Source organism: Parasteatoda tepidariorum, chromosome 4, assembly GCF_982258835.1.
Source record: "Parasteatoda tepidariorum strain Cologne lab strain chromosome 4, Ptep-v5.0, whole genome shotgun sequence".
NCBI classification, from domain to species: Eukaryota; Metazoa; Arthropoda; class Arachnida; order Araneae; family Theridiidae; genus Parasteatoda; species Parasteatoda tepidariorum.
The window spans coordinates 113230833-113302921 of NC_141758.1; the positions used below are offsets into that span (position 1 = coordinate 113230833).

Genomic DNA, 72089 nt, shown 5'->3' on the forward strand with positions numbered 1-72089 from the left:
TTTTCACATTCAAGTCCAAAATGAAATAATGACTCCAAATGAAGGATGTTCGACATTTTCTTGAGTGTAGACAACACGTTGAAAAGGATTGGTTAACAAGATATTGGGATCTCAATATTTGTTTCCAAAATCTTTTTTAACTCTGCAAAAACGTTAACTTTAAATTCTCTAGCTTTAAAATGGCATGTTCGACACACATTTGAAAATCTCTCTTCACGTGATGATTTTAACTTCTTGTTTTATTATATGAAATTATTCTACTTTTTTTACATTTTGACTTTAATTTGGAATTATATTAGTGAAAGTTCAGAAACTGAAAGCTATCAAAGTTTTTATTCATTGAAATATTCTACAAATAAAATTGATTAGATGTTTTGCTAGTTACAATATTTATTAATATTTCATTTAGCAAAAATAGTGCTTTTATTTAATTTGAAAGGATATTTCTCTCGAAAGAAATTATCCTTCGATACTAAATTGATTTCTTTTACCATTGTAAAAGTTTGGATGCGTAAATCGTGGATGCTTACTTTGGATGCATAAATCACACTTCATAATTATTTGTTTTATGTAAAAAAAATTAGTTTCCACATTGTTTTCTCCATTTGTTTAAATTAGAAGGTTATTTCAGAAATTAGAATAGCTCAAAAAACATAAATAGTTTACTCTAATTTAAATAGTTAAATTAGAAAAAACGAGTAATGCGTCGTTTAATAGATGCTATGCACTAAAACAAAAAATTGTCACAAAAATTTTAGAGTTCTTAAAAATTCTGTGTAAGTAAAGTAAATAAGTTCAAGATCAAAATATTCGTTTTACTGGAACCAGTGTTTACCGTAGTCCGATTCAAATCGATGATAAAATAACTATCGGAATGTTGATTCCAAGAATTTAAATTAAGCATATAGAATTTAATATTTTTATTCTTTTGTATTTCAACCACAACCACACTGATAAAAATCAAAATTTATTCAAAACATACACAAGTTAATATGATACCTGTGAAGACGCCTTCATAATTTTCAAACACTTTTAAAATTAATAAAATTGATAAAAAAAATTTAAATATCTGACGAGTATTTTAGTTTTAGAATAATAAAAATTAAACATAATTTAATTACTGAATTTTCCTACGTTTAAATGAATGTTACGTTTAAATGAAATACGTTTAAATGAATGTTAGACATTAATTTCCAAACTTTGAAATTAAACATTTTTTGGAAAAGAAAAAAAAACAATTAAATTTGAAAAAGTTAAATACGTATTTTTTAAACTGGACAATGAAAGTTAAAAGCTTTTTCAGCAATTACATAAGTAATTACTTTTTCAATTTCGAAAAAATATTCAAAATTTATTCAAAAATCTGTATACATTTTCTATCGAGACCGTATACGATGCATAAACATTTTTTCAGCACTCACATACCTAAATTTTATATGTTAAAATATATTTGTCAAAAAATATATTTCAGTACAAGTTTTAATGATTTAAAGTAATAAATTGGAAACTCATAATTCAGCTTAAAAAAAAATTATGAAAATTTGTAATTAATCTTTTGATAAGTAGATATAAATTGAATAAAATATTAAATGAATAAATTTTCGAAGTTAAATGAATTAACCCTTGACGGACCAATGTCGCACTATACGAGGGATGGCAACTCGGCCCAATGCCTTTATAATACAATAATTATAATACAATATACTACAATAATAATTAATTATAAAATTAAAATAAATTTCACTATAAAAATTGTGTCCACAGTTAGTGAACTTGGACAAGAGTAAACTCAAAATATTTCTTGATTAAATATTTATTTTACCTAGTTGAAGTTGAAGATATATAAAATAATTCATATTTTTTATTAAAAAATTATAGATTCATGTAAATTAAAAATGTATACTTTAATGGTAATGGAAAATGAAATAAAATGTTATTTATTCCTTAATTCACTCTTCTTATATAGATGTTTTTTTATTTTCAAACAACTTATGAAAATTTTTTTTCTAATATATTATAAGAGTTAAACTAATTGAATAAATGCACTTAAATTGACATTAAAAAAATGCTGATGCTATCAATGACTTGCAAACAATTTTCAGGAAACATTTGAACTCATACATACAAAACAACTGAACATAACATAACATAAGATATAATAAGGTAACATAAAATATAATTAATTGATAACATAGTTGGAAAAGAAAAACAATTATATTCAGTTTGCATTATTTTAAGGGGCCGTTCAAAAAGTACGTACACAAAAATGGAGAAATTTTAAACCCCTCCCCCCCTTCGTACATTACCGTACATAAGGTCTTACTCCCCCCCCTTAGAGTACGTACATTTTATTAGTCTACTCCCCTTTTTCATAAAAATTAAAATAATTCTGTTTTAAATAAAATTAAATATTTATTTAAGGAGTGTGTAGGAAAAAGCCAAATTTAAATTTGGTGTATGCTTATAGTGTACGTTCTTTGTATAATACCACCCCCCCCTCCCCATCGTACAAAACCGTACAAAATAGCGAATCCCCTCCCCCCCCTTCGGGATGTACGTACTTTTTGAACGGCCCCTAATTGTCTTTTAATTTTTTTCAATTTTTCAAATTTCTTTTTCTTTAAAAGTTTTTTTTTTCATGTTTTTTTTTTTTTGCTTTTTTTCAGACAAATTTTTTTTTTTTTTTTTTTTTTTTTTTTTTTTTAAGCTTTTTATCAGACTTTTTTTTTCCTTTTTGAAAAACTTTTTTTTAGTCTTTTTTTTTTATTATTTTTTTTTTTATTTTTTATGCAAACTGTTAATTCTATATAACAACAAAGAATACGTAATACAAAGTATAAATTTACATTAAGCAGCATTTAACTGTACAATGAAACAATAAAATTTTATCTATGAATAGAAGTTTAAGAATTCGAGATATAAAATAACGAGGTTGAGAGTTGAAAAGAAATTCCAGGAAATAATAGGGAATATGGTCTCCATTCTGGTGACGCTCCAATTGAATATATTGTGAGAAGCCTTGCCAATAAAAGTCAGTAACTCCAACAGACATTCCAAAGTCAGGGACACACAATTCAGCATTGCGACAATTTTCTTCTCCCCACTTTTGTCATCTTTATTCAGAGATATCCTCTTTCTTTACCACATAGATTAGAATCCACTAGAGGTCAGTGTTTCTCTTGGTCTTATCAAGTTCAAAATTCTACGGGAATGAACCCGGGCATTTTCATGAAACTTTGAAATGACAATCGAGGAAGAATTAAAGAGTAACACAAGATTATTTTTTCTTCTTTGACACTACATGCCAGAAGAGGGCAAATCTTTTCTAATCTATTTTCCATCCCAGTCTATTATTCAAGGCCACAGTTCTTTAATTCTAAGATCTCTTTCTCATTGTAATAGCCATCGAATGACTGGTCTAATTGGAGTCTTTGGCACTACATGCCAGAAGAGGGCAACGCTTTTCTAATATGTTTTCCATCACATTCTATTATTCAAGGCAACAGTTCTTCAATACTAAGACCTCTTTCTCATTGTATAGCCATCGAAAGACTGGTCTAATTGGAGTCCTTGGCACTACATCCCAAAAGAGGGCAACGCTTTTCTAATCTGTTTTCCATCCCATTCTATTATTCAAGGCCACAGTTCTTCAATACTAAGACCTCTTTCTCAATGTATAGCCATCGAATGACTGGTCTAATTGGAGTCTTTGGCACTACATCCCAAAAGAGGGCAAAGCTTTTCTAATCTGTTTTCCATCACATTCTATATTATTCAAGGTCACAGTTCTTCAATACTAAGATCTCTTTCTACATTGTACAACCATCGAATGGCTGGTCCTCCTTTTTCTTTGGTGCTATAATTTTTATTCTAACTTTGTCTAACTACTTAGAGAGCTAATGATTTGGTTGACTCTTTTAAATTTGTAGTAGAGCTCACCGTTAAAAAATGTTTGCCATGTTAATTTTCCTTCTCACCTTTACAATACGTTCAAAATCAAAGACCAATAGTCAATCATACATTCGTATTTCTCCGTCAAAATTGACACAACAGCCCTCAACAGGATTACACTAGTCATTCTTGCGGATTAATTAAGCTACACCAATCATTCTTCAGGATAGCAGAAATGGTAAATGTATCACAAACTCAACATTTAAAAAATATGGAGTGCTAGCACAATAAAAACCATTTACATTTTGTGCTCTTAAAAATATCAGTGTAAAATATGAGAATATTAAAAAATACATTGAACAATTGTTTAGCAAGTCATTATTTTTTTTCCTTTTAAGAAGAGTATTTTTGTTGTAAAATTATGCAATGTATAGAAAATTTACTTCCTGAAGCTGAATACACAACATTTAAAAATATTCCGAAGAAAGTTTAAAATTTAGGAAGAAGAAAATAATTTAAAATATTCTAGTTTATTGTTTAAATAAATTATCACATTCATCAATAAATACATTTTATTTCGCCTAAAAAATTTCGTAATAAAATAGATATAGACATACATTATTTAAAGAACTATAGTCCTCCAAATAAAGTTGGCAAAGCATTATATTATGACAAAAAAATTTAAGTATTTTTCTTTTTATTTTAGAGTGATTTTTTTTTCTTTTTTTTTTTTGTTTAACTCAGCTCATGTTCTTTCTAATGCAATGCATTATTTTCTTTTACAAGCAAAATGAATGTGTTAATTTACATGACTATTTTTGAAAAGAGTTTTAAGATGTACTGAAATATATTTTGAACTCATATTTGGGTATGGGCAAAAATAATAGTTTAAGTTTTATGTTTGTCTTTGTAACAGTTTGTCACTACCATTCTTCAATTTATTAAAATATATCTTATAACACGCCTCTAAATATGCAAAGTATAACGGATCTCATCCTTAAAACAGTCGCTGTTCTCATCTTTAAAGTTTGAGCCAACCGAATAGAAAATATTAAGTTCAAAGGAACCATTCATTCAATGTCCAATTTCATTTAATTTGAAAATCAGTGTTAAATAAAGAGCCTGCCTTACATTATTTTGCCAGAACATTTAAGATTTGTGGCGTATTATTGGGTGTTATGATATGAATGCACTTTAATAAGAATTTACATGCCGTTATAATGCTTTAAAGAGACACTCTTTGATCGTAAATGAAGTAAATTAGTTATTAGATACATAGTGATGTTTTTTTTTGTGCATACATCTAATGTTTTTTTTTCAGAAATAAATTAAAAATAGCATGTGATTACCAGTTTTCCTGCCAAAATAAAATTGAAATTGTTTTAAAATAATTTAAATGGTTGAAATACATTCAGAAATATTAAATGAGAGTCAAAAGTAATTTTAAAAAAATTAAATTTATTTTCTACTTTTTAATTCAATAAGAACATGTAACATTCATTAAAAGCAAGTAATTTGAGAAAAGAAATTTAGAATCAAATAATTAAATGCAGTTAATATTTTTGCGGCACAAAGTTGAAAAAGAGAATGCCAATCATTGAACAGGAGAATCTATTCACTTGATACATCCTGCTTTATGAAACCGTTGTCTTATGGTTTTTAATAATCAACTTGACTTATAATTTTGGTGTAGACACATTACAAGAGCCGCTATGAATGTTCTACGTTAAAAACTTTGTTCTTCTTCTCTCTCTCTCTTTAGGGGCGGCGACTGTAACAGCATTTAACAATTATGCTTATACATAAGTAAGTTACGACAACTATTGCAGTAAGATGAAAATCTCTGCAATTTTTTTTTCAATCTTTAGGCAATTTGACATTATCTTGAAGCATTTTATTTTATGAAACACTCTATGCGGACAGTAACAATGAGGGAAACAAGTTTTTTTCACATAAAATACCGAAAGTAAAATAATAAAAGCAGTTAAAAAAACTGTTCGCATAATATTTTTTCTTATTTATTCATTTATTTTTTAATTTCCTATTCAAAAAAAAATTCCTACACCCATTAACTAAATGCACTGCTGCGCATGCGTGTTTAATCAGCAGTCTCAACAAATTTGACATTCATCTATATTTGCAGAATATTTTTACTAAAATAAAAAGTCATGATTTGATAGCATTCATAAATAAACTCTCAATATTTATTATTATTTCTTTTTCATTTAATAAGTCAGTACTTGAATACACAAATGGGCGACCTTTGTGCTAAAATACTAAGGTAAACAACGTTTAGGAGCGCAAAATTATTTATAAATGCAGACAGCTGTTTCGGATGCTCAAAGGGCAACCTTCATCAGTGCAACAGAAAGAAATTAGGCTTAGGCTGAGGTTTTTTCTGTCCGCGAAGCGGACACTTCACTTCTTCATCTGTTGTAGTGCCTGTAGGCGACTGGAATAATGTCTTTATCAAAAGGTGGAGATGGCTTGGCTGTAGTTGTGGCTTGTGGGAGAGGTAAAGTCCCTATATCTTGTTTTCAGGTAGGAGAGAACGGAGAAGCTGGAATAGCTCCTCGTTTTGAAGTAGCTCCTGCACCTCTCGGAAGATGTGCAGAAATCTGTTTGCAGTATCAGTAGCACTCCTGTGCTCTTTCTTCTTTGGTAGTGACTTTCGTCTTGGTCTCGCAACGCAGCCTTTGAAACAGGCGGGATGCGCTCCATTGCAGTTAATGCAAGTGGCTGGCAGGCTTCTTGGTTTTGTGCATTTGTATGTGAAGTGATCCCCCGCACACTTCATGCAGGCAGGATCGGCAGAACAGTTCTTTTGAGTATGGCCAAATTTTTGGCATCTATAGCACTGTATGTCAAAGCGACCTCCTCTGAAACGCTCTATCTGGACTTTTGTAGAGAGAATCTCCTTGATGTTGTAGAATTCCTTGTTCTCTGGGCTATCTGGCAGTATGATCAGAAAGAGGGGGAGGAGCTTGTATCCTTGGTCCCGCCTCTTCCTCAGCTGCCCCTCTCTGATTGGCCCTCAACCAATAGCTATGAGTTCTTTCTCCAAAGTCTCTGTTTTGGAATCTTCTGAAAGTTCTTTAATGAGAAATTTAAGATTTCTGCTGATATTTTGCAGTTTCCCAGTCTGTGGTTTCTTCTGCTGGTTGGGCTGCAGGTGTGACGACAGGATCTGGGTTATTGTTAACGGATGGAATATCCATGCTTTCTGATGGTTGGGGAGGAGGATTCTTCCTTTTCTTTTCTGGAGGTTCGGTGTTATCCTCTACCTGTGATTCTATTTCTTGATGAACTGTTGGCTCAAGCTTATCCTGTTGTTCTGTGGGAATACTATCAGTGATATCAGTTGGAGCTGGCTGCTCTGGCTTTGTTGACTCTGAAGGATTAGTAGTCATTTCAGATTCCATTGGCTCTGGTGGTAGGATTTCTGCCTCGGCTGCTGGCTCTGTTTCCTTCATCTGGCCATCTGTAGTGGTGGGAGTTTGCGGGTTACTCTCAGGTGGGGGCTCCTTAGTCTTTGCGGAAGAGAGCTTTTTCGGTCTGGCATTAATGGCTTGAATGGCATGGAAGGCTCCACCGGCGAGTCCAAGGTAGTAAGAATCACTCGTTGTTAAGTATATCTGTACAAAGGTATCATTTAGTTGGTTCATTTTCGACTCAAGCCTTTGCAGAGTACGGTTGTTTTGTGACCAAGCTCTGAGCGAATTATGTTTTCTCGACGTTCCGGACGAGGTGGCAAGACTATGTCTGGCTCTCCTCCACCGAAAATTCAACGAAAAATTATTTATCCTGATTTTAAAGAAGTAAATTTACAACCCGGCGAAACATATGAAAATAAGTATGGAGACTTCATATATATGAATAAAAGAGGAAACAGCATCGGCATGATCAAGGACTTCCAGGTTCCCGAGGGAGCAACTTGGCCATACTACTCAGCTAACCCAATTCCAGATCCTGTGACAACTATGCCTGAACAACCGAATACCCCTGTGGAAACTCCAAATATGGAGACGGAAGAAAATGAACTTGCGACTGAGACTGACAACATCACTCCTCCCACAGAGTCTGAACAGAACCAAGAGCTGATACAAGAGGCTTCGGCCTCCGAATCGGAAAAATATACCGTGAACAACAACGAGCCCCCGGCAAGGAAAAGGAAGAAGAATAAAAAGCCCACTGATGTAATCAAAACCACTGATAGTTCTACTGCAACGACGTCTAGCAGCATTTCTCCTTCAGAGTCCATTTCTCAGCCTGAGCCCGTGAACCCTCCAACATCGGTAGCTATGGATGTGACCTCAAATAATGACAAAGGTGGAGCTTATGAGCCCCTCCCCCTGTTCCTCATCATCGCACCAATAGCAGACCAGGATAAGATCTTCTTCTGGGTGCGAGGCCCGCCCCGGTCGAAAAAGACCACAGACCAAGTCCTCACCTGCATCTATAGCTCATAGATTAGTTTCACTTGTGAAAGAATTGCAGGAGCTCCTCAAAAACCAAGAAGTGACAAGATTACTTCAATCTCTACTAAATGGGGTCTCCCCATCTCAATGATGATCATCTCACCTTCACTCAAGCCCTACTCCAATGATGAACTGAACTTTTTCAGATTTTTATTTTGAACTTTTTTAAACCTATGACTCCCAAGCATATGTCTACTTAGAATCGACGAATCGGTTGGTGGCCCTTCGGACCAAATACCGAGATCACAGAAATATCAATCATCAAGCATCTTTCTCATTCCATTACAGCTCTAGCCTTTGCAGAGTGCGGACGTGTTGAGTCTAGCTCTGCGCGATCATGCCTTACAACCATTACAACCGAAGAGGACGCGGCGGCAAGGTCTTACCTACCGTCAGCAGTCACGATGCTTCCATCTCCTTGGATAAACTCATTGAGACCTGCGGAATTCCTGCGAAATATCTACCACCGATAGATCTTGTGGAAAAAGATAATCTCTACAAATTCTACGTGCAGCTTCTCTGGGAGGAACTGAACGAAGCACAAAATCTCCTGTGTAAGTATCTCGGTATTCTAGGCATAGGACCATACTACAAACACTTCCGGAAAATGTCAGACGCTGCCTACCATGCCAAGTACTTGACAACCATTCGACAGAATGATTCCAAAGAAAAGCCAATCCCTGAAATCACTACCGAGGACAGCGATAGAACTGCCGAGACTTCAAGCGCCGATCCCCCAACAGAGCCTGAACCGATGGAGGAGGCGATAGCCCCCGAAATCGTGAACATGATTGAGCCTGAGTCTTCCTGTTTTGAATCTCCAAATTTAACCGAGGTTAAATTAGTTCCCATCTCCGAGTCACCAGTGGAATCTTCCCTTGTGGAACCCTCAACTGAGACCAGCAAAGAAAAGGAGCCTGAATCTAAAATTTCCCCTACTAAAAGGTCAAGGAAGAGAAAGAAAAAGTCCCACAAAACCAGTGATCCCAAGGTGCCTTCTCCTGCTAGTCCAGAAATCCCACCAGTGATCATCCCAGCAGATCCAGTTCCGATGGAGCCTTTCCCACCGAAAACTCCTAGCATTCCGCCGAGAAAACTCAGATTTCTCGAGCGAGGACTTACCGCAGACCTTCCGACGGACAGTCTCTAGAACGATATCGAGGCGAATGGACTTCGTCCAATCAAAATCGAGCAGCTTAGAAAGAGGAGTGGCGACGGCTACAAGCTCCTCCCCCTGTTTCTAGTGATACTTCCAGACTCCCCTGAACATCGGGAATTCATCGACGTAAAGAACTTATTGACTGTGCCAGTTAAGATCGAGAAATTCCATGGAAGGCGCTTAGCTATTCAATGCTATAAGTGCCAGAAATTTGATCATACGCAGAAATCCTGCCCCAACGAACCTGCCTGTATGAAGTGTGCCGGAGCTCACTTCACTTATCTTTGCAAGAAGCCTCTCTCCCTCCCAGCGACTTGCGCCAACTGTAAAGAAGATCACCCAGCCTGTTTTACAGGTGGCAGTGCCCGGCCTAAGAGAAACCATCGAGCTTCACCTAGCAGATCAAAAGACTCTCTATCCAATGCTACAAGGTTCCTGAAAACCTTCAAGGAGCTTCAGGAGTTACTCAAGGACGAGGCAGTAGTTTCACTGATCACCTCAATCCTTCCTTCTCTCAAGAGATAGCCAACAGGCTTTCTCCATCATGCCTACTACAGCCACATGACGAACTTTTTGCCCCATCTATCCTAATTTCAACACCTACTTCAGATCTGCTTCGGCAGTATTGTATCAACCCCACTGAGATGAATGAGTTGGGGCCCCTGACGGGGCCGGTACTTAGTTAACCATAAGACATAGGCATTCTTTCGCATTCCAGCCCAAGCCTTTGCAGAGTGCGGTTGTATTATATCCAGCTCTGTGCGAATCATGTCTCATCGAAATGCTCGCTGCGGGAAGGTTAGCCATACCGTCCGCCCACGGACCTCATCTTTTGATGCTGCATCTAAGTTGGATAAACGGTATTTACCACCCAACGACTATGATATTTGGCAGATTAGAGACCATCTACTCTCGATTACTTCTGATCTTGAAGAAATGAACAAACTGAATGATACCTCTGTACAGACATACTTAACAACGAGTGATTCTTACTGCCTGGGACTCGCCGGTGGAACCTTCCATGCCATTCAAGCCATTAATGCCAGACCGAAGAAGCTCTCTTCCGCGAAGACGAAGGAGCTCCCACCTGAGAGTAACCCGCAAACTCCCACCACTACAGATGACCAGATGAAGGAAACAGAGCCAGCAGCCGAGGCAGAAATCCTACCACCAGAGCCAATGGAATCTGAAATGACTACTAATCCTACAGAGTCAACAAAGCCAGAGCAGCCAGCTCCAACTGATATCACTGATAGTATTCCCACAGAACAACAGGATAAGCCTGAGCCAACAGTTCATCAAGAAATAGAATCACAGATAGAGGATAACACCGAACCTCCAAAAAAGAAAAGGAAGAAGAAGAATCCTCCTCCCCAACCATCAGAAAGCATGGATATTCCATCCGTTAACAATAACCCAGATCCTGTAGTCTCACCTGCAGCCCAACCAGCAGAAGAGACCACAGACAAGAAACAGACTGAGAAACTGCAAAATATCAACAGAAATCTTAAAGTTCTCATTAAAGGACTTTCATAAGATTCCAAAACAGAGACTTTGGAGAAAGAACTCATAGCTATTGGTTGAGGGCCAATCAGAGAGGAGCAGCTGAAGAAGAGGCGGGGCCAATGATACAAGCTCCTCTCCCTCTTTCTGATCATACTGCCAGATAGCCCCGAGAACAGGGAATTCTACAATATCAAGGAGATTCTCTCTACAAAAGTCCAGATAGAGCGTTTCAGAGGAGGTCGCTTTGGCATACAGTGCTATAGATGCCAAAAATTTGGCCATACTCAAAAGAACTGTTCTGCCGATCCTGCCTGCATGAAGTGTGCGGGGGATCACTTCACATACAAATGCACAAAACCAAGAAGCCTGCCAGCCACTTGCATTAACTGCAATGGAGCGCATCCCGCCTGTTTCACAGGCTGCGTTGCGAGACCAAGATGAAAGCTACTACCAAGGAAGAAAGAGCACAGGAGTGCTACTGATACTGCAAACAGATTTCTGCACGTCTTCCGGGAGATGCAGGAGCTACTTCAAAACGAGGAGCTAGTCCAGCTTCTTCGTTCTCTCCTACCTGAAAACAAGATATAGGGACTTTACCTCTCCCACAAGCCACAACTACAGCCAAGCCATCTCCACCTTTTGATAAAGACATTATTCCAGTCGCCTACGGGCACTACAACAGATGAAGAAGTGAAGTGTCCGCTTCGCGGACAGACAAAACCTCAGCCTAAGCCTAATTTCTTTCTGTTGCACTGATGAAGGTTGCCCTTTGAACATCCGAAACAACTGTCTGCATTTATAAATATTTTTGTGCTCCTAAACATTGTTTACCTTAGTTTGTAAGTCAGTACTTCTTTATTTAGATTAAAATAAATGAATGCAGTAAGAGTAATTTCTTACGGACAAAAATAGCTCACAGAAATTTATTTTGTCTGAAAACCAATTTAGTATTAGTGAGTAATTTTTTTTTTTTTTTTTTTTACACAAATTAATAATTGATCTAGATTAAATAAAGACACTCTGTGATAATAAGTTCAAAACAAAGTTTCCTTGTTCAAAAATCTTAAAAGGAACGTACTTGTAACATTTTTTCTCAATACCAATAAGCGATTTTAGAAAATTCAGCAGCTTATGACATAAATGTTATGATGGAGACAATTATATTAAGATTAAAATGGTTTTTTACTTATAATAACATCATAAAAATGTTTATTTGTTCACTGCTCAGGGTGCTAAATCAAGTTTATTTTTTAAAAAAATCGCAAAGTTTTTATTATTTTGTTAAAACAAATATTGGTCTAAATTTATTTTTGCAGGGTGGGTAGCCAAATCTTTCAACTAAAAATAAACACCTTTTAAGTACTTTTTAAACGCTCAAAATATTTTTAAGCACTATATACTATATATAATTTTCAAAAACTTTACATGATCATGAAACTTAATACATAAAGCTTCGTATTGTATTGTTCGATGGTTTCATCTTGAGTGGAACAACAAGAAAAATCAAATTTAATCCTTTTGAATCAAAAGTAAAAAAGATAATTTTAATAAATTTACTTACATTTTAATCACTTAAAAAATTAAATTTTGATGTCAAAAAATATTTTTTATAAAGAGGCAATCAGACTAAATGAATTACCAACAATAATATTTTTTAAAGAGTTGAAAAAAAAATCTAAATCAATGAGGCGAATTTTATATTTATTTGAGTCTATTTTGATTTAATGTTATTTAAAATCTAATAATATTTGATCAATGGAAACTAATTAACCTAATTAACTATGAAACATAAAGGTTTAAAAGATGTATATTGTGTTTAATTTAAGTAATTAAAATGTAAGTAATTTATGAAAGTTTATTAAGATTTATCATCCTAATTAACAGATTTTTTTAAAAAAATTTATGAGCTATTTGAAGTTTTAAAAATAAAATTTAACAATATAATATAACTATATAATATATATATGATACATATATATATATATATATAATATAATGTATATTATATATATATATATATATATATATATATATATATATATATATATATATATATATATATATATATATATATATATATATATATATATATATATATATATATATATATATAAGTAGTAATAATATGAGAATGACTTATCTCCTCCTTCTAGGACGAAGCCTTGTCTCCGTGTAGTTTAGCCTAGGCTTTTTTCTCAGCCTAGAAGATATTGGCTCTTCATCCTGAAGCTGACTGGAAGAAACTTTAACGGAGTAGAAGTCACCAAGCAACATAGCCAGTCTGGTGCTCCTGGGTTCTGAAAAAGAAATTCATTTAAAATTTTAAACAAACGTAAATAATATAAATCATATGTAGGGATATAGGAAATAGAAATAATAAGCAAGACAATACCTTTTTGTTAGTTATTATTATTATTTAAAAGTAGCTGAAAAATCTTTTTAATTTTAAGTAGAAATTTTTTTTACATCATTTCATTTTACATCATGATAAAATACGAAATTTTAACGATATTAATCAAATAGTTCACGAGGAAAGGATTTTCTAAAATATGGCTTTTATTTAAGTTACATAACCCAAACTATTCAATCAATTTAGTCCAAAAATTTTTATAATTAAAATAATAGTTAAAAACAGAGTAAAAAGTTTATTAAGATTTTAGTCCTAGAATAGGAAGATCTAATGATAATTAGTATAAAAAATTATTCATTGTTGACCATTTTCATATTGCGCACTTTACTTAAGGTAACTTGGAAGCAAAAATTAATAGAAAATGTTTAACTAAACAGGGAACAAACAATACACAAAGTTTGTTCCTTCAAAAAGAAAAAGTTACCTTTTATTCGCTACAAAATTTAATGATTAATGCTGATAATTATTAATGAGTTAATTATAAGCAGGGGCGATTTTGAGCCTAACTCAGAAATCCTGATAATTTCCTGAGAAAAATCCTTAAAGTAGCATTTCAAAAATTAATATCTTTATAAATTTAAATCATTGATATTTTCAAATCATGAAATTCTAAATAAACTATATGCAGCATAATTTAAATGAATACTAAATTTATAAGCATTCATTTTTTATTTTTTATCTCTAATCATATTTATTATTCTACCAGAAAAAAATATTTACAAATGAAAGGGATGCCAAGTATAAATTCTAGTTCTAATATTTTTAAATAAAATATACAAGAATTTTTATAAGTAAATGTGATCGATGATTTCTTGAAACTTCTGGATCTTGGATTTCCAGAAACTTACGGATCGTAGTTAGCAAAAAAGCTGGAAATCTGGATCTTTTTGCGGAGCACACTCACCTCTGAATAAGTTATTAATAAGTAATCGCTTGTAAGTAATGAGTTATTAATAAGTCACTGATTAATTAACTTAGTGCAAAAGCTCTCTTTAACTTAGTTGAATACTGGACCAAATTTTCATAAAAATTGTTTAAAATTAAAAAAAGAAAAAAATCTTGTGAAAGCAGTTATTTTAAACAGGTATCATAGCGAAATCTTTCAACAAAAAATAAACACTTTTTAAGCAATCAAAAAATATTTTTAAGCACTATATACATTAACAAAATGCAAAATAGTTTTCAAAGACTTAACATGATTATAAAATAACTAGTTTCTGACCAAAAAAAAACTCTTTTCTTGATTCTATTAGCCATTATAAAATGATCAAGAGGTTTTTTTGGTGCTGTATCAGAGGGTGGTAAATGCAGCCTGAAATTGAGAAATCTTGCAAAATGAAGCAAAATTGCACATGCAAGCATTTCATCAAACATGTAGAATGGTTGGGACTTTCCTACGCTGTGGACCGATGGTACGCCAAAATGGATAGTAGTTGAATGAATTATGAAAACGTTGGACAATGTGAAAAGCGCTCTTTTGCGTCGCGAAAATCGACAAGAAATTCTCATTCTGGAAAAGGGAAAATTAAGCACTCTTTAAAACCACCCTATGAAAGGAGCACTTTAAAGGATTTTTAAAAAGCGGAGCGCACCATGTTTAATATTGAATAAGTTAATGGCCTTTAAAATAAAATAAATAAACAAAAAAAACTTACTTCGAGTTTTGGGTACAGGAGGTGGAGGTGGGGATAAAGATGAAGTGGAATGATCCTCAACACCATCACCTGCATCACTGTCCTCTACTACTACTCCTGAAGCATCTGACTCCTGCTGTTGGTGGAGACCCTCCTAAAAATAGATTTACAGGTTATTCAGAAATATTCGGGCAACAACGGTGTTATGGTGTGTTGTATGTAATAAAAAAGGGAATTAATTTAAGAAAAAATTAGTGAAATAAAAAGATTTCGATTGAAAAAAATGAACGAACCTTAAATAGCATTTGGTTATCAGAAAAGACATAAAATAAATTCTGCCCGTTCTCAGTAAAATTGCATTCCCCCTCCGTGTAAAGCACTTTAATACTGTTTTATCAGTGAAGCTTCAGAAGCGAAAATAATAAAGAAAGTAATTTAAAACAACTTTAGAAATACTTACATTTTCTCGCTCAGGCATTTCTTCTTCCTCAACCGGGTCAACCTAAGGAAGTAGAAAATTATCATTAATAAGTATTGTACTCAAGTACTGAATAGGATATTAAATGGGATTTACTCAAATACTTAAAGTACTGGTTCATTAACTGGGGGACATTTCGTCCTCAATTTTCATAGGGTGGTTTATAAACAATTGTCATTTTACAAAGAGGATTAGCCTGCACGCAACAGCAAAAAAAGTATGAAAATCCATTGTTTACAGATAAAACTTTTCAGTAAACAATTGGCCTTTTCCCACCCTAAAAATGGCTATTACTTTTTGTATTACGATATATCTTAATTTCTCGAGATGGTAATACTAAATGGAAGACAACACAATTTTTTTTAATTGTTAAATCATTATTAAATCGAATAAATATAAGAGACACTAATACTAATGATACAGAGAACAAAAGAGATTTTTTTTGTAAGAAATAAATATTTCTTAAGTTTTAGTAATTTTAATAAATAAATTTATGAGTTGTCAGTATTTAAAAAAAAAGGCTCATAATCAACAAAAATTCGAAACAAACAAAATTCATTCGTTTGATCAAACAGTTTTGAAGAATGAGTGGACGGTCCCTGAATTCAACACAGAACTTTTACAATTTTTTAAAATTGTTTAATCAATATTAAATCGAATAAATATAAGAGACACGAAAATTTCGAAGACCTTTTACATACCACGAAAACTTGTCGAAACTTGTCGAAAAATCAAAGTAAAGAAATTAATATTTGATCATCAAATATTTGATTAAATCAAAATAATATTTGATATAAGTACAATAAACAAATAAATATTGAGCTTGTTAGGAAAAATCACGAGATATTGCAAACAAAATTTTAAGAATACGTATATATTTCTTTTTCCGCCTTGATCACCGTTATTAGGAGAGATAAAAATTTATAGGAAAACTCCCAAGTTCACATCGCCCTAATTTGTTTGAAAACCTGCATAAGTGATTGCTTCTTTCTGATTTCTTTTTTCTCAGATTTATTCATTTGCTTATCATGCTCAGTAGTCCTTTGGTTATCTTAAAAATTTATGTTATTCCAACTCGATAAAATCTTAAGATAAAAAAAAATAAAATAGGGTGAAAAGGAAAGGTGAAAAAAAAAAGAAAAAAAAAGCAGCATAAATATGAGTAGATGATGATTCATAAAATTATGTTCCCTTATTTCAATTTTAAAAAAAGAAGACAAAATCTATTAATAATGCACTTTAAAAATACTATTTTACTTATCTCTGTTTAAAGATTCAAACTGATTACCATACAATCAAGTGCTTCTTTAAAGAGAAATAAAATAAAGTGATAAAATAAACTTTGAATATTAAGTGTTGAAAGAATTGGCCCAGAATGTGAATTAAAATAAGGGCCTATGTTTCACTCTAATCATTGTTTTCAACATAATAGTTTTATTTCATTTTTAAATCTATCTTGCGTTTAAATCCTAATCGAATTTGATAACATACCGAAGTTACTGACCAGGAAAATGCTGCAAATTATCTAGAGTCATGTGATATCTCATTACAGAAGACGAAGCAATGAGATTCACCACTTTTGTTTAATTTTCTGATAACTTCTTGGACGAAAACACCATCCACTTTCCATTCTAACCAATCTCATCTCCACTGTTTTTTTTAAAAATATTTTGATCAATTTTGAGCACATTTTTTTTTATCAGAACGAGAAATTATGTCCGTTCTTAACAGTCGCCATTGTGCCTTATTTTAATATATTAAACACTCTATTTAAATATTAGATTAACATACATGTACATTAAAAGTTCTGTAAATAGTAAATAATAAATATGGCTTATAAATCCTTTTCTGTATTTGAATTCTTTTCTAAAAGCTAACTAAAACTAAAGTAGTAGTGGAATGAAAATACGCACGAGCTCAAACAGAAGAAAAATAAATTCCCACGTGCGATTTTCTTTCTTGTTGGGCAAGTGAAACTTTAGACAACAGATGGAATCTTTTTTATAGTGACTTTTACTGATGGAAAACTTTTGTTACTGCTAATCCTGGCTAAATACGGCGCTCGTATACACAGACTATTGCGTAGAAACCGTCTAAATACGGCGCTTATGCACACAGGTCATCACATGGATTCCAGCTGAATACGGCGCTCGTAGCTATAAGACTTTTCGATCTCGAAATAAATTTCAAAAAATGGAAAATAAAAAATGCTTATTTGGTATATTCACCTATGAATTAATTTATGGTAATTGCTGCAATTTTGTTAATATTGTATAAATTAAAAATAATGGAACAATTTATCAACGTAGGATGCCACAATTCAATATAATAAATACTAAACTATATTTAGCATAGATGAGAGAACTGTTGTATAATGCGTAGTCACGGTTAATTACTTTTTGTTTTCGAAAGTAATAGAAGCAACAATAATTAATTCTCATAAAAAAGAATTTTTATTAGGAATTAAACGGCGCTGCCTGGCTAAATACGGCGCTCGTATACACAGACTATTGCGTAGAAACCGTCTAAATACGGCGCTTATGCACACAGGTCATCACATGGATTCCAGCTGAATACGGCGCTCGTAGCTATAAGACTTTTCGATCTCGAAATAAATTTCAAAAAATGGAAAATAAAAAATGCTTATTTGGTATATTCACCTATGAATTAATTTATGGTAATTGCTGCAATTTTGTTAATATTGTATAAATTAAAAATAATGCAACAATTTATCAACGTAGGATGCCACAATTCAATATAATAAATACTAAACTATATTTAGCATAGATGAGAGAACTGTTGTATAATGCGTAGTCACGGATAATTATTTTTTGTTTTCGAAGGTAATGGAAGCAACAATAATTAATTCTCATAAAAAAGAATTTTTATTAGGAATTAAAGAGTTAAATGAAGTAGTATAAAAGGCACTAGGTAAGTGGTTTATGATACTTACAAGAGATGCTGGCCTATCGGGAGAGTCCAGTTCATGGTCTCTGTTCCTGTTTGAAGGACCAGGTTCCTGAAGGTCAGCCTAAAAAAAAAATTTTTAAGAAAATACATAAAAGCTGTATATATAGTGGTGCTTATATTACTACAATTATTTAATTACAATTCACTAAGACGTGTTAGCTCTTGCTACTCAATCTAAATAGCACACAACGTCGGCCTGTATACATACGACTGCTAATGGCAACACAGGAGCGATCACGACCGTCGTTAACTTAATAGATCTCGCACGATAAGCACTCAAAATCCTGTGATCTTAATACAGCTCTCCCGGCTTTTCAGTGAATCAACTAGTAGTATCTGTTCATCGAAATCTGTCGCAGGTAAAATCCTGGTGGGGGAGTATTGTAGCGTGTCTACCACCAATTTCCAATTCACTGGTATAAAATACATGTTAACTCAATACCAGGTTTAGGTAACTTTTCATAGATAACGGTTGATATCATCCGCAAAAGAAGTCAAAATGCTTAGGGGCCGTTCAAAAAGTACGTACATCCCGAAGGGGGGGGAGGGGATTTGCTATTTTGTACGGTTTTGTATGATGGGGAGAGGGGAGGTATTATACAAAGTATGTACATAAAGTTGGGTGTTATTGTTTAAATAATTTAAATTAATAAATTATATTAAATAAATATTTAATTTTATTTAAAACATAATTATTTAAATTTTTATGAAAAAGGGGGGTAGACTAATAAAATGTACGTACTCTAAAGGGGGGGGGTAAGACCTTGTGTACGGTTATGTACGAAGGGGAGGGAGGGGGTTAAAATTTCTCCATTTTTGGGTACGTACTTTTTGAACGGCCCCTTATCAATATCATCTCAAGAAATATCCCCCCCCCATTGTGTTCACTTTTTGCCAGTTTAAAATTGGGCAAATACTTGTATGCGCAATTTTTTTTCCAAATGCGTAGTAAAATACGAAAAAAAAAAGTCGAAACATTTCAGCAGAGGAATTATGGGCCTTAATCAGATTTAAAAGCAGCAGTATTTTTCAAACCACTTTTTGAGAACAAGTCAATCAACTTTGTTCATTTAGTTATTTGAATTTTGTCAATTAAATTTACTTAGATTAAAATGGCAGAAAAAAACGTATGCCTCACAATTCAAAATTATTATTTCATGAATAAAAAAACAAAACATAATTAAGAAAATTTAACATGGATCTTCGGTTAGATGAGTTTCGCACTATTGTCAGGAGTCTGTTTAGAAGAAATTTGGGTCCGTTAACGGACCCTTCACAAAATATCTTTTCATAAAAACGGACCCTTCACAAAATATTTTGACTTAAATTATTTTGTGAAGGGTCCGTTTTTATCTTTTAATCGGACCCTTCACAAATTTGTTTATCTTCATTAATGTTTTGTAAATCGAATAAACCCTTCCCAGGAAGGGAGGGGGGGGGGAGAAAGAGAAATGTAAACGAAGTAAATTTTGTCTTCGGCAGAGGATTCTTCCTTTATTCGTCCGAAATGAATATTCTGCGTTCAGCAGTATAGGCTAAATACCAAAGATTTATATGTTGCATCGCTAATTTAGAACTGCAATTGCTGTTTATTTTTTAAAATTTAATTTTATTTAATTATAATTTTGCAGTGTTGAGCATAATCTTGTATGTCTTTACAATTTAAAAAGTTTTATTTGTAATAACGGACCCTATTTGCACAAATTCACAAAAGCGGACCCTGGTTGAAAAAATGTGTTTTAACGTTTATTTTATATTCACAAATTACAAGTCATTTTTTTCACAATTTTACAAAAACGGACCTTTCACAAAATGTCTGGACAGACCCCTGATTGTGTACACAAAATTTCCGATTAACACTAAAAATACCAACACTTAATATACACCTATCTCTATCATCAAATGACCTTAATTTATGTTTCTTAATGAAAAAACTTTCTTAGAATAAAACAAAATTGTATATTGCAAATTTTTGTGAATTACAAACACAAAGAATAAGAATTTTAAATTTATTGCTCAAAGCATTGCATATTTTCTGCAAACTTATTTCTTCTAATTATTATTATTATTTCTAAGATTCTTATAATTATAAGAATATATAAGAAATACAATTCTGATATAATTATCCTTATAATTAATATTATTTCTTCTAAGAACTTGTGCTGTTTAAGATTGTTTCGACATTTTTCTGGAAAAACAGTTAGTTAGAAATGAAGTAAAGCTATCAATATAAAATGAAGCTACTTACCAAAACATTTAACTTTTGTCACTTTTTCTGACACAAAAATGCCCATCTAAAATTTTAGGTACTTTCTAGAAATTTTATTTTACAGTTATTCTGATTGAACTAACTAAGTAACACTCTTTGCAGAAATGTGCAACTCATCGAATGCAACACGTTGAACACGCATTACATCGTCATTTTTGTTCTCCCGCTCAAATGACCGGTTGTGGCAGAAATAGATATACGACAAGTATTATTCGAAACATGTAAAACATAAAAAAAAAATAATTATAAATTATTAACTTTATATAAAAAAGAAAGATTTTGTTAGAAAAAGTCATGAAGTCAAACATGCAAAAACGATAAGATAAGAGCATTTTTGATGCCAAAGTTCTTGAACGGTCATTTGACCAGTAAGGAACGTTTATTGTTAACTTAAAAACTCCTTTTTTTAGGGTGTATTTTAACTAGAAAAACTTCTTTATTGGCACTACAGCCCAGGGTGTGCCTTAGCCTGTCGCACAACAATTCGCCAGGCAGCTCTTTCCCTGAATTTGGTCTTCCAATTGGAGATCCTTAAACCATTCCAGACACCCACCATCCATCCACCTTTTCTTTAGTCTGCATCTCGCCCTATTGCAATGCAAGATCTTTACCACTCGAGGTAATCTGTCAATGTGACATGAAATACTCGGTGCTTTGGTGAATTTTACAATATTTCTATGCTTAATAAGAGCTTCCAGCTCATCATTAGTTCTTATCCATTAATAATTAATAGTTAGCTGTAATTGTATTGGGCCATAAATTTTACTTTCATTTTAAGTATATTTTGCTTTAATAAGTCTTTTTGTATCACAGTCCACATCTCGCAGCCATGTTACCACGGGAAGGATGATTATTACGTATATGTTTAGTTTAATTGCTCTTAGGATCAATTTTATTTCTTTTTTACGTATGCTGTTAAAAAAAAAACGCTTTGGTCCTCTTTCCGAATTTTAAGAAATTTCTTCTGAAATTGTATTTGAAGTGTTTATAATTGAGCCTAGATATGCAAAGCTATCCACGGTAGCACATTTAAATTTATCAACATTAAGAAATTCACTATAGTTCTTAGTAATATTAGTTTTTTTTCTTCATATATATTTTATTTTATTTTATTTTATAACCGTCGTTGAACAGCCGACCCAACTTCATGGGTTTACGACTACTAACGTTCAACTCCGTAGCCTTGTAATTTTGAACCAATCCAGAAGACAAGGAAACTCCTGGATCAGTACCCCCAGAGGTATTGATTTGTTGTGGGAACATGGAGGACTTTGAGACTCGACAGATTTAACGTGCATCAGTCACCATTTACTACACGGGGAGTCTTCGGCCGGCGAGGATCGAACCCACGACCGGTTATGCTTGCTACTTCTATTAGCAGGGGTCTGTCCAGACATTTTGTGAAAGGTCCGTTTTTCGTGAAATTGTGAAAAAATTACTCACATTCTTTCAACCAGGGTCCGCTTTTATGAATTTGTGAAAATAGGGTCCGTTATTGCAAAAAAAGACTTTTTCAAGGACTTTTTAAATTGTAAATAGAAACAAGATTATGCTCGGCACTGTAAAATTATAATAAAAAAATTAAATTTTCAAAAATAAACAGCAATTGCTGCTTCTAAATTAGAGACGCAACATTTGATATTTAGCCTATACTGCTGAACGCAGAATATTCATTTCGGACGAATAATGGAAGAATCGTCTGCCGAAGACAACACTTAATTCGTTTACATCCATCTTTCCTGTTTTCTGCCCTGGAAAGGGTTTATTCGATTGACAAAATAATAATGAAGATAAACAAATTTTTGAAGGGTCTGTTTTAAGTTAAAATATTTTGTGAAGGGTCCGTTTTTAAGTTGAAATATTTTGTGAAGGGTCCGTTTTTAAGTTAAAATATTTTGTGAAGGGTCCGTTTTTATGGAAAGATATTTTGTGAAGGGTCCGCTAACGGACCCAAATTCCTTCAAAACAGACCCCTGATTAGTTTTTGTGGATGCAATTAAATCGTTTAAAATTTTCGCCCAGTATTGTTATGTCATCAGCAGAGGCACAAACTACGAGTTGTTTTACTGGTAGTTAAGCCGCTAATTTTCTAATGACGGATTCAAGTACTGCATCATCAGCAAAAGCACTCATTGGGGTCTCTGAAATCTGATTTCTTTATGGCGGATTCAAGTACTAAATCGAAAATTAGAGGCTATAATGCTATCTATCCAACACCCATATTGATGTCGAAAGTTTCTGAAAAATCATTTTGTGCAGGAAGGATTACTTTAGATTCTATTTGATAAGGTGTTTAGATCCAAATTGATTTAAAATTTTGGCTGAGTTAAAGATACCAATCAAATGAATCCAAATGACTTAATTTACTAATTAAATTTAATATCTATGCAACGTTTTACATGGCTCATTCGGTAGGGCGCATCCGTTTAAGAAGAGAAAAAAAATTACCTCCAGCCTTGACCTTTCTTGTTGTATAGCTTCTAGAATGGCAGACCTTTGTCCACTGCCCCAATGTCTCCGTTGCATAATCGCCATGTGGACACCGAACGCGCCCCTGAAAACATCATGTTTTGTTAAAATGCATGTTTATCATGCTCGAGTACATTGTATTATAAACCTAATAAAATTGAACCAACTCTCAATAAGTATGAAATGTCAAAACGATCTAATTTAATACAAAATATTAAGATTTAAAGATTCAAATATGACAATGACTCCTGAACTCCAAAAAATATAAGTCTAAAAATAAAATTATTAACTTATCACACTTTATAGACTTTTGAAATGTACTCAGCATTAAAAACAAAGATTTATGTCTGTTGAAAAGAGTTTATTTGAGAATATTTCTAAGTTTCCAGCATTAAAATATTAATAATAAATCTACTTACAGCTCTTCATATTTTCTCCTAGCGCGCTTCACTCTACTCTCCTGAAAATTAAATTGAATTTATGTTAGAAAATTATTATAAATAGATTATTATTTTTCACTGCTGAAAAAGACACATTGCTTTCTCGAGAAATTAAGTAGTTGTTGCACTATATTGCTATTCGCGTGCTCTTGAATAAAATTATTTTTGACAGTTAATTAGATAGTAATCAATGCATCTGTATCAGGGTTGGCAAGTTTTTGACACATGACGGTTTTTACCGGTTTATACCATGGTTTTTATCGCCATGTCAAAAAACCCTCTGTCAAAAACGTCGAAAACTGTCAAAAACCCATAGTTTTGTTAAAACTGTATTTTAATTTGAGTTCAACTGCTTATGATTTAAAATTAATTCATTTTTGAGCAATAAAATTAGAAAAAAAGTTGCTAAAAAATATTTAAGAACAGATTTTTGCATTTTCCCAACATGATTATATCAAATCATACTATTTGAAGTAAAATATTAGGATACTAAATAAAATTTTCAACATTTCCAAGCATCATTTTGTTTGGCATAATACATTACTGAAGAATGTCTAGTCATTCCTGACTTAGAATTTGTTAGTAGTTACAAGTTTTGAAAGTTTTGTTTAGCTTATTTCTAATATTTAAGAAATGCCAAATTTTAAATTCTTCTTTTTAGTTCTTGAATTTATTAATAGTTTCAAGTTTTATTTGTTTATTTCTAACAATTAAGATGTGCAAAATTTTGAATCCTTTGCAAATCAAGCTATAATGATAAAAGTTAGGTATCGCTGTTTTCAATAAGTATGTTACAATATTTCTGTATGAATGTATATCCTTCTATAAGAATACATGTATATAGTTGCAAAATCAATAGCAATCATTTACAACATTCATTTATAAAGGCAATTAAGTGAAAATAACATATTGTCCGCTATATGCCATAAATTAAAGAAAACAGTATGTTTTTGACGGTTTGGTTTTTACCACTGTCATGTCAAAAACCAGTTTTTGACGGCAAAAACCCAACCCTGAATCAAGGGGAAGAATGGTTTATGTACTGATTATGCTGATTTGGAAAAAAAACCGAACATATGTTTATCTTCGTTATTGTTTTGTTAATCAAATAAACCCCTCCCAGAAAGGAAGGGGAGAAAGACGGATGTAAACGCACTAAATTTTGTCTTCAGCAGACGCTTCTTCCTTTATTTTTGTCCGAAATAAATATTTTGCGTTCAGCAGTATAGGCTAAATACCAAAGATTTGTATGTTGCACCGCTAATTTAGTACTTGCAATTGCTGTTTACTTTTTAAACCTTGCTGTTTACCTTGAAAAAGTTTTTTTTTTTTACAATAACGGACCCTATTTGCACAAATTCACAAAAGCGGTTGAAAGAATGTGACTCAACGTTTATTTTATATTCACAAATTGTGAGTCATTTTTTCACAATTTTACAAAAACGGACCCTTCACAAAATGTCTGAACAGACCCCTGTATATCATAAACTACCAAAATTGCATTCATCCCCTATTTCGTTGAAAATAAAAACAAATTCAGCACACTTAAAACCAAGCAACTTAAACTACACAAAGAAACCAAAACAAAGTTTAAAATATATCTAATAACTAAATTTTGGCTTCAAATTTGCAGAAATGTCATAGAATTTTCTCTGAAGACTTACTTATACATAGAAAAGTGTTATCTTTCAATTAGTTTTTCCTATTAAAACCTTTATTCAATTTAAAAACATTAAATGTTAAAAAAACCTTTTTATGCTGAGCGTCAGTTTTCATGATTTCAAGTGTATTTAGGTAGGTAAATTGAGAGCCCTAAAGAGTCTTTGAGGTAATTAAACGCAGATCATTTCTTATTATTATAATTATTATTATTTTATATCAAATTGTATTCTGAGTTATATGAAGCTTAAAGCAGGGGTCTGTTTAGAAGAAATTTGGGTCCGTTAACGGACCCTTCACAAAATATCTTTTCATAAAAACGGACCCTTCACAAAATATTTTAACATAAAAACGGACCCTTCACAAAATATTTTAACTTAAAAACGGACCCTTCACAAAATGATTTTTCTTTTAATCGGATCCTTCACAAATTTGTTTATCTTCATTATTATTTTGTTAATCGAATAAACCCTTTCCAGGGCAGAAAACAAGAAAGATGGGTGTAAACGAATTAAGTTTTGTCTTCGGCAGACGATTCTTCCATTATTCGTCCGAAATTAATATTCTGCGTTCAGCAGTATAGGCTAAATACCAAATATTTGTATGTTGCATCTCTAATTTAGAAGGAGCAATTGTTGTTTATTTTTTAAAATTTAATTTTTTTAATTACAATTTTACATTGTTGTGCATAATCTTGTATGTCTATACAATTTAAAAACTCCTTGAAAAAAATTTTTTTTTGCAATAACGGACCCTATTTGCACAAATTCATAAAAGCGGACCCTGGTTGAAAGAATGTGAGTAATTTTTTCACAATTTCACGAAAAACGGACCTTTCACCAAATGTCTGGACAGACCCCTGCCTAAAGAGTCTTTGAGGTAATTAAACGCAGATCATTTGTTATTATTATAATTATTATTATTTTATATCAAATTGCATTCTGAGTTATATGAGGCTTAAAGGAAGTTTCATTCAAATTAAAGGAAGAGATAATTTTTAAGCCATCTCGAAAATAAATGAGATACCGCTACAACTCTTTCTTTTAAAATTCCTCAAACCATTAAAAGTTCCCATAATTATTTTGCTTTTTAGTGCAGAAAAAAAAAAGGATTTAAACAGAAAATAAAAATATCTAAACTCAATTCAAGTACCATTCTGATAGTGAGTGGTTTTATTAAAGAAAAGTATAATTTTGCACTTATAACAAATGCATCTGACATATCTATTTAGATAAGTGAAGTATTGTATTCTGTGTGCTCTCATTAGAATTGAGGTTAAACGTGATTCATTGGAAGAATCAGTTTAATAATATTTGCAAGAATTTTTATGTAAAAATGGGACAATTCAGCGTTTTTAAAAAAAAAATTTCTTGACTAGTAATTAACCAGTCTCCGTCAACAAGATGGGGAAATTAAGTTTTGATAATAAGAATGGAAGCTTTCATGGAATAAAATTGCGACAGTTAAAAAAAATTGAATTTCAATAATTCAATTAATTCATCAAATGTTCATTAACGAATTTGGGATATGCTTTCCTGAACTCTAATGAGAGAATTATTATCTAATTTAATATCCGTTTAGTTTCTGTAACAAACAGCTCTTGGTCTTTTTGCAAGATGTATTTCAATGACAAAATTTCTAGGACCACTATGCAAACAGCATGCTTGAAGAGACACCTTCGCAATTTCCTAACAAATAAAGACAACTCAAAGAACAACAAAAGAAAACTCACCTCGTCAGAGGGTGAGGAATCATCGCTCGATGAATAACGCCTTTTGCGGCTTCCAGATGAACAGCATGAACAAGTTGGGAGAAGCGGCTCGCTGAAAGAACAAAAATATTAATTTAAAAATCGTGCATACCAATCAGTAGAGTACCTTTAAAAGTGCCCATGAAGTTTCAGAACGCATAAAATTTCAGTCTTCAGTTTGTAATAAAATAAACACAACACATTTATTTGCACAGATTTATATGCATAAATAATACTAACAAGGACTAAACCTGTTACAATATCTAGACATCTTTAAATGAAAGGTATTAAAGAACAATTGAAACTCTTTTATCTTGATGAAGGTAGAGATCAGTAACAGTTTAAAGCGATTTTGGAATTATTTTGGAATTATTATTAATAAAGATTATTTCTAAATGTCACTTGCCAGGAAAGGCAAAAGAAAAAATTATGATTTGAATTTTTATTTTTTAACTTAAAGCGAGTTATTTCCGAACATGCAATTTGTGCGAAAATAATAAAAAATTTTAAATACTTTTTTTGTGATTTATTTTTAAGTATTGACTATCCATTGTTGTAATTTTTTTTTTTCTTAGTCTCGATTTCTCTCTTACATAACAGCCAGCAATTAAGTTGATTCCAAAAATAATGAAATATTACCAGATATAAAACTGTGCATTTATATAAAGTTTTTTTTTTAAAAATGTCAACACAACAGAAGAAATAAGCCGTTCCCTGTTGTATGCTTTATGTATAAAAGATAAAAAATAAAAAAAAAATTATTGTCTCAACTTTTCTATCTCGCTTTCTTTTTCTATTGACTAAAGTGACATTTCAAGTGATTCATCAGCCTGACGACTATTTCTGAAGTTTAAATGAATTTTCTTCCACTGAAATGGCAAGAATATGACTCCTCTTGAAATTATATGAAGCGTAGAAAAATGTACAAATCAGACAGAAAAAAAACGATTATTTGTGGGAGAATTATTAATTATGGTAGCAAAAAATACCATGTTAGTCGATCTGCTGATCACTGAAGTGAAACTAAGGGGTTGCTAAAAGAGCAATTTTTAAATTTTTTACTTAACGCCAGTTATCTTCGAAAATGCAATTTGAGCGAAAACTATCAGAATTTTAAATGTTTTTCTTGATTTCTTTTTCTGCTTCTAAGTATTGACCATGGTTGTGAAAATATTAATTTTTCTTTGCCTCAATCTTTCTTACTCGATCGCAATTAAGTTGGTTCCAAAAGTAATAATAAGAAATTAAATATTACCAGATATAAAACTGAACATTCATATTGAAATTTTAAAAAAAACGAAACAAAACATAATACAAAAATGGTTTTTTTCCACATATGCATAATCATTTCTGAAATATTTTTAATATTAAACATAAAATATAATATTAAACATAAATTATAAATCTTACAATAATAATAATACTAATTATAAATAACTACTTACTTCATTCGTGATGGGCCTGCTTGACCCACATTTTCAAAGCGCCTAACGCCCCTCTTCTGAAAATTAAATTTAATTTTTATTAGAAAATTATGTATATTTTTTAAATGAATTATTTTTCACTACTGAAAAATATTGCATATAGAAATTAAGTAAATTTTATTCATTTGTTACATGTTCTGATGCAACCACATGTTGCTTTCTACTTGCACTTGAATAAAATTTACAAGTTATTATAAAATTATTTCTGTTAGAATTAGTTAATTAAATATTATAATCATAGTTGAACAACCAATCCATTTGGGTTTACGATTACTAATATTTAACTCCGTATGATTGTAATTTTGAACCCAATCCAGAAGACAAGGGAACCCCTGCATCAAATATTGAGAGAAACTTGGCCTTCGTGGAGGGTTTTTTTTTCTTCTTGGACCTACCAGCATTTGTGTTACATAGGGAGGAAAACCAAGATAAGATTTCACAGTTAGCCAGATGGAGGGGACTCTTGATCTTATGAGCAACGAGCTCGGTCTGATTAATAATAAAAAAAAAGGTTGTTTATAAAAAATAATTTTATTGAGATAATGACGAACATTTAGCTGAAATACTATAATCGCCAAGAAATGTGAAAAACATTTTCCTGGTTTTTCTTTGCATGTAATGATAAATTTGATAATTTTAATTAAATCTTGGTTAGAATAAATTATTTTTATAACTTTTATAAATATTGTTTTACACTGATACTTAAATTGTGATTTTTGGGTTGAGTTAAAAATTCAAAAAATATGAAGAACATATCGTTACATTCATAATGATGATTGGCTGTCAGTAAAAGACGCTAAAAAAAGCATGGGAACTCAAACCCCTGACAGGGTGCGTAGCCAAATCTTTGAATCAAAAATAAGCACTTTTTAAAAACTTTTCAAGCACTTTACAAAAATTTTCAAGTACTCAAAAAATCCATATTCAATCAATGATATTATTGAAAAACAAAAACTTTTTATAAACAGTTTTAGCGTTGAAAAAAACCAAAAAGATACGAGCGTAAATCAAGATCGAAACAATCAGTACTTTCCCACATCACCGAGTGAATTCAACTTGACCCTGAACTCAGAACATAAGTACCCTTACTCCCTACGTCAAAAAAGTGTTAGAAATAAAATAAAATAATCAAGAACAAAATTAAAAGAAATTAAAAAGAAAAACATTTAATAAGGATCTGATATTCTCTATACTCTATCCGAATTGGAGCACTCGGGTTTCGGTTTCGAGTGCGCGCGCATGCGCAAGTCATAACGTGGGTACGACATGAAGTCCGCATGAATGATTACGCAGCAAACTCCCCATTTTTCGTGAAATGCATGGGATCCACCAGATATCACTGAAGGGAGAAAAAAAATTTCGGAAAACGCTAGCTGAAAAAAGCACCTTTAAAAACGAAATCCCCAAAAAAGCACCTTTAAGTACTTTTTACAAACGCTACGCACCCTGTACCACTGAGGATATTTTTCGTCAGCACTGTGGTCGGTGCGAGCCGGGTGCGGGATTCAATCCCGGATCACCTCAGTGGAAGGCAAGCTCTCTTTCCCGTGAGCCACAATGGCTGTAATTTATTAAATAATAATAAACAAGGTGAAGGAAAATAATGGAAATACTTAACGAAACATCCCGAAAAGATGCCGCGCTGTTGGAAAAAAACTTCAATTTTCACCCACCCTACAAATATTAACTCCAATTGTTTACCGTAACCAGGATTGCCACTTAAATCTTGAAAAAAAAAATATATATATATATATGTAACATAAAAAGCTTCAATTGATCTTTTTATGTTATCCTAATTAATTATTTCAATCGAAATACTTTCTCTCACTTTTAAAAGCCACATCCTGTTCTTAAATTGTATTTTTGGTGCAAGTATGCATTTAATTAAAAACAGGACATTTTTCTCTTAGCTCTGTGTGGGAAATGCTCGATCTATTTTCATAAACCAATAGCAACTACTAAGAGTTTCCTCTTTCCCTAAATTAAGACATTTTACGGATTTTACTTTGCAAGATTTTCCCTATCATATAACCAAGGTGCACAACTTTTCATGTGCACTTTTTCACACTTTCATGACTGCTTCTATCTAATAATTAATAAATAAATTTTGTACCCTCCTTCTCGACCTAAGACCTGTTTTAATCCTTCCACTCGACAACGACGTATATATATATATATATATATATATATATATATATATATATATATATATATATATATATATATATATATATATATATATATATATATATATATATATATATATATATATATATATAACCCCTCAAATATAAGTTATTCATACGCTAATATAAAAAAAAAAATTTGCGAGAAAAAATCACGAGTTGGTAGAAATTTGCCTTCATGGAGGACTTTTTGGTGGAACTAACCCACGTTACATGGTGAGGAAAAACTCCCACGGTTAGCCAGACGGAAAATTGAGTCTTATTATGATTCGTCTACCACTGAGGACATTTTACGTCAGCAGGGGTCTGTTTAGAAGAAATTTCTGTCCTTTAACGGACCCTTCACAAAATATCTTTTCATAAAAACGGACCCTTCACAAAATATTTTAACTTAAAAACGGACCCTTCACAAAATGATTTACCCAGGGCAGAAAACAAGAAAGATGGATGTAAACGAACTAAGTTTTGTCTTCGGCAGACGATTCTTCCATTATTCGTCCGAAATAAATATTCTGCGTTCAGCAGTATAGGCTAAATACCAAATATTTGTATGTTGCATTTCTAATTTAGAAGCAGCAATTGCTGTTTATTTTTGAAAATTTAATTATTTTAAATTATAATTTTACAGTGCCGAGCATAATCTTGTATCTATTTACAATTTAAAAACTCATTGAAAAATTTTTTTGCAATAACCGGACCCTATTTGCACAAATTCATAAAAGCGGACCCTGGTTGAAAGAATGTGAGTAATTTTTCCACAATTTCACGAAAAACGGACCTTTCAAAAGATGTCTGGTGCGAGCCGGAATTCGTATTGATTTAACCCCGATCATTAGAAGGCCCCGGAGTCATCGTGGCTCAGTTAATTAAATAGTAAATAATCCACTAAACTGGAGATCATAAGGGAAAAGCCATTTGTCTTAAGAAAGCGAAGAAAAAACCACAGCAGCAAACCCACCCACGTCATAAAATTGTCGAACTTAGAAATCCTCGTTATTTTTTGTGAAAAAACAGACTGTTGTTGATCTTCATATAGGATCTTTCATCCACGCGAACTCTCCTTCTGTAAAAGAACGCTTTTGTAAGAGAAACAATTCTTTTAAATTGTAAATAGGAAAGTATAGTGTAAGGCAGTGGTCCCCAACCTTTTTGTACCTAAGAGCAAATACCAGAATATCGGTCGAATGGCGGTCACCATTCATTTTTTCAAGATAAATTTAGAGTTGGTAGACATAGGTAATAATACACACTACATATAGTGCACAAAAAATTAAACTTCAAAAATTAATTTAACATATGAATGCAATTAATATTTTTGTGTAAAATAAATTATTACTAAATTTCTTTCAAAACATGCGAAGTATAAAAATTATTTATAAAATACAGTGGCATGTGGTGTTTCGCATGGCATTTTGCTGACCAGCGCTACATAATTGGGAGAATATAATGCTCTTTTTAAGAATGGAATTTAGTCCTTCAAATATATTCCAGAATTTCTCATGTGATATAATAGTTTTGAGGATAATGTCATCCAATGGAGATCCAAAATTTATGTATCCAATTCTTCTCGCCTTACTTGAAGAAATTCTGAAATGTATGTTGCTATTACGTTTATTTGGTTAGTAAGAGGAGTAACAAAAAAGTTATCAAAGGCTCGATGATATTAAATTGCTGCTATTAAATTGATCTTTAAGCAATTGGAGGTTAATGACAAATGTCAATTTCACTGTCACCTATCCATTTTTTCATGTTTGGAAAATGCAAAAGAGACTTCATTTTCAAATGTGATATCCACAAAACTAGCTTAGCTCTGAACGAGTTAACAGCCTCTATCATTTTCGCTTTATGATAGTCCTTTCCCTGCAGCTCCAAGTTTAAATAATTTAGTTTTTCCCTTATGTCCGTTATGAAAGACAAATCTGCTAGCCAAAGAGGATCTCTTAGTTCTAAAAATGTTTGATTTTTGGTTGCAAGATAATTTTTTATTTCTCCAATTAAATGTAGAAATCTATTCAATCTATTAAATGTAGAAATCTATCCAGCGTACTTCAGTATGTATTTGCATAGCATTTATTGGGAAAATGGAAAACTGAAATATGTTATCGTTGAGCAGCGGGAGCACCTAGATCGATCGACGGGCGCCATGGTGCCCGCGGGCATAGGGTTGAGGACCCCTGTATGTAAGGTGAACGAATGACTAATTTTTTTACAGTTGTAGTTTCATATAGTAATTTTTCCAATCACAGTTTGGTGTCTTTATATCTGACAGTCAAGGCCCGATAAAGAGAATCTCTTCAAATTCTTTAAATGTATGAAAAGCTTTTTATGTCCATTTTATGCTAAGCTTAATTTTATTTACAACTACTTCTTTTTAAAAAAAATAATAATTTAAAAAATGATGCTGATTGTAAAATGCACTCCCAGGCAATATTATTCGAAGCACTGTAAGATTCTATGCAAAATAATTATTATCAGGTGATACTATACAGCTTTATTGTTTTTATGCAACCTGCAACTTGTTTGTACTTGTTTACGCTCCTGTATTAATGGGTTAACATTGTAAATGCAATACGTTAAAAATATATACAAATAGGAAGTATATAAAAAATCTCCTGAATAAAACCCCGTTACATGTATGCTTAAATATAAGTGTATCGCATATAAACTCGTGCAAATCATGTCATTATTAAAAAAAATACAGTGTGTCTCATACTTTGAAGTGTGTCTCATACTTTGTACATAAACAAGTACAAACCGGTTTCAGTCGCGTAAAAACAATAAAGCTGTATAGTATCATCTGATAATTAAGATTTTACATAGAATCCTATAGTACGTCTAATAATTTGTCCAAAGACTGTATATTACAAAAAAAAAAATCAAAGAAAAAAGATGGTGCTGTTTGAACCAAATTACGGTACACTACATATTTTGAAATACTTGTAAAATAAGCGCAGAGTTAATTTATAAAAATAATGAATTTGAGCAACAAGAAAAACTTAAAAAAACCTTTGTGTGAAATTTTTAATAATTAAAGTTCACTGTGATGCCAAAATAGGGATTACATATCAGGGGTCTGTTTAGAAGAAATTTGGGTCCGTTAACGGACCCTTCACAAAATATCTTTTCATAAAAACGGACCCTTCACAAAATATTTTAACTTAAAAACGTACCCTTCACAAAATATTTTAACTTAAAAACGGACTCTTCACAAAATGATTTTTCTTTTAATCGGATCCTTCACAAATTTGTTTATCTTCATTATTATTTTGTTAATCGAATAAACCCTTTCCAGGGCAGAAAACAAGAAAGATGGATGTAAACGAATTAAGTTTTGTCTTCGGCAGACGATTCTTCCATTATTCGTCCGAAATTAATATTCTGCATTCAGCAATATAAGCAAAATACCAAATATTTGTATGTTGCATCTCTAATTTAGAAGCAGCAATTGTTGTTTATTTTTTAAAATTTAAATTTTTTAATTGTAATTTTACAGTGTTGAGCATAATCTTGTATGTCTTTATAATTTAAAAACTGCTTGAAAAAGTTTTTTTTTTTTTTTTTTTTTTGCAATAACGGACCCTATTTGCACAAATTCATAAAAGCGGACCCTGGTTGAAAGAATGTGAGTAATTTTTTCACAATTTCACGAAAAACGGACCTTTCACAAAATGTCTGGACAGACCCCTGCATATTTCCTAGACTTTTTAAAATTTCTTTAATAACTTAAACTCGAATCATTATTATTAAAATTATATTTAAATTAAATAAATTAGTTAGTTTTTTATTAAAAGCGAACATAAAATATTTTTTTTTTCTTATCGATCAACTTTTTATTTCAATGTTAATGTAGACTCATTAATTCACTGTCACGCCTAATCGAAAACAAAAATCTATTTATAACTCTTAATTATTACTATAAATATGTTTCAGTTACCGATTCTCAATCTTATTGGCGATTCGTGATGTTCCCCATATAATAATAAACTAAATAAGTTCCGAAATATTTAATACCGGAAAATTAAAATAGCAGCAAAAAGGGAGCCTATTAATGCTTGAGTATCTAAACAAAACAGAGTAAAAAAATTCTGAATTGTAATTTGTAATTTTGAACCAATACAGAAGATAAGGTAACTCCTGGATCAGTATTCCCAGATTTATGATTTGGAGGACTTTATGACCCGGCAGATTTAACGTGCGTCAGTCACCATTTACTACATGAAGAGTCTTCGGCCGGCGGAGGTCGAACACACGACCTTTTTGACAGGGGCCCAGTACCCTACCAACCAGGCTATCCCGGCCCCTTTTATTACTATTGGAATTTTTCTGATTCAATTGATTATGTTTTTGTTTTTAAGAAAAATACGCTTCTGCGCTTTGTCTAAAGAATATAGTACTCACAGCATCACTTGTACACACACTAAAGAGATAATATAGTTTTTTCTTTTTTTAATATTTTTTTATTGCCATTTAGAATCATTATGGTGTGAGGTATTCACCTAGATTTCCTGTTTTAATTTTATTATTCAAAAACTTATCAACTAAATTAGATAAAATAACTTTAGGGGATTTATTTTTAATAGTTTAAATTGTTTAATAATATAAGTTATAATAAGTTATATGAATTATTAAACTATTAAATAAGTTTTAATAGTTTAATAATTTATATTTTTCACTGATCGTGAAAGAATAATTTAACAAAGCCTTTTAAATTAGTTAAGCTTCTTCACAGATTCTGTATTTTTAGCAAATTGAGAGTTCATCCTTCTGCTTACCCGGAACTACTCTCGGAATTGTTCCAATTCACCTTTTTCACTATAATAACCCCAGTTTTTTATAGTTTGATTTCTTCTACGCTAAATTTTAAATGTATCGTCATCGGAAATAAATGCTGCAGATAGTCTACATATATTAACACGTATCGAGCAATATATTATAATAAACCTTAAGAAAAATTTTATTGGATAAAATCAGGCCTATCAAAATGATATCGTTAAAAATATGACTAGTGATGTTATTTCAGGTTTTAAATGAGTTTCATCGAAGAAAAAAAAAAAGCATGAAACTAACTTTAAAACTCTTAAACTCATTCGAGATATAAAAAAAAGGCCACTATTATTTTCAGGAGTGCATGATTCACATAATATTTTTACTGCCATTTGTTTCTCCTGTACATAAAAAAAATTTAAAAAAAAACTGTCAGTTTAGCTTGCGAAAATACTAATAAACGTGAACTACATAATTGTATAAATTTATACATTGAAAGGCCAAAAAGTCTCCTTTGCAAATTCAAAAGGTATCAAAAAATCGTTCATTTACAACAGGTCTTGCTCGGGCCCACCCTGATGATTAACCATTTCAGATCTTGGCGAAAATCTCTTTTATTATTATTACTGTATTTCTTATTCTACAATTGAAAAATTCTTATTTTATTTATTTTACATAATAGTAACGGAGGTTGAGGAATTTAGCGTCATTCAGTAAAAGTTTTCAATCATTTATTACTCTTTCTTACAATTTATTCATTTGAATTATTTATTTTTTTTAAATTAAAAAAAAATAAAATTAAAACTGAAAGTCTTCACCAATTATTTGTCTTATTGATTCCGATTGTAGTTTTTTTTTCTTTGTCTTTAGTCAAATAGAATTTAAGAAGTTCCTCTTTTGCTGCTACACAGGAACAAACTATACTACAATTAGATTTCTTCCCTAATGTATTCAATTACAGAATAAGTAACCTCATTATAAAGCTATTGAAGTTTATATGCATAGAAAAAGGAACAGAGGTTTTACAGAAAATTAAAACTTATATCAGGGTGGCCACTCGAATCAGATTTCAAATTTCCCTGATTTTTCCAGGTTTTCCAGATAAAAATCTTAAAATTTCCAGGTATAAAGTATAGGATGTGTACAAGAAAAGTGTCTATATTATAAAATATTTTATTCAAAATGTTACTTTTTTAACATATCATACTTGAAAAAAATAATTTATTTTGAAAATTTTCAAGATTTTTTATTTATTTTTTAATGTTTTGGTACAAAATTTTGAATCAAAAATCATTTTTTGACCAACAAAGGAGCCTTTTTTTAAAATTAAAATATGTTATAAGAGGTTAAAATGAAATAGAAAAAATTGCCATTAATGCAACAATTGTAACAATTTGTCGACAAACATTGCTGTTAGCGATTGTAAAAAAATGTGTGATTCGTTGGTTTGCTCAGAAAAAATAATTCACAGATTTCTTTGAATGGGAGTAGAAAAAGAAAAAGAGTGCGATATAAAATCTATTATCATAAAATTTAAACAACTAATTTTTGGAGAATTTTATAAAGTTAAAAATACAAAAACATTTTGTCATAATCGAGAAAAAAAATAACCACCAAAGCATCGGAACAAACTTGAGCCATAAATGGATTCAGCCCAAGGACAGAATTTAAAAACAGAAGCTAATAACCTAATCCCTTTTTCCACCAGAATCTTTCCTAAATTCCCATAGCGGTCAAAGGTTTCCACATTTGTTTAGCAACCGTGGGAGAATTTTATATGGCATTCTAGTTTAACAGAACGATAATGGAGCAAATTTTGATGCAAGCAAAGTATTGCTAAGATGATGATATTTCAACTGTTTGGCGATACATTTCCGTTAAAAAAAAAGTGGGTATAATGGATGAAATAATTTAAATTAAGAAAATTAGCAAATAATTTAAATTAGTGAAATTAAAAAAATTATCAAAGAAAAATTTCCAGCTTTTCTTTAAAATTCCCTGATTTTTCCAGGTTTTTATCCAAATTTCCCTGATTTTTCCAGGTTTTTTCCAGTATAAAAAAATTCCCTAATAATTCCAGGTTTTCAAGGTTTTCCAGGTGGGTGGCCACCCTGTATATATTTTAAATATCAAATTTCATTTTTCGTTTTTTATTATTGTTAATGTAATTTAGCTAGTATCGTAGTTTTTAGCTAGGAAAATTTTCCACACATTATTACAAGAGTAACACATTTTTTTATTACAAAAATAATGCACGTTCACTTTGATGTTTACAGTTTTTTTTTTCTTCCTATATATACAGAGATGCCAACTGCTCCGGACGCGCCATAATAATTTAAAAAAACGTTAAATAACCAAAATTTGCAACTATTTTACCAATTTTGTTTACTTTTTAAACGGTGTCGCATGACCTAGATGAAAAGAAGTGTCGAATTATATAAGCCTTTGAATTATTTAGAAATAGTATAGTGGACAAAAACCTAATAAATTGAATTTAATAAACCAAGATTGACACATTAATTAACTACCACTCGAAAATATTTATTTGCATCTTCTCTCTCATCCTCAAAACCAATTAATTTCCTCGTTGAAAGGCGCCAGTCTGTCCAGAAGGGAAAAGTACCAGAATACGAGTGCGTGAACGGGAAAAATGTGTCGAATATTAAACGAACTTTTCTTTAAAACAATATATTATTTTGTTTAGACATGGTAACAATATTTATTTCACATAATGTTGTATTTCAATTTAATCCTTTAAAAATGAATACTGTGTTATTTTAAAGTTTCATAATTTTTTTTTTATATAAAAAATTTTGTACACATTAAAAAACATTGAATTTTTGAAAGTTCAGAATTTAATTTTTCATTTGTATTTTCTTAGAATATAAAACTTAATGCCAAGAATGTTTTTTTAACTATAAATCTACAAAAAAGAGGCTAAACAGAACAGAAAATAATACAAGTTATTAGATAGAAGAATGAACTTACATTGCCAGAGGTTTTGCTGGGAGAACTCAATCTGCGCCGTTTGCACACAGGCCGGATGCTGAAAGAACAAAAAAAAAAATTTACATAAAAATCGTGGGTACTAAATCAGTAACGTAGTTTAAGGATATCAATACGCATAAAGTGACAAAACGCACAAAATTTCAGTTGTCAATTTTTAATATAACGAATATTTACTTGCACTCGCCTATGGTCACGTATTTATATGCAAAGATTAAACTAAACATCTTTAGACCAAAAGAGCAATTGAGACTCTTTTATAATGTGATGAAGGTAGAGATCTCAATTTAAAAACTAAATGAGAGAAGGTATTAAAGTAACAATTTAATGCATTTTGGAATATCAGACTGAAGATAATGTTTGAATGTCACTTGGAATTTTCCTCCCACTGAAATGACAAGAATATGACTTAATAAAGAAAGTATAGTAGGAGTGCACAACCTTTTTGAGTGAAGGGCCACTTGCACAGCAGGTTGGCTAACGAAGGGCCGCACATGTATTTAGACATGTTAATGACAAATGTAATAATGTTTATTTAAACATTATAGTTCCATTTTTTTATCAATAAAAAAGACTTGCTATTGCTATCATATGAACAATAGATTTATCAAAATAAATAAACATTGAAGAAAAGAAAAAAAATTTTTTATCATATCATGCAATATGAAAACTCATTTTAGAATTAAATTCTAATAAATTAAAAAAAACTGCAATTCCCACTGAAGGAAAGTAGGAAAAAGTTTAGTCGTAATTAAGTAATATAAATTCAAATTAAATATTTTAATTGAAGAAAATTTATAGGTTTTAAACAAAAGCCTAAAATAAAAACAAAACAGAGATAGTTCAAAATAAAATTCAATGCTTATTTTGTAATGTACTTTATTATTTTATTTTATTAATTATTAGATTTTTTATAACGTAAACATTTTCCTTTCTTTTACGGAAAAAGTTCACTTAAACAACAAAAAATTGAAATCTAAACTACAAACAGTGAGCAGTTTAAAAATTCACGTTTTCCGCCATTTTATGAATTTCTCAAGTTGCAATAACATTGCATTTAAATTAAGGAGGGATGTAACGAGTATTTAGCAGAATATTTTTTAGAAATGTATTTTTCTAAGTTTTTTTTATTTCTGAATTTTTATAGATATTACTTATATAGAAAAGTGTGATTTTCAGTATTAAAGTTTTGTTTCAGGAACTGAGAAAAATTTGTTTTTTCTGTTTTTCTTTTTTTAGGCATTCTTATTATGACTCAGCATTTTTTAAAAAATAAAGTTACAAATAAAATTTATTTTATAGCAATTTTTTTTCTTCTAAAATTATGGCAATGAGAAAAATTTAAATTGAGATTTTCGGCATAAGATTTTCACTTAACTACATTTTTGAACTAAATTAAGAACATTTTTTCTATCTTTTTATTTTCTTTAAATAAAAAAAAAAAACTTTTTTCAGACGTTTTCATTATAACTCAGTAATTTTTAATAGCATTTCTGTTGACTTAATTCTTTTTTCTTGGCTTTTTCTGGTAATTGAAAAACTGAGATGTTCAGCTTTAAGAAAATTTTTCAAAAATTAAGATTGATTTTTATGTTCTCTGTTTCGCTTTTCGACATTTTCAAAAACGTTCTCGATTAGCCTTATTTTTTAGAGTTAATTTATGAATGCGTTTTTCCACGAAATATTATTCTCAGTCACAAATAAAGTGCACAAAAAGTGATTATTTCAATTTGCGATCTGAAACTCGCGTCGCAATAAAAATTTGGAATTTTCAAAATTACGTAGAAAAGCGGAAATAACTGTTTAAAAAAATCATTTATATTTACGATAAATTCGGCTTCAAGAAAGCGCGTTAAACGTACATTTACTAAAGAATCTGTTAAAATTGATTGTGTCAAAACGTGATGACTTAAAAGTGCGATTAAAAATTGCCATTTTTTAATTTTTTTTAAAATTGTGTTTAGAAGCTCTCGCGGGCCGCACTTCAGTAGTCGAAGGGCCGCATTTGGCCCGCGGGCCGCAGGTTGTGCACCTCTAAAGTATAGAAAAATGTTGCAACGCAGACGAAAAAAAAAAAAATCGTTCGAATTTTTATTTTTTAACTTATAACAAGTTGCTTCCAAGCATGCAATTTCTCCAAAAAATAACGAAATTTTAAATACTTTTTTTTAAAGGAGTGACAATTTATCTATTCTTATAAAAAAAAAAAAGAAATCTTTTTTATTTGTCTGGATCTCTCACTGACACGATCGAAATTAAGTTGATTCCAGAAGTAGTAAATATTACCAGATATAAAACTAAACATTTACAATGAAATTTTTAAAAAGAAGAAAAAAATGTATAAAACAGAGGTAAAAAGCAAAGATCTTGGTTTTTCTATCAAATATCGATTGACCATTTTTCAAATTCAGGTAATCATTTTGTTGCGATTTACGTATTGACAAAATGTCCTTCAAAACATTTTTTTTTAATTTTTTTAAATATTTAATAAAAATCACATCCTATTTTTTAACATTTTTAATATTTAACATAAAATATTTTTCAATGTTTTCAAAAATAATTTTCCTTTTTCCTCAAAATATTCCTTTCACAAAAATATTTTTTACAAAACTTGATAAAATAAAACATAAAATGTTCTTTAATATTTTATTTATTGTTGGGTGAAAAAAAATTGAGTTATAGTATTAAAAAAATATTTTAAATTTGATTCTAAATGAGGAAGTAAAAAATCTAAACACAATAAGTAAAAGCTTACTTACTTTTGCTCTTCAACAGAAGAACCCTCATCTTCTTCCTGAAAGTAGAAAAATAAATAAATAAATGCACAATCCTTAAAAGTAATAAAAAAAGTCGAAAACTATTTTAAAACCAAACGAAACATTTTTCACTCACGTTTTTAAAATTCTTTTTCTTATAAATTTAGGTGTTTCAGAAGATGTGAAATTTTAACTATTATTAAATAAAATAATAAAAAATAAATAATTTGAAATTAATTTTTACATGGAATTATCGTAAACGAATTTTATGCGTCTGCAATCAAAAAAAAAAAGAAAAGAAAAGAAAAATCGATTTTTTTTTTTCAACTCCCGAATTATGACATAAAGTGAAATGGATATAGTATTTCCGTATCGTGATCTGATCTGTCTCGCCAACTACAATCGCTATATTCGATAAATCAGGGGTGATTGTGAGTCAAAAATCCTGAAAATTTCTTGAGTAAAATCATTAATGACGGATTTCAGAAAATTAATATGTCTTAATAAATTTAAATCATTGATAGTTTCAAAACATGAAATTCTAAACAAATTACAAGCAGCATAATTTAAATGAATAATTATGTATAAGTTTACTTTTATCTCTAATCGCATTTATTATTCTACTAGAAAAAATGTTTACAAATAAAAGAGAAGCATAAATTCTAGTTCTAATATTTTGAAATAAAATATACAAGAATTTTTATACATAAATGTGATCGATGTTTTATTGAAACTTCTGGACCTTGGATTTCTGGATCGCGGTGAGGATCCGGATATCCGGATTTTTTCCCGGAGCACAATCATCTCCGAATAAATAGATTTTAAACTTGTAAATTTAAAAAAAAAAAAAAAAACACGGGGATAATTGCCGGGAGGTGGCTGGTTACGAGTTGCCCCTTCCCCCCCAGTTTCTCGCCGGCTGCTGCCCGGAAGTTGCCATTATTCTGACACTGATCACGATGCCGAAATCTCTTTATCTTGATTCAACTAATGAGAATATGTTCTGATGTTGGAGATTCCCGGGTTTCTGAGAGTTTTGAACCCAAGTTTGCAGCTATTTCTGTAGAACTTTATAGTTAAAAAAAATTAATTAATAAATCAAGCCAAATTAAAAGAAAAACAAAACATGTCTCTTTTATAACCGCTTTCCAAATATAAAAAATATGAGGGATTAATAGGGTTTTGCTTTAAATTTAAATTTCAGACTTCCAAATCTCTTTTTGGTTTTCATTTCAATGAAAACAACAAATGACGAATTTTAGCGATTTATATACATTGATGATTAACTATACTGGAACGCTCTCAAACTATAGGCCTAAACAATGATCCTCTTTTTTTCTTTTTTTTTTTTTAATGACTATGAATTTTGATCCATTTATCACGAAATGAATTTCAACCGCGATATAGCAAGCTTAGCTACCAACATTAATAGGAAAAAATCCAATAAATTTTACAAAATAACATAAATTTCGTGATAATTACTGCATAATGTACTAAATATTTACACGTAAGGAATTTTAGGGATTTTTTTATTCATCAAAATAGAAAAACTGCAATATTTTCCAGTTATGATTTTAGTTACATACATTTAATTACATAGAGTACATTTAATTCATTAAAGATAGTTAAAATATTTTTTTTTTAATTTACTTAAAAAGAAAGTTCTGAATAAAAATAAACTGCATATTTTAGAACAAAAAAAGTTTTGAATTGATTTTTATAAATGAGGTTCGCTTCCTTATATATTATCCCCTTTTTTTAGTTTGATGGTGAAATATCCAGAATAAACATTCTAATTATTTACTTACATTAACTAAAAATGTAATTAATTAATAGGTTTTACAAGATAAAAGGTATCAACTTATGTGTTGCAATTAATTCGTTTCAAATTGGAACACCAAGAAATATATAAATTTTCATTTACGTGTGTAGAATTAATGTTGGAAAACAATTAATTAAAGATACTTAGTTTTAATAATCGGTGCTACAGCTGCTTACTATATTGAACGTAAAATATATGACATATTATAATTATAAAAATTAAAAAATTCTTCTAAAAATATAATTTCTAAAAACGTAGGCAACTTATAAAGTCATAATATAGTATAATTAAATGTGATAAAAACTGATATTATCATAATAAAAAGTTATAAAAAAATGATAATTAACTATAAAAAAAATTATAGAAGAAAAATGAAACATATGTTAGATCGCATCAAAGAAAATTTTTGTTTTGACGTATCTTTTTCAATCTAACATTCACCATCCAAATAGATATTATTTTCTGTAAACAATGATAATAATTTCGCGAAAAATTTTATAAATTTATTTCTATTGCCTCTAACTTTTGCTTAAGTTTATGATTTGTAATTGTCTGAGAATATTTCATTAATAGTTTAACACACGTACACGTGTGAGTTGAAGCAAGGAAATAAGAAAATCAAAAAATTAAAAAAAAAACTTTTTAATACAAAAACAATTTAAAATTTTTTTCTACTTAATACTTTTCAATCACTATTTGAATTATTAAAGTTTATATTTGAGTATGATTTATTTTGTATTTTAGTATAATTTTTTTTTATTTATTTACTCATCCCTTTTCCGGATGAATTCTCATCCTATGTTCCACATTATTTTAGGTTTATAAAGATGGAATTCAGTTAAAACGTCTGTTAGCGTTTTGTTTGATGATCAGCAGACTAATTTCTTTCTTTTTTTTTTAAATTCATTTATTTATTTAATTCTTTTGGTGGAGGTAAGATATCTCCTTTTTTGATATCTTTTGGTAATACCCAAAACTAATCATGTAGTTAAATTTACAGATATGTCAGAACTTTAACACTAACAAAAAATAAATAATAAATCAAAAATAGAAAAAATATGCTTAATGTAGTAAGGCAAAGCATGCAATTAAAAAAAATTCTCTAATTACAAGCGCAAAACTTTTATTTATTGTAACAGGGTGAGTAGCCAAATCTTTCAACCAAAAATAAGCCCCTTTTACGTAATTTTTAAGCACTCAAAAAAAAATTTAAGCACTATATACATTAACAAAGTACTTGAATTTTGTCAGACTTAACATGATCATGAAAAAATAACCAGTTTTTGACAAAGAGCTCTTTTCATGATTATTTTAGCTCTTATAAAAAGATCAAGAGGTTTTTCTGTTCGATATCAGAGGTTGGAAAATGAAACCCGAAAGTGAGAAAATCCTGCAAAATGCAACAGAGTTGCACATGAGAGTGCAAGAGTCTCACCGAACTCCAGCTCAGTGGACGCACATGTGGAGTGGCAAGTATTTCATCAAACATGTAAAATGAAAGGCGCTTTCATACGCTATGGACCTACGAGTCGCCCAAATAGATTGCTGTTCAATGAATTGTGAAAACGTTGTAACGAGAAAATCGAAATTTCAAGAAAAAAAATCTCATTTCCAAAAAGAGAAAATTATGCACTTTTTAAAAACACTCGATGGAAAAAAAAACACTTTTAAGGCTTTAAAAACGATATTCGAAATTAAGGAACTTAAAGCACTTTTTAAAAACGTTGCGCACCATGTAGATACAAACATCATGTCTATTATATTCAGTGCTGGATTACCCATTAGGCTAGACTAGGCCATGGCCTAGGGCCCACAATGATTAGCGGTCCCCTTAAAATAGATTTTTTTGAAAATAAATTTAAAAAAATTAAGAAAAACAATGATTTAAAAAAAATCGATTTCAAATATATTAATAAAATACGATAATTTTTTTACATAATGTTAATCATATTTGTTTATTACTTATTTTAGTTATTATTTATAAGTATTATTATAGTTTATGTATTATAAGATTTATCAATGTTTTTTAAGTTCAAATTTGTCATTTTGATTTGAGCGAGAGAAAAAAGTTCGCTGCTTATCGAATCAGATGTCCTCCGTGTAATTAATTTTGTTAACATTACAGATGAGTTTATTGATCGCAAGAGCAGAAAAAAAGATTTTTGAATACCAATTTTATAGTAGGGTTGATTTTGTGAAGTGTTAATAAATTTCAAATTTTTTTCAAAATTTTATGATTATTTTTTAGTTTTAATTTAACAAAACAAAGTAAAATTTAATTTATTATTATTTATTTTTATTTAAATATGCTTTCTTAATTGAAAAGATATATAAATACTTTCATATTTGAATAAATAAAAAATATAAGAGGGAAAAAAAATTAATTGACCCCAAAAATTTGACTGGCTTAAGGTAAGCTTAATCCGGCACTGATTATTTTCATAAAAACAAACCACAACTTACTCTTTCTCTCTTATTTGGCGCCATCTTTCTTCTCGCCATCTTTATTTCAGATGCTAAAAGAAGAAAAAAATACATTCAATCTAAATTTTATTCACATAACATCTTATTACAGTTCAAAAAATCAGGAAGGTCATAAATGATTTCTTTTTAAGGATGGTTTCAATTTTTTACATTTTATATAGCGATCGTTTGCTTCATAATAAAAAAAAAATTTAAGTCTATTTTTATTAACTCGTTTTTCAGTCTTTGATGATGAAATAGAAAACGCAACTCTGCTTTCTGACTAGCTAGAGTAGACAAAGGCGTAGCTAGACACTTTACTAAGGTAGAGCCATAATAGTAGTGAACGTTTTCACAGTTATATGAGATTTCAAGTAGTTAAGGCTTTTTAGAAATTTAATTTAACATTATTTCTATTACACTATTATAAATATATTATATTATATTATATTATATATATATAATTAGATATAATATATATGTAATTAAATCTGTACATAGTTTTTAACTACAATTTTTAAATATCGTCATTATATATTTTATGTCTACATTTAAAAAAGTAATTTTCACTCATTATCTAAATGCGAGAAAATTTGTTGTTCATAATTATTAATTAAATGCATGCTATGAGACAATTTCAGTGGATACAGTTTTTTTTCCAAAAGAAAGTAAACTAAATAAAAAATTATTTTTTGATCAACAGCTTAAAAAACGTTTTCTTTATTTTATGCCGAAGATTATTAGAAAATAAACGCCAGCGAAAGTGAATTTTTGTTTTGAAAAAAAAAACAGGTTTGTATTTAAAAAATTTTTTAAATCACTTAAAAAATTTATTAATATACCGCTATGAGGAAAAAGAAGAATGTTATAAAAATTTAACCAATTGAAAATAATCCTAACATTTTAAATATTTGTAATAGCAATCAGAGTTAAACCTACCGAATACTAAAACTTAGAATAAACCGAATAATTTTTCTGCGTAATTATTATTTTAACGGTTAATTATATTTTCTTAAAAATGGAATGCTAAAAAAAAGAAAAGTGTTTTTGGGGGATGACACCCTATTTTTTTTCAAAAAGGGGAATGAGGGAGCATTTACCTGGATGGAGCAGGGTGGGCCGCATTTTTTAAAGTGCATAGGGGAGCACTGGTAAAGGTATGAATTTTTAGTGACAACTTATAATAAAATAAGATGGATTAAAAATTATTTCGGTAACTGTAATGACCGATAAACGAGGATAGATAAGAAAATAAGGTAATAGTACACAGGCTGTGTGGCCAAACTTTCCAACAAAAAATATTTTTAAGCACTTTAAAATAAAAATAACAAAATCATAATGATATGCACAGAAAGAAAAACTTAAAAACTTTAAAATAATGATAAAAGCATAATAACCCCAAACAAAATTTTACGTGCAATTTTAAATATGCTTTTCATAGAATTGCACAATCTGCTTTTTTAAATTAATAATTACATTATAGAATTATTAAAAAAATTTATATAAAATTTTTACAAAAATTTATAATATTAATTATGAGAATTTACTTAAAAATCATATACAGGATTATATGTATTGATCATCATACTGGATCGATAAAACTGAGCAAAATAGAAAAATAATAAGAATGTGGCACATTAAGAAAAATCAAAATGAAAATGAATTCATACTGCAAATGTAAATTAGTAAACGACCTATTCTGTCTCCGAGAATGTGCACTTTAACATTTAAAAACTGAAGCGTAAAAAAAACATTCTAGCACAGTAAAACTACTGATTTTATGATTTTGCAAAAATTAAAATGCATTTATCATTTATGTAATTACTTTTCAATACAATAACCAAATTCATTTGATTTAGTTCAACTAATATTATTTAGAGATGTTGCAGTAATGTTTGCTTATTTTATTAAAATTTTTACAATATTTTGTAATTTTTTTTACATTTCTGAAATTTTAAATGAAAACAGCTTAAGAATTGTTTTCAACTAAAATACAATTTTAAATTAAATATAAGTTTAGGCGATTGCTAAAATGATACAAAGATAAATTTAAAGAAAAATTAAGTTTTAATAATCATTTCGGAAAATCGTTTTCTTCTCATTATTTCTTAAATTTTGAATATATATATATATATATATATATATATATATATATATATATATAGTTGTAGGGAAAAAGTAGAATGATAACAGTAAAAAACATATAAAATAGTAACAGAAAAAAGGGTAAAAAAAAAATTAATAATAAAAACCCGGAAAAAAATAAACATCCAGAAAATAAAAGCTATAATCTTTTCATCAGCTCACACGATTATGTCCGCAAAAAGGAGTGCTTTCTAATATTATATCAATATAGCTAAAGCAAAATATATCAATACAACAGTGTAAGGAGCACTAAAAAAAAAAGTTTACAACAAATAATTAAAAGAGAGCACAAATATCACGTAAAAACAGAAAATAAAATTTACAGAAAATACAGAATAAAACACAAAAAGAAATCTATAAAGCGATAATATATATATATATGATGCATAATTTGTCGAAACAGAAAGATCAGAGGAAAGAGTGTGTTATAAATTTTGAAATGCATTTGTATGCATAATGTAATTATATAAAAATATGCACAAAGAGGTCTTTTTTTGCAGGCGGACTTAATTTCACATTTTTATTATTATTATTATAAGACGTGCGGTGGCTGAGTGGTAGCGTTTTGCGCTCCCGTACCACAGGTCCTGGGTTCGATCCTCGGATTGGGACCGCGTTCAGCTGATTATCTAACCGGAACATCTGTTCCAGCACTAATTTTTCGCCTGTTCTTCCTCCTCAACATTAATTATTTTTAGTATTCCTTATTCTATTTTTTGAAAGTATTGAATAGTTAAATAACTTATTGTAAATTATAAGGATTATAAATCTGCTAGTTTTTTTAAAAAATTTAATACGAAATATATATAAATAGTTGAAAACTTGAATCAATTTTTTTTTCTATTGAAGCTTAACTCTAAACGCAACTAATAAACATTTATAATATACAATCATAAACATTTGTATTCTTAGAAAGAAATAAAATATTTTTCATGAAAACATAAAGATTATGCGAAAAATATAATACGCAGATATAAAGATTGTTAAAAAAAAAAATTAATACTTACAATTACAAATGAAAATCTTACTTATTCAGTAAAATTTTTACTAGATGCAGTAAAATCGTACTAAAGAAAACAATCAAATAAGTATATAAGTTTCAAGAAAACTATATAATTGCTGCTGATTCAAGTAGTTCGCTAACAAAAACGTCAGATAACATAAAACGACTAAGTGATCTTTAAATTGCATACAGACATCTCAACTTCAAAACAACGCCCTCTTTTTCCCCTCAACCAATCAGTGATATCAATTATCAAACTTCCATACTTTCCAAAAATTCAACACGGAGGCAGGAAGTAGTACATTTCAAAGGGCCGGCCGCACACTGAGGAAGCGAGAGGGAGGTGAAAACCCCCTAGTTTGACTCTCGCCTCTCCACCAAACGGGTTCTCAGGGGGTGAGCTGAAAAATGACTGCACATTGAAGAAGTGTACGCCTCCTCACCGAAGGCGTAGATTCAGCAGATATTTGTGTAAAATGAAGTCAAAAGACGTTTTTTTTTACTAGCATATATATGGGGCAATCCATACAAAATTTACACCTATGATACAAAAATGATATAATTTTTTTTTATTGCTCTATATTGAAAATAAATCGACACGTATTTTTGCGTTTTTGTTTAAATTGCATATTTTTGGCTATACGAATTTTTGAAAATTTCGCTTTTTTGAGCACCCGACTTTGCAAGTTATTTTTTAACGTATTGCCATCCAACAACAAAAGTATTTAAATACACTTTCTTGAAATGATTTTTCTCAAACTTTAAGAAAATCAACATTAAAATATAAATTTTTTTGTTTTTGACATAAAAAAATTCATTTTTTGAAAAAAAAACAACTTTTTTTTGCAATTTGTACATCTTTGATTTTTTTTTTTATATTTCGACAGTGTGAAGTATAATCAATGATGATATTAATTCCAAATTTCTGGAATGGTAAGACACTTTGTTCGAAAGATATAAACAAAACAGTGACGGTGCGCACTCCGCGTATGCATGTAGAATATGGCTCGACTGTTCTCGAACTCATCCGCTACCTACTAAACTAGGGCGAGGCGTGCGTGCTGTTTCGTTTATATCTTTCGAACAAAATGTCTTACCATTCCAGAAATTTGGAATTAATATCATCATTGATTATACTTCACACTGTCGAAATATAAAAAAAAATCAAAGATGTCCAAAAAAAAGTTGTTTTTTTCAAAAAATGAATTTTTTTATGTCAAAAACAAAAAAATTTATATTTTAATGTTGATTTTCTTAAAGTTTGAGAAAAATCATTTCAAGAAAGTGTATTTAAATACTTTTGTTGTTGGATGGCAATACGTTAAAAAATAACTTGCCATGTCGGGTGCTCAAAAAAGAGAAATTTTCAAAAATTCGTATAGTCAAAAATATGCAATTTAAACAAAAACGCAAAATTACGTGTCGATTTATTTTCAATAAAGAGCAATATAAAAAAATATTATATCATTTTTGTATCATAGGTGTAAATTTTGTATGGATTGCCCCATATATATTAATAAAGTCTAGATTAACTGGAAAAAAGTTTTTCTTCATTCTCAGATGACGAAAAGCTATTTTCATTAATTAAATTAAAATGTTTAAGAAAAATTTCTAAACAATTTTAGGAAGAAAATCACTTTTAAAAATGAGAAAATAAACACCTTCTCTTTTTTTCTTCCCTTTAAAAGAAAAAAGAACGGTTTATTTATTCTCGAAACTGATTGCTAATTTCTCAACAGTGTTCATTTCTTGACAGTTTTTTAAGAACAATTTCTGGTTCACAGAATTGTTCGTCAAAGTTTGTATTCTATGCCTCCTCAGTGTGCGGCCGGCCTTTAGTTTAGCTACGGTGGCACATGTCCAAGAGGTCGTGTGTTCGATCCCCGCCGGCCGAAGACTCCCTGTGTAGTAAACGGTGACTGGTGCACGTTAAATCTGTCGGGTCACAAAATCCTCTATGTTCCCATAACAAATCAATACCTCTGAGAGTACTGATCCAAGATTTCCTTGTCTTCTGAATTGGTTCAAAATTATAAGGCTATTGAGTTGAACATTATTAGTCCTAAAACCGGCTGTTCAATGACGGATATAAAATAAGTGCTTAGAAAAAATTATAACGGAATCATTATTTCATAAGAAGAAATGTTGAATACGACTGCAAATATAACTGGAAATGTATGTGGTTAATACAATTTAAATAAAAGAAATTTTGTGTCATCTGAAAATAATATTTCCCTTCCATGCGATTTTTTTCTTCTTTCAAAAACGAAAAAAGAACAAGACGATTTTATTCTTTCGAGGGTGATAGAATTCAATGTGAAGCAAACGATTTTTTTTTTTAAAAGACGAAACTTGTGAACGAGTTACATTTCAGAAAATGGGTGAATTACCGAAGTCTTCATCAAGGACCACTCTAACCCCCTTTAATAAAAGACCGATATTCAATTCACTTGCTTATACCAGCCCCCACGAGTTAGTGGAACAAAAATACCTTTAGGCTAGTTTAATTGAAAACATCGGGTGATCACTAAGTCTTCAGAATTGCTTAACTGACTGTTAATTTTGTCAATCAAACTTATCCAAATTCAGATTGCTGTCACAATTATTAGAAGCAACTTCTTATCTTGAAAAAGTGTTTTTTTTTTTTTTTTTTTTAAATGCAATGCTTTTATATTAAACACATTCATTGAATTTTTCTATTTGAGTGTTTTTCACGAGATTCTACTTAAAGGTAAAAAAGGTGCGATTCTGAAAATACGAATTTCTAAATTTTTCCCTGTCTCCATTTTTATAAACTAATTTTTGTCTTACGTTTTTACAAAACTTTAAAAATATTCCAACCGGGCTATCCCTGCACTTTAATTGAAAACTTTAAAAATATTCAATAAAGAGGCCGGGAAAGACTGGTGGGCAGGGCACTGAGATCACGTCCGAGAGGTCGTGGGTTCGACTCCGCCGAAGACTCTTAGTAAATGGTGACTGATGCACGTTAAATCTGTGGAGTCACAAAGTCCCCCATGTTCCCATAACAAATCAGACCTCTGGGGGTACTGATCCAGGAGTTTCCTTGTCTTCTGGATCGGTTCAAAATGACAAGGCTACCGCGTTGAACATTAGTAATCGTAAACCCAAAATTGGGTCGGATGTTCAATTTTCAATAAAAATAAATAATTTTTGATGTAATTTCTAATAATTATCATTTGAAAAGTATTAAAATTTAAAATTGGTTTTGCACTTCTAAACAAAATTACGCGGAAAATCTTTGTTTCTTGATATTGTAGTGAATCTTAATAACTAATGAAAAGTCAGATCTGAATATCTTACATTTAAATTTCAAACTAATTTCTTTGTTTGTTTGTTTTTTCTTGTAAATTTTGGTTTTGGTATAGATGAACAAAACTGATGAAGAATAAATACTTTTAAAGTTATACTTAATAATTCATAAGTACAGTGACCTCTCACTTATGCACCACCTCTTTTATGCACCTTTTTCATTTATACGACGATTTTTATAGGTTCCAGTACGATTTTTATAGGTTCCAGATAGGAAAATAATGATAAACATCCTTCGTTTATGCGTCGCTCTAAAAGTCAATTTTTCAATTATGCACCGAAATTTTAGGCTAACATTTTAATTTTTTAATCCTTTAAATATTTTTTCTTTTTCAAACAAAATGCTTTAAATTAAAAATGAAGCAAATAAGCAATCCTTGTTACAGATGAAAAGAAATATATGTTGCTAGATCCTATTGAATTTGCTTCCCCCGTGACCTTTTCATTTTTGCTGTTTCTGGAAAGACATTCTTTCTAGAATTTTGAATAGGGTGTCTTATCTGTTACACCAACAACAATGAAAGCCCATTCATCTTTTAGAAAATGACCATTCCTCTTGTCCAGAGGTTAGTTATACTCCCATGCTGTTTTCTAGAGAAAAAAAAAAACACCTGGAATACGAAAGATGAAAGAGACCGCGATCACTTACTTGCAGTCAGATGGACATTATAAGTTATAAGTAAATAAAAGGAGGTGATGTGTTTAGTGACATTAGTAATCGAACAACTTATTGTGCAGCATATTATGACGTCAAGTACTTTTCTTAGAAATTTATAATGTGATGTTTCACCCCCTCCCATAAAACTCAAATTTTTTGGGAAGAAGTGTTCATTTATATCTAACTAAAACTTGTGGACGATGAGAACGTGGTGGATGATACTCGAGGATGATAAAGTTCCTCCAAATCACACAACAGTACTGGAAGCTTTAGACACTATTCGTGATTGGTAGACGGAAAAAAAGGTCCCGGAAATAAAGGTACGGAAAAAAAGGTCCCGGAAAAAAGGTACCTGGAAAAAAAGGTACGGAAAAAATGGTCCCTGGAAAAAAAGGTCCCGGAAAAAAAGGTCCCGGTAAAAAAGGTACCTCCATAGGGAAAATCTGAAGGGATATTTCCCCTCTCGCTTTCTGGGCAACATGCATGCTTCTCGCTGTTTCAATAAATATTCTTTTTATCTGTAATAATTCAGATTAGATCATTGAGGTAACAAGAAGGGTAAGGGGGGGGGGCACTTATAGGCTGGTTGTATTACGCTTTTTTTTTTTTTTTAATTTTATTTCACTTATTTATTCTTCTTTGATTAATTTTTAAAGCAGGAAGATACAATTTAAATTTTTCAATAATATTTTACTCTTTTTTTTAAATTTTTTAAGCGAAAAATGTGTAATTTTCCATTTTAAATTATATTTTGTGAAGAAGTTGCTAATGTGGGGCTTAAAGTAGCCAATCGGGGAAGTTGGGAGGATTTATGTGTTGGTTGGTTATTCGTGATTGGAGGTGTAAGTATTGGTGCCTTTTAATTAGAGTAGCGGTATTTCTTTTTTTTATAAGCTGGGTATGTTTAATTTCTCTATTTATTTTATTTTTTTAGGGCAAGATTTAATATAAAATATGCCATTTTTTTTTCATTTTAAATGATATTTATTGAAAAGGGTGTTGATATTTATATGAGCCGATTAAGGAAGGTGGGTGGATTTCTGTGTTGGATGTTTATTCTTTAATTGTGGAGAAAGGAAAGTATTGCTCTTTTTTAATTAGAGTCACGGTATTTCTTTTCTTACAAGCTGGATGTATTTAATTTATTTATTTATTTTATTTTCCTAAGGGGAAGATGCATTTTAATATGTTTAATGTAAAAGATGTTATTTTTTTTTTTAAATGATAAATTGGAAAGAGGGTATAGATATTCATATTAGCCGATTGAGGAAGGTAGGAGGACTTTTGTGTCGGATGCATTTTTTCTCTCTTTTTATAAGATTTTAAATTGTTATAAGAGGTTTCTTCTTTTATTTATTTATTTATAGGTTTTTTATTTCTTATAAGAGATACGTTTATCTCTATCAACTTATTTTATTGTCGAAAATTCTGATTCTAATGGTTGGTGTCATGGAAATATTTTAAGTTCATATTAATTGATATTTAGTTTTGCTAATTGAGGTAAAGGAGGAAGAACATTTAAGCACAATGTTACTTTTTTCCCCTTCCTTTATATGATAAAAAGACTATTTAATTTTTTTTTGTTGTTTCTGTTACAGAATGTGTGTTATTCTTCATTTAACTAATAGTTTATAGAAGTAGTTGACACGACGCTAACGTTATGAATAGTTTTCTTGCCGTTTCATAATTTTGATTCAGATTCGTTAATTAGTGCAAGTAGGAGGAGGAGGGATTTGATGCAAGAAATTTTTTTCACTTCTAAGAAGGAGTTACTTAAACTAGATATTTTTTTGTTAAATATATTTCTTTTCTAAATTAAACAAGGATTTTTTTAAAACATATGTCAGTTTTTAAGTAATTAGTGGAGATACAATTCTCTGCAAAATTGTTTTCACCCTATTTTAACAGTTATGATTCATTTATTTTGGTAAAATGAGGAGTCTTTTACCAGATAGGTAGTCTTTTAAGGGATTATTTTAATACTGAATTTTATTAAGAATATTTTTTGTTAATATATTTCATTTTAACACGGTTAAGATTTAATTTAAGATTTCGGCATAAAAAAAATTTAATTTCAAAGAACTTATTCAAACACGCGTTATTTTGCGCTGATAAATTACATTAAATAGCCTGTAACACATTTCTCAGCTATTTTTATGAAATATATAAGTAAATTTCGCTTTGTTTAAAATCTATTATTTATTATTATTTCTGTTAAGAAATAATAATAAATAATAGACATTTCTGTTCTGTTATGTCTATTTTTATTCAGTTTTAAATATTTTTTTTTATTTCATTAAAGACGGTTTTATTTTTAATTCTTTTTAAAAACAGCATTCATGAAACTACATTTTTTAATAAAAAATCACTTTCTCTATGCACTTTCATTATCAGAGAAATGTTTTTAAAAGGACGATTCTGTTATAATGGTCTAAAACAGAGGTTTCCAACTTACATGAGGCCGCGGGCCACAATTAAAAATTCAAATCAAATGGTGGGGCCACAACTTCATCAAAATTTTATGAAGGACTTTTTTATGTTTGAAAGAACATTAAATATTATTGTCAGATTTTTAATAAGTTGTACAAAACAAAAGTATTGAATTACAAATTAAAATAAGAAGTAGATTTTCAAAAATATTTAATTCTTATTAATAATATTTTTAAAAATATTAAATAAATAATAAAAATTCGAGCTACAATAACTTTAATGTGCACCTATGTATTAAAAAAATAATGTGCAACTGATATCTAATTGTAAAGATGTAAAAAAGGTTTTTATTAAAACTTACATAGTAGCACACAAAATATTCAATGAGAAAATTGAGATTTGTCTGCTACAACCACCAGAGAATAGATATTTACATTTAAAATTTACAAATGCGTGTGCAAATATTTTCGTCCAAAATGAGTGGTTTCGTTAATGGGATAATTTCTTCGAGAAAATTTCTGATACGCACATGCTAAATTATATTAACAAAATACAAAAAAAATGAAATAAAATAGAGCTACATACATGATTATTTTTGCATTTGAATAAATATTTTCCTGGGTGTAAAACCTGAGAAATAAATTTTTTTGCACAATTGGTATGTTAAATTTCACAGATACGAAGAAATTAGGTTTTTATTAACGAGAAAAGCATTTTAAACCCATATTGATTCTTTACGAAAATTGTCCGCAAAAAAATGACAACTAGTAAAGTTTAGTCCGCGGGCCACAAAAAAAGGCTTCGCGGGCCGGATGCGGCCCCCGGGCTGCCAGTTGGAAACCCCTGGTCTAAAACAAATATCATTTTAACAAAGTGAATAATATATATTATAAATCAATGATTATCTAATTCAATAAGGTATGTTAGAGATTGAATCATGTTAGATGCACTGAAGTGTGCCTTTACCAAAAAACAAGCATTTGTGGCTATATTAAAATTTTTGCAAACAAAAGGAAATTGGTGTTATAAAAAAGGAAATATGTTTATGTACTTTTTTGTGAGTCTACTGCAAGCACCTGCCACTGCTAGAATCAGTGCATTTCATTAATCTTGTAAATTTCTGAAGATGCAATTACTTTGACGTATGTGTACATTTAGTGTACTGCAAATGGATGTCCTTGAGGTTTCTTGAATACACCTACAAGAATAAGAGGGGGTTTCACTCTAACAACCCTTTCAACCTTTTTCTAAGAATGTTTCAGCCATTCTTTGTATTTCAGTTTTTCCGGTACCTTTTTTTTCCTAGAATCTTCCAAACCGTAGCCATTGGTTAAGTCCCTGAGATCCAGCAGGAGATAATTCTAGATTTGAGGAAGATCCAGCAAATCAAAGCTGGAGTGCATATCGCACATAGAAAAAAGAGGAGCTATGAAACTCTTCAAAAAAGGTTGAAAACACTTTGCGTTAAGTTTTTAAACCAAAATCTAGACATCCCAGAATTTTTAAGTTCAATAGCTAATAATCTAAGAAAGAAAAACATGTAAATTTAAAAACTAACTAAATTTAAAACCCCTAAAAACTCAAAATTGTCAACATACAAAATTTTCATTCATTTCCAATTTCATATTAAAATCTGTATTCATTACTTTGGTTTATTAATTTTTTTGAATAGCTAAAAATGATACTACATGGCAGTTTTAAATAAAGCAAATTTTATATTTAAATATTCCTAAATGTAACTTTTTAATTTTCTTTAACATCTAAAAGACATACCATTTAAAAAATTTATAAGATATTTTAACGATGATATGTAATACCTTTTTTGCAGAGTTTCATAGCAATGTATCTATTTATGTTTTTGTATATTGTATATTTGTGAATTTGTATATTTTAAACATCGAAATCGTCATTATTTTACAAAAAAATAAAAAAATTTCCTCTAATGTATTCCAATCAAGTTATTTTTTTAATTTTCTTGTGTTTTCTAAAAATAATGTCATTAAAAATGATGTTTATAAATATATTGTTGTAAGCAGAAACAAAGTTCTCCATATACGTCTAAGCTGAAGTTTTTAGAGGAATAGTTAAAAAAGTTGTCAACTACGTCATAAAAGGTTTGTGATATATTTTATTTTAAATTGAAAAAACTGATCTACTTATAAAACACATCTTATTTATTTCAACTTTATAAATATTAAAATAATTTAAATCCAATGAAAATGTAATAAAAATAATTACATATTTCAGGCAATATTACTGTATTATAAATTACTTTCTAGCAAATGCATAATGCATGCGCAATTTTTGTTCAAACTAATTGGAAATTGAATATAAATGAATCATAAAAAAATAAAGAAAAATACATGAAAAAAAAAACAAATCAAGCATACTAATTTTTTTTATTTACTTATTAAAAAAGCAATCCTACTTTAATGAATGGTTACTTTTTTTCTGGAAATTTCATAATTACAAATTACAATATGTAAAAGACCAGATATTATAATACATATATACATTAAATGACTAATATATATTTAAGTATTAAAATAACATTCGATTCAATACGAAAAAATGATATTTTTAAAAAAACCAGCTGACTTAAATCATGATTAAATCAATGAAATCCTGCTAAAAATATTCAATAAGGTTTGCTTCTGATAAGTTTCCAGCATTTTGATTCTAATTTGCTCTTAAATATAGTACATTGAATAAATGTTAATTGTGAATGTAAATAAATGTGAAAAAAAATTCATTAATTATAATACTACGTTGTAATGCAACGTTAAATAACCTTTTACGCTTCAATTAGTAAATTAATTACTAAAGATGTAAAGTAATTAAAATGATAGTTGTTACTGTTTAGATAATTTTTTAAGTTGTTCTTATTGCCAATTAAATAAATAAGAATTATTATCTATTTAAAGAGAGAAATAAGCGAATAACACCACCATTACCAGCAATCAAATGCTCAAGAGCCGCACCGGGTTCGAATGCCAGAGCCGGCGGGTCAATATGAAGATGCACTCAGTTCGCACTGATCACAGTACTAATGTAAAATATCCTCTGTGGAAGACAGATTATGGGTTAGAGTTCTCTTGCCGTCAGTCTAACCGTGGATGGTTTTCGTGGTTTACACTATATGTAACGCACATGCTTTTAAGTTCCATTGAAAAGTCCCCACGAAGGCAAATTTCTCCCAATGCTTGATCTAGGAGTTCTCTTTGTCTTCTGGGTTGAGTTCACTTTTATAAGACTACGTAACTGAACATTAGTAGCCTTTTAAAAGCAATTAAGACATTACAAATATTTATAATTTTTAACAAATTTTAAAAAATAATCGAAAATAATTTTTAGATTTATTCACTAAAATAATGAAAATAAAAAGTCACTAACAGAGAAAAAATCTTTAAGAGAAATAGCACCGAAAATTGAAGTTTTTAAAACCCAAAATATAAAAAAGAAAAATATGCTCTCGAATTCGATAGCAAATGATATTTAACATTAACCAGATAGTGGATATAGAATGCTCTGCCTTGTTTATTGCAATATCTTTTTAGATAAATTATAATTTTGTCATATTTTAGGGTTTAAATTATAAATTCAATAGTTTATTTTTAATAAATCAAAAACTTTAAAAAAAATTTAAATCAAAAACTTTTTCTAAACTTCATTTTTTCCCCCCCTATCGTAAACAAGAGGTGGCAAACAGTGGGTCAAGTAAGACCGTCAATGCTTAAACCGGTTCCCAAACATGCCATTGGTTAACTGAAACGGTTCTGTGCTATGTTATCAATTGTAACTTATTACAAAAAAAAAAAAAAAAAAAAAACGGAAAATGACATACAAATACCTGTCAAAAAATTTCTATTAGGAGCGTTATAAGCGAAACACATTAATTTTACTCCCCATCCCCTAAAAGTTTCATGTAGCCTGATAACACTTTTTCAATAGATAAGAGTCAAGATTCCCGGTAGAATCATGATCTTAGAAAATAAATAAACAATTTTATTGAACATTTTCATATTTAATTAACTTTTTAAGAATAAATGCATAAATAAGAAACAAAAGTTGGATAAAAAGCGCTTTGAAAACGCGCGACACGAAAAAAAAACAAAAAAAAAACAAAAAAAAACATGCACGGAACAGCAAAAAGCGCTTCAATCCAATCTTCTCATTTAAAATATTTTCCCTTACAGAATTTTCCCTACACAGGTACCTTTTTTATAGGGAGCTTTTTTTCCGGGGAGCTTTTTTTCCAGGTACCTTTCTTTCCGGGACCTTTTTTTCCGTAACTTTTTTTCCGGTACCTTTTTTTCCTACAATCTCGTGATTATTTACAATTTAATTTTGTTTCTGAAATTCCCCCTTATCCCATTTATATGAACTGGAGAAAACTATTTTTGAAATACGTCAGCAAAAACAAATACAAACATGTATTAAGATTATTTTGTAAGGAAATAAATTCTCTTAAGGTATGTTAAATTTTTTCTTTGTATAATTATAGTGCTAAATACCAAAACAGTATAAATATTAACATTTAATCTTTAGAAACATATTTATTCATATTGTCACTGCAATTTAAGTTGCATTTTAGAATTTTGAAGTTTTTCACATATGCGCCTCTTTCACTTATGCACCTTTTTCTCTTGGCCCCTTACACCGGTGCATAAGTGAGAGTTCACTGTATCTGTTTTTGAACCTAAAGAACTAAATCTGAACTTAAAACCATATGGCTCGTTACGAAATGTATAGAACGAATTTCTAATTAACAGTTTTAGGGCATTGATAAAACATCCAGTTTATTTACTTTCAGGTTAAACCTAATTTTTTGTGACGAAAAAGAAATGGATCTTAGCAATAAATCTTTTTTCTCTTTGTTAAAACCAAAGGGCTTTTGAAAAACGAAAATCTAAAATAAGCATATTTAAGCACTTTTTAAAAACACTACGCACCATGCTTCCCAAAGAAAAAAAAATCATAATTAGGATCTGTAGTAAGAAAAATTACTTTTTACTATCGTTTAAAGTTCTTAATTTATAATCATAAAATCAATAAAATTCAAAAACTTAACATAATTAAGATAGAATTTACTAGTTTCTGAAAAATATTGCAGAGAAAATTGCGAAAAACAATGCATTTTTTGTAATTTAGAACGACAATCTACACGACAAAGAAAAAATCTCTGCTTAAAAAATAGAAAAATAAGCACTTTACAAATCCCGAATTTAAAAATTCCAGAATAATATTAAAATTAGTATAAATGTAGCGATTTACATACTTAAAGGAAGATTGTTCTTTCTTTCCAACTCAAACAAAACTCAAGTCTAGGCACTTGGAAGAACAACAAAACTGAGCAAAATAAACGTATAACGTTAATAATAATAATCAACGATGATTTTACAAAATAGCAAAATATTTAATTAGGATATACGGCGATTAAAATCTAGTTTTACCCAAATGTGACAAATCGAACAAAATATTCTGTTAACCAATATGATGGCGACCATTTGGCGAGAAAAATTGCAATTTACTTATTAATTTTTCATAACCAATCAAATCGTAAAATGATTTGAAGGCGCGAAATTAGACAAATGGGAGTTTCAGCTGCCTTTAATGTAGATGTTGTCTGATTAGTTGATTACAGAAACAGTAAAGCACGAGGCATAGTTACACCTGCAAAAAAATTTCATTCGCTTTGACACAAAAATAGAAGCTAATATATATATATATATATATATATATATATATATATATATATATATATATATATATATATATATATATATATATATATATATATATATATATATATATATATATATATATATATATATACATAAATTTTATCATTATTTTTTAAAGTTAATAATGGAAAGTTTAGTTCAAGGATTGTGAACATTACAAAAATGGTTGCTGTCTTTTCATGGCCTATAATAAAATTAAGTATAATTTAATAAAAAAGTTTAAAAAAATGTCTACACAAAAAATTCAAAATTTGTTTTTCTTCATATATATTACAATGCTCACAGGATAAATTAATATTGATTAAAAATCATTATTTTTCATAGCGTATCCATTGACAGTAGCTAAATTTTTTTACCAAATTTTGAAAACCTTATTTCTTTCTTAATTTAATTAGTTGTTTTTAAAATTAATAAACTCAACTTGAACAAATTTAGCTGTTTAACTGGTCTGAAATAATGGCGGGGGGGGGGAGATCCAGCAGCACGCACAATATGTATTTCTGTTTTATATTAATTTGATTTTGACTTTCCATAGCGTTTTAAAAAGTGCTTAAAGGTGATTATTTTCGATTTTAATTTCTTAAAAGCCCTTAAAGGTGCTTTTTTTCATTGAGTGTTTTTAAAAAGTGCTTCATTTTCCCTTTTCGAAAATGAGATTTTTTTTCTTAATCATGTCAATTTTCGCCACGTATTACGCAAAAGCGTGCTTTTCACATTCGATCCGGAATCTATTTCAGCGCACGATCCGTAGCGTATAAATCATTTTCCAGGTTTGATGAAATACTTGCGAGTCTGCATGTGCGTCGTTCTGAGTTCGGTGAGATTATTGCAGTCTCATGTGCAACTCTGCTGCATTTTGCAAGATATTTTCAAATTCAAGATTCATTTTCCACCCTCTGATATCGAACAGAAAAATCACATTTTTTATAATGGCTAATATAATCAAGAAAAAAAGTTCTTCGTCAGAAACTGGTTATTTTTTCATGATCATGTGAAGTCTTTGAAAATTATTTTGCATTTTGTTAATGTATGTAGTGCTTAAAAATATTTTATGAGTTCCTAAAAAGTACTTAAAATGTGCTTATTTTTTGTTGAAAGATTTGACTACACACCCTGTTTGATGTTTGAAAATTTTAAGGAAGTCAACTGACGATTTGATTTGGAAACGTGAGGCGCGATTAAAAATTTTGAATATGTAATAGAATGCAGCTAATTTAAATAATATAAACATAGCTGCAAACTAATATAATAATATAATTAAATAATATAAACATGGCTTCTGGATTTTCCCAGTTTCTCCTGGTCTACTGGTTCAATAAAAATTCTCCTGGTTTTTGTACATTTTAGAAAATTGTCTAATATTGAGAAAGTTTCCTTTAAAAAAATCTCTATTGAGATCTTGGCGAGATTGAGATTATTGCTTGCTTGAATATTTAAATAAGCGACACTAATACATAGTAAAGCGAGTCTCATTTACAAAATTTATTTAACTCTCTTTGAATTGAATGCCTATATTCATTCAAAAAGATGAATAAACATAATGCGTAACATTTCAAGATCATTTAATGTGAAATCACAACTAGAAAACATGGCAGTTTTTCTATTTTGATGACAAAAACATTCCCTTAAATACCCTAGGTGCGAAATATTTAGTATATTTTGCAACAATTATCATGAAATTTATATCATTTCAAATTATATCATCAGGATTTCGTTCTATCTGTGTTGGCATAATGAATTTTTTTTGCAATTACATAAAGTCAAAACTTTAATTCTTAGAACTATTTTTGAATCTGATGAATGCACCAAATGTATGTTTTATATCCGATTACTAATTTTATTTTAATTTATGTCCGTCGTTGAACAGCCGACCCAATTTTTTGGATTTACGACTACTAGCGTTCAGCTCCATAGCCTTGTCATTTTGAACCCACTCCAGAAGACAAGGGAACTCCGGGATCGAGTATTGGGAGAAATTTTGTCTTCGTGGAGGACTTTTTAGAGGGAACTAACCCACATTTGCGTTACATGGAGAGGAAGACCTCGAGAATCTCCCACGCTTAGCCGGATGGCAAGGAGACTCAAACCCGTGATCCGTCTATCCCTGAGGATAAATCACGTCAGCACTGTGGTCGGTGCAAGCCGGATGCGGAATTCATATCGACCAGCCATTGCAGGGATTCGAACCCGGTTCACCTCATTGAAAGGCTAACGCTCCTATCCCCTGAGCCATCGCTGCTCTCGATTACAAATGATGTGATTTCAACTTTTTAGTTTTTTAATGTATTGAAATGAAACAAACATTTTAACTTATCGAAAATTAGTTTTTAATATGAATTTCAATCTAGAATATGACTTGTTATTGATTGAAATATGCAAGTTAAAAATATAGTATAATATGATTCACGAATAAGATTATGATTAATTATGAATACAAATTACATTACGGCTACAAATTTGCTTAAATGATTTTGAAAAATATCGAATTACATTCATGCAAAATTGCAAAAGTAAATATCATATTCATTCTGTGTATATTTAATCGGATATTACAGTGTTTCCCAAAGTGTGGTACGCGTACCCCCAGGGATACGAGAACAGTTTAGAGGGGGTACGCGTTCTTATGCGAAATATCTTGCAACAAACGAAAATTTTAAAAAATTTTATTCTAAGACAAAGCTAGCCATGAAAATTTACGATTACGTATTTTTCTATTGGCTATTTCTTTGCAGAGTTAACAGTTAATATTTAGTGGTGTCAACAGCCAGTTGTGATTTTTAACTTTTGTGCAATTTTTTTACAGTAAAAAATACATAAATTTTTTATCAGTGGTACACAGTGTTACGAAATAATTTAGAAGTGGTACACAAAAGTCATAAGTTTGGGAAACACTGGATATTAGAATGAACTTAAGTTGAACGATCCTTTCTATTACTGAATGAAATGTTCGTCATAATTAATTTTTCTCCATTTATTTTTCTCTAGTGTGGCGTAGAAATTAACTGTTTTAAGATGTGAGTTCTGCTATATTTGCTGCGGACAGAAACTTTAAACAGCTTCATAATGCGTTTAATGATAGTTTAAATGAAAGTCTAGTTATAATTTCTCGCAGAAGCTGTAAAATATAACAATCACCGTCATAGCTTTTGTAGTTCATTTCTAAAGGTTTTCTTAATACTAAAATATTTTAGTCTAACTTTCTCTGTATAAAATATGATATATTTAAAAAATAAATAAAGTTCTAAAAATATAAAGCAGCTGCATTCTGTGAAAGTTTTGATTCATATAGTTTTCGGTGGTTTTTAAATGAAAACCTGTTTGCTTTAGTAACCACATAAGTGTATTATTTCCTTTTACCACAATTAGTTAAGCATCCCTAGCGTCAATAATAGCTTAACAAGCACCGACCACAGTGCTGACGTAAAATATGCACAGTGGTAGACGGATCATGGATTAGAATTCCCTTGCTATCGGGCTAACCGTGGAAGGATTTCGAGGTTTTCCTCTCCATGTAACGCAAATGCTGATTAGTTAGATCAAGAAGTTCTCCACGAAGGTCAGATTGTCCCTGTGTTTGATACCGGAGCTCCCTTGTTTTCTGGGGTCAAACTTGCATGGCTATGCAGTTGAACAATAATAGTAATATAAAAACACTGCCTATTTTACTACCAATCATTTAACTTTCATTCAAACTCAAAAAACAATAAAGCAGCTTGGAATTGTATTCTTAAAGGAAACGGTTTCAGAACAAGAATTTAATTCATTAACTAAATGTCCCGCAGTGAACTGATCGTTAAGACACGGTTCCCAGCAGATCACCGAAGTCAAGCATCACTGCCTGCGGTCAGAGTGCGGGTGGGTGACTACTTGGATCAGTCTGCGTAGGGACGGAGGGTGTGTGGTATGGGTCCTCGTTAAACTGTGCTACCGTAAAGTGCTCGACATCGCGTGCAGGTCGTTGGGCTACCGAAGCGGGGGTGCCACCTCCTCTGCAGAGGATGAAAATTGGGATGGCATGTCTTCGGATCATCCTCAGGGATGTTTCCCAGACCGTCGCCAATAGCCCATTGTGCAACTCTAGTGCGACGTAAATAAACTACAACAACTACATTAACTAAATACTTTTAATTCCCACGGCCTCCCACCTGACGTATCAAAGATAAAATATCGTTCAAATTATGAAATTCTCTTTTATTCACAACTCAAGAAGTATTTATGGAATTTCTCTGGTCACCTCTCTCAAAAATAAACTCACCCACTTAATGCTTCACAAAATTAAAAATTAAAAAAAGAATTCAAAACAAAAAATTATCAAACAGCAGCGGTCGCCAGAACAACGCATGCGCACTGCTTGATTATTGTAGTTGAAAAGTGAGGATGTGAAATCCAAGCCATTTACAATGGGTAAAATAAAAAAATCAATGACTGGACATTCTTCAATGACTTGAAAATGAAACAAAAAAGATATTCCATTACAATCTCTATTTTCAAAAGTAAACAATGAATTTAAAATGTGGAATTTTAATCCAACATTTAGCTATTTGAATTGACCTTGAAAATTCAATTAGCTCCATTAACACTTACACACTATCAAATTTTTATGGTGATGAACTCAGAGTTTATTTACTTATTAATTATTTTCAGCCAACAAATCATGCAGGGTGGAATTGCGAAACTTTCGCAATTATCGTTTCTTTCATCTGATTTTAAAAATGATTGGTTACTAACAATACAGTAATCATTTCATGGAATGTTTAAATGACGAGTTGAAGGATGATCTAGAAAATTACTTTTTTCCCCTCCTTTTCTTCTTTTTTTTTAAAGATAATTCAAACTCAATTTTAATATTATTTAACTGAGTTTTGAACTAGATTCTAAATTTTAGTCAACGATAAATACGATTATAATGAAATATTAAATAATTGATGCGGTTTATTCTTTTTATGCAACATTACAATAAAATTTTTTAATAAATTTATATTATGCTATTAGGAACTGTTCTGTGATTTATTAATTAATTTATACTATATACTTATTACTTAATACTCCATACTTCTACTTAAACTATTAAAACTTTGGCGCAATAATATAATTTTAAGATAAATAATAGTATATTTTTTTTATTCTTAGCGGTAAATTTTTGCCTTGATTGCACTTAAGTGAAGCACAATATATTATTTTTGGCGATCGGTTGCCCATTTTGTAAGCAGCATGGTGTATAAATACTGCTTCAAAAATAATAATAATAACTATGCGACCCTTCTTTCAAAAGAAAAAAAAATCTGATAAAAACTAAAAATATTAACAAGTATAATTTTTTCAAATAAATAAATGGACACAATCAATGAAATTTGAAATTACAATGGTGTATATAAAAATGTAAAGGGAGAGTATGACAGGATAGAAAAAGTAACATTCGTTTGTCAGTTCGAAAATGAATAGCTGTTAAGTTTGTAGTAAAAACATACCAAACGGCCCTTTTTACAGGTCACAGAAATGCAATGATTTGCTTTGTTCGAAAGCTACTACCATTTTATGTGCTTTTTTCCCCGCTACTTTTGGAATAATAAAATTTAATAAAAATATAAGAGAGACTGAGATTAGATGTTGCCAGATATAAATATTAACATTTTTATAGAAATTTAAAAAAAAATAAAACGAGATTAAAACTGTTTCTAACTATTATAGGATTCAAGGTTATCTATATAAATTCTTAGGCCGGCCAGAGGGTCGAGCGGTTAGCGTGACTGACTGCGAAGCCAATGGCTGCGGGTTCGAGCCCCGCTCTGAGCATGTATGTTTGCCTCAGTGTGTTGTTCTCTATTGTGTGAATGTAGAGCCGGGATAGCCTGGTTGGTAGGACATTGGACCCATGTCCAAGAGTTCGTGCGTTTGATCCCAGGCTGGCAGAAAACTCCCCGTGTAGTAAATGGTGATTGATGCACGTTAAATCATTACCATTTTTTCCCGTAATTTCTTTTACTTTTTTTTGATTGAAATAATGCCTATTTATCCATTCTTTTTCTCTCTCGAATTCTCGTTTCTCTCCATGTCTTAAAGTTGTTAGATAAATAAATAAACGTATAAATAAAATAAAAAATTAATAAAACAAAATAAGAAAGCAATACTTGATGTTTCGATAAAGTAGCTAATTTTATCGAAATTTATAAAAACATAAAAGGCTCAAAGGATATTATTAAAATTTCTAATTTTAACTGTTTTATGATAGAAGGTAAACGTTATAAATTTTTATCAAGTAACATTAATCATTATTTCCAAGTTGAATAATTTTCACAATCTTGTTTTCCGTATATTTTGTATGTTAACAAAATGTGCTTAAAAGAGTAACGAATTACAATGATTTAGAAACAATTACAAGGATTACGGAAATAGAGACTTGGATTAGTCTGCGTAGGGACCGAGGGTGTGCGGTATTGGTCCTCGTTAAACTGTGCTAGTGCTCGACTTCGCTAGCAGGTCGTCGGGCTACCGAAGCGGGGGGGCCATCCCCTCTGCAGAGGATCAAAATTGTGATGGCATGTCTTCGGAGCATCCTCAGGGATGTTTCCCAGACCGTCGCCAATAGCCCATTGTGCAGCTCTAGTGCGTCGCAAATTAACTACAACAACAACGGAAATAGAGTAAGGAGACTCCCAGAAATTGAAAAAATTGTAGTTTCATTTGAATTTTCTTAAAAACTACAGTTATGTAGATTTCGTTAAAGTGTAAGGTAAATTGCATTTAGTTTATATACTTTAGCTGAAAATTAAGCTAAAATAAAACTTAATTAATATCTTTTCTTTTCAAAAATGAAAGTGACATCAAATCCTTTTGAATCGAATTAATTTAAGAGATTTTTTAGAGCTACATGATTTTTTAGAATTTAACTTTGTTTTGTGTTTGGATTTGAGATTAAAATACTGTATTTTTTTAAAATAACATTATCAGAGTACGAAATTATGTATATATATATATATCAGTGTTTTCACTACAGCGCGAGAACGCGAGAATCTCGCATATTTTTTTCTTTTCTCGCATTAAAAAATGATTACCGCGAGAAATTCGCGCATTCTATAAATCAATTTCAAAATTCGCGAATTTCTCTCATTTTGGAAAAAGCTTCGAATTACGTCATTTAGAATAAAATCCGTTTCACTTTTCTTCCTGGATCTTCATTATTTTCAACACTTGCCCCGTTATCCAGCTTCTCTATTTACCAGTAGGCATTGTTCAGAACCTTTTTGAACAACAGAACACAACCCCTCCGAACCACGGAACCCCTTTCAGAACACATTTCTCTGCAACCACGTGTTTACTGTAGGTATGGTTTTTCATGTAAGACGTTCAATTTTTTTTATGCGCTAATGTAAGATGGACAAATACCTAGTAAAGGCAAAATCTTCTATGATGATGCAGCAAAAATATTCAATGCTTTAAAAAATAGAAGACGTTAAAAATGTATTATAACAAAAGAAATTTTTTTTCCAAGTCTATTTGTATTTTTTCAGTTTTTAGAAATCTCACTTAACTTTCTGAAATCTCACCCTGTTTTTGAGAAAGGGTGAGAAATTCTCACCCATTTTTTTTCTATGATGAAAACACTGTATATATACTATATATAAATATTATTACACTTAATAAGTAAACGCAATCGTTGTAGAATATTTCATTATAAAACAATATCGATGTAATTTTAAAAAGAATAGTCGCAGTAAAAAATAAATAAATAATTGTCAAGATAATTTATGCATTGCAGTTTTAAATTAAGAATAACATTGAGAATTTTTGTTATGTATAGATATTTTGGCTGGTAAATTACTCGTTTTATTTGTAAAGCATTTTTTATTTTATTTTAGAGCTACAAAGATTACTTTACACAACATTCATAAGAAGGCTGCCATCATAAATTTAACGGGAAAAAAGAAGAAACATTTCCTATGAAATATAATTTTACAGTCAAACCCCGCTATAGTGGACCGAAATTTCATTTCACTATAACCGGGAGTTCATTCTAGCCGTTCCTCAAACAATTTAAACTAATGGTTCTTTCCGATCTTCTTCTTTTCATTATACATCATTTAAATACCCATAAAATGCATTATACATCATTTGACCCATAAAATGAAATACAAAACTGACTGAAAATACGTAGTAACAAAAAATGTGTTAACTCGTTTTTATTTTTTATTACTCTTCGTCTTGTGTACAAAAAGAATCAGAAATCTTTAGCTGATGCAGGGAAAAATTTCCATACATCTGTCGGCCTTTGCTTAGGGATGGAAAAGTGAGATAAAAGAAGCAAACAAGAAAAAATGCTTATCGTTACATTCCACTGTATAAATGGTTTTAAAAAATCTGTATAAGTATTTATTTTGATGTAGATATTTCAAAAGTATTAAAAACAATCAGTAGAAGACAGAAAAAGTTCATAATATCACTCTTTCTCACTTTTTTTATTTCACTATACCCACAAAAAATAACATTATACGTGTATAGCAAGGCATGGGATCGAACACTCTATCCGGGAGTTCACTACAAACCGTGTTCACTATAGCGGGGTTTGACTCTATTTATATTTGGCTTCATCTGGTTATTCTGAAGTAATGGCAATTCATATTGAACTGATTAATGGAGAGCGTGAGATATGGTTTAAAAAAAGAAGGGTGGAGTGGCGGATGGGGTTGATAGTGGCGAAGAAGGTGTGGTTTTCTGACTTATTAGTAAATAAATTGAACTGAAGTGTCGTGTACTGAAGTATGGTAAATACCAGATGTGTTTCCCCTTTTGCAGCCTTCCAGCTCTCAAGAATATCAAATTTCGAGAAGCGAGCTGACCTGTTGGCCCAGCATTAATTCAGACAATTGTAGAGATTTTCATGTTGTTTCCTGTTTCAATTGCTTTGTTGTTAAAATTAACAGTCAGGCGTTGAAAACTGTTTTTCAAAGGGTTCATAACATCAAAAAAAAAAGGGATTTCATATAAGAATAAGACTTAGATGAAATTATAGCGCTATCTGCGTTTAGTAGGGTTACCATATGAGTAAAAATAGGACAGCAAAATTGAATAATAATAATAACAATTGGAGCTGATTCATTCCATTCTGAAATGTATTTATTTCTTGTTATTTTTTTCTTTAAACTTAGCAATATTTCAGACATTTTCAGTTAATATTTGCACTGCTACATTGATTCTGAAGTACGTAAAAGTGGTGCTTATATTACTTGTGTGCAATGGAAGCATTAAACTTAAAATATAATATTTTTAGTTATTACATAAGGGGCTGTTCAAAAAGTACGTACATCCCGAAAGCGGGGAAAGGGGATTTGCTATTTTGTACGGTTTCGTACGATGGGGAGGGGGGAGGTATTATATAAAGTACGTACATTATAAGCATACACCAAATTTAAATTTGACTTTTTCCTACACAATCCTTAAATAAATATTTAATTTTATTTAAAACATAATAACTTTAATTTTATGAAAAAGGGGGGTAGACTAATAAAATGTGCTATACTCTAAGGGTAAGACCTTATGTACGGTAATGTACGAAGGGGGGGGAGGGGTTTAAAATTTCTCCATTTTTGTGTACGTACTTTTTGAACGGCCCCTAAGAAGTCATAAGCAAAGTATCAGTACTCATCAAGATATGAGGAGAGTGGGGCTAAAGAGGACACTTTTTACTAATTTGACAAAAAAGGAAATTATAGAATCAGTTGGGTCGGGATAGCCTGGTCGGTAGGGCACTGGGTCCATCTACGAGAGCTCGTGGGATCGAACCCCGCAGGGGCAGACTCCCCGTGTAGTAAATGGTTACTGATGCACGTCTGTCGAGTCACAAAGTCTTCTATTTTCCCATTACAAATCGACACCTCTGATGGTACTGAATTGAAGATTTATTTTTATATCAGTCGTTGAACAGCTGACCCAATCCAGAAGACAAGGAAACTCCTGGATAAGTACCCCCACAGGTATTGATTTATTATAGGAACATGGAGGACTTTGTGACTCGACAGATTTAACGTGCATCAGTCACCATTTACTGCACTGGGAGTCTTCGGCCGGCCGGCCGGCCGGGAATCGAACCCACGAACTATTGAACATGAGCCCAGTGCCCTACCAACCTGGCTATCCCGGCCCTGAATTGGAGATGAATCGTTCTCTGATTCAGGTCAAAATTACGATCTATGGATGAATGAATGGGCCCGCCCTATAAACTGGTGTGACGTATGGGTGTGGCAGAAGTCGAACTCTTGGCCATGGATTGCGCCACTGGAAAACAAGAACAATCGCACCCGTCTGCCTTAACAGGCATACGTCAACAACAACAATAGAATCTTTTACCCCTTCAGTGTTTTTTTAAACAATAATTTGAATGTATGACTGCATTTTGGTATATCGGAAATAAAAGGTTGTTTAGTTTTTCCATAATATTTTTTTAAAGGATGTTTATATCTACATTATCCCATCTGCACGTAGACAAACTGAAGCGACATATTAAGCGCTTATTACACCTCAGAAATGCATATCTAAAGTCGAAAGGGAATCAGTTTTAACATAAGCTTGATTGGAGAATCGACATATTTTAATTAATTGGTCATAGAGCATTTCACTTTACTAAAGAAAGATATACTAGATTTAGAAAATATTATTCAATTTTATTAATTTAAAAGAACAGAACCACTTTTAAGCTGAATCAATTTTAATAAACATAGTTTGATGATAGAATATTCCGAATGGAAAGTGAGTTGCTTAGCGATTTTCTTCCGCACCGGAGCAATAAAAACAACTCGCTCAAAAGAAGACGGTTCGCGGATATTCTGTTTTAGTTAACTACGTGACGAAAATTCTTCTTCAATTCAATATTGGATTTCTTTCATAGAACAAGCTTAATTAAAAATATTTAAATTTTTTTAAAACCCTTAAAGAGTGAATTAATAGAAAGCTTTTGTGCCAAATTTGTAATTTGAAATTTAAACCCCCCCATTGTAAAGGTATATATTATTGTACAAAATCATTCTAATTTAGAAAATAAATAACATTGCATTTGTTTCCGATTAATATTTCTTCCATTGGACAATGAATGATGTCAGTATGAGTACATCCACACTAGTCCCTCCATCATGCGTCTATACTAGCCCCACGATGACGTTCATGCTTAATGCATGCTAATTGAAATTACGCA

The 72089-nt window shown here is 30.5% G+C and overlaps 1 protein-coding gene across 1 annotated transcript; it reads right to left on the bottom strand.

Annotated features, from left to right (window-relative positions):
* Positions 1-13154: 13154 nt before the first annotated feature.
* Positions 13155-49093, bottom strand: LOC107456102 (uncharacterized). Its single transcript, XM_087161921.1, has 12 exons — positions 48747-49093; positions 45595-45647; positions 41313-41347; positions 38536-38593; positions 28559-28614; positions 27096-27186; positions 23684-23724; positions 23244-23349; positions 18510-18587; positions 15539-15580; positions 15100-15232; positions 13155-13331 (listed from the first exon to the last, which is right to left on the bottom strand). The coding sequence occupies exons 2-12, from the start codon at positions 45631-45633 to the stop codon at positions 13171-13173; spliced, it is 840 nt and encodes a 279-aa protein (XP_087018047.1). The 5' UTR covers positions 45634-45647; positions 48747-49093; the 3' UTR covers positions 13155-13170.
* Between the last annotated feature and the right edge of the window lie 22996 nt (positions 49094-72089).

What these genes read in the sequence shown, in the direction of transcription:
- LOC107456102 (XM_087161921.1), bottom strand. Translation starts at nt 45,633, where the DNA reads ATGGCGAGAAGAAAGATGGCGCCAAATAAGAGAGAAAGA. An exon ending in CGCCAAATAAGAGAGAAAGA is followed by an intron (nt 41,348 to 45,594) that starts GTAAGTTGTGGT and finishes TTCTACTTTCAG; the next exon opens with GAAGAAGATGAGGGTTCTTC. An exon ending in CCAGCAAAACCTCTGGCAAT is followed by an intron (nt 28,615 to 38,535) that starts GTAAGTTCATTC and finishes TTTAATTTTCAG; the next exon opens with AAGAGGGGCGTTAGGCGCTT.